Source organism: Crocodylus porosus, unplaced genomic scaffold (genome assembly GCF_001723895.1).
Source record: "Crocodylus porosus isolate Cpor-Errol unplaced genomic scaffold, CroPor_comp1, whole genome shotgun sequence".
In the NCBI taxonomy this organism is placed as follows: domain Eukaryota; kingdom Metazoa; phylum Chordata; order Crocodylia; family Crocodylidae; genus Crocodylus; species Crocodylus porosus.
Genome location: NW_017728943.1, coordinates 21,109,449 through 21,177,484, shown reverse-complemented (window position 1 = coordinate 21,177,484; position 68,036 = coordinate 21,109,449). Strand labels below are relative to the sequence as shown.

At 46.7% G+C, this 68,036-nt stretch overlaps 4 protein-coding genes across 4 annotated transcripts in view; 1 reads left to right on the top strand and 3 right to left on the bottom strand.

The window, feature by feature from the left end:
* The window catches only part of LPCAT3 (lysophosphatidylcholine acyltransferase 3), a 25,151-nt gene extending 21,762 nt beyond the window's left edge, over positions 1–3,389 (bottom strand). The window contains exon 1 of the mRNA XM_019548881.1: positions 3,225–3,389. Within this exon, the coding sequence (XP_019404426.1) occupies positions 3,225–3,333 (109 nt within the window). The 5' untranslated portion in view covers positions 3,334–3,389. The remainder of the gene's footprint in view (positions 1–3,224) is intronic.
* A 21,473-nt stretch (positions 3,390–24,862) lies between these two features.
* C1S (complement C1s) lies at positions 24,863–36,259 on the top strand. Its single transcript, XM_019548880.1, has 12 exons — positions 24,863–25,015; positions 25,513–25,582; positions 26,018–26,222; positions 27,047–27,224; positions 27,502–27,627; positions 30,332–30,531; positions 30,828–30,981; positions 31,297–31,412; positions 31,950–32,028; positions 32,384–32,521; positions 33,235–33,309; positions 34,951–36,259. The coding sequence occupies exons 2-12, from the start codon at positions 25,578–25,580 to the stop codon at positions 35,754–35,756; spliced, it is 2,082 nt and encodes a 693-aa protein (XP_019404425.1). The 5' UTR covers positions 24,863–25,015; positions 25,513–25,577; the 3' UTR covers positions 35,757–36,259.
* Positions 36,260–46,125: 9,866 nt separating this feature from the next.
* On the bottom strand, positions 46,126–55,322 carry C1R (complement C1r). Its single transcript, XM_019548877.1, has 11 exons — positions 54,952–55,322; positions 53,859–54,087; positions 53,454–53,646; positions 53,101–53,244; positions 52,736–52,932; positions 51,351–51,498; positions 51,153–51,274; positions 50,598–50,676; positions 50,034–50,174; positions 47,705–47,779; positions 46,126–47,442 (listed from the first exon to the last, which is right to left on the bottom strand). Coding segments are annotated over exons 1-11 (2,157 nt in total). The 5' UTR covers positions 54,954–55,322; the 3' UTR covers positions 46,126–46,615.
* A 10,035-nt stretch (positions 55,323–65,357) lies between these two features.
* RBP5 (retinol binding protein 5) lies at positions 65,358–68,019 on the bottom strand. The gene is made up of 4 exons (XM_019548879.1): positions 67,822–68,019; positions 67,310–67,488; positions 66,580–66,681; positions 65,358–65,555 (listed from the first exon to the last, which is right to left on the bottom strand). Exons 1-4 carry the CDS (start codon positions 67,892–67,894, stop codon positions 65,502–65,504), a joined length of 408 nt encoding a protein of 135 aa, XP_019404424.1. The 5' UTR covers positions 67,895–68,019; the 3' UTR covers positions 65,358–65,501.
* Positions 68,020–68,036: the final 17 nt, after the last annotated feature.

Sequence of the window (68,036 nt, the reverse complement as noted above, 5' to 3'; positions counted from 1 at the left end):
GATTTCATAGACATTAGGGCTGGAAGGGACCTCGGGAGATCATCGAGTCCAGCCCCCTGCCCAAAGGGCAGGAAGTCAGCTGGGGTCATAGGAGAGGTTGCCTCTCAACCTTTTCTTGCAGAGGCTGAAGAGGTCCAGGTGCCCTTGTCTCTCCTTGTAGGGCTTGGCCTGCAAGCCCTTAACCATATGAGTGGTCCTTCTCTGGACCCTCTCCAGGTTATCCATAACCCTCTTCAAGTGTGGCACCCAAAACTGCATGCATCATTCATTCCACTGAAATCTCTCCAGAGGAGATAACTCAGGCTGGAGGCAGCTGTACAGGGCCTTCTGCAGTCCTGCACCACCTAGAATGGTGGTGGCAGGGAATCTTCTTTTCTCCCAGAGACACAAGGACAGCAGCATGGAGCCCCTATATTAACCCCCAGGTGTTGGCAGGATTTTTTTTTCACCACCTCAGTAGAGAAGCAGTGGGAGCAACAAGTGTAGGAATGCTTTCTAGATGCCAGGGTAAATACCAGCAACAGCATGGATCTGGGGGGAGTGGGGAGTGAGAGGGTATTGCACTCTTTCCCTCCTGTCCCACATGAAGTATCTTTTCCTAAGGATGCACTGGGTCTTGTTATTAACACCATGCTGGGGTGCCAGAGTAGGTCACACACCTCAGAAATAATTTCAAGTTAGCTGCAGTCAGATAGTTTTAAAAATGAAAGCAAAGATTCTGTCAGTAGCCTGTGGTTTGGTCCGGTACCTCCAGAACACAAGGCTTCCTTCACCTGACCCTGCTGTATGCCCTTTGATGTAGGCAGGAGTTCTTGTCAGGAAAGAAGTTGGCTCCTTCAAAGGAGAAGTCCTCTTCCTGAGGTCTGGTCTTCCCCTGACGTTGTGAGATGTACACCACAGGATGTAATAAAAGATCTAGCTGCACTGCATGCTGCTTTTCAGGGACTGCTCATAGCTATCTGCTGTCATTCAGTAAGACAAATTTGACATCTAGCCTGGTATCTTAGGTTAGGAGAGGAAGGAAACCAGTATCTCTTCTATTAACATTTCTTTCCCTGAAACAGCTTTCAATTACCAGATCCTTCATTCACATGTCACACCATCCACTAAATGATCATGAGTGGAACAGCTGACATCATTTACCTTGAATTAACAATTTAGTCATCTTAGTGCAATTGAAAGAGTCATTACCTATCCAAGTCTGCAAACTGTCTAAAACACTAAACGGAGACTAGATCCCCTAAAGGTCTTAGGTATGCAAGTTCAAAACTGCAATTTTGAAAACTGTTTAGCTCTTGCCTAACCCTGGAAGCATCCAAACTCCAAAGTAAAATCTATGATTCTCTATGCCCTTCAACAGAGAATAGGTTTTGTGCCATCTCTAAAGTACAGTTTGGAGCCAGTTGTGTGTAACAGTGTCCTAGGCTGGATCCGGACTGTGAAGCCAGATCCAAGCCAGGGTAGTGGATGCAGCCTGGGGCCCAGCACTAGGGTGGCAGCAGGCCAGTTGGTGGTAGGACAAATGGCTGTTGTGGGCCAGGTGGCTACCTGCCACAAAGGTGGCAACAGGCCAAGGTGGCTGTAAAGCAAGCAGGGATGTGCCAGAACATCCTTCCCTCACCCTCCTGCTGGCAAGGACAAATCTCTACTAGGAACCAGGGACCCCAAATTCTGCAGCAGGCCATCCTTCTTAGCCACACCCCCAACTTACCTAGACCAGTGGGCCAGATAAAGCAGCATTGTGGGCTAGATCCAACCCATGGACTTTTTGATTTCGAAGTTAAACTAATGCAACTTCGTAAAGCCAACTCTAACTGGTGGTAGCAATGGCACCCCTCTATGAATACTCAGGTGGGAGAAAACAGAACAAACACAAAATAGATGGATGTGACTACTGAGAAGTTACAAGTTTACAAAATCAAAGTTCATTTCAGGACACTTACCACAGGTATTCAGAGAGGCAGTTGATGAAGAGGAACTAAGAGGAGTTAAAGTTAATGGACAAAAAATATATTCTTTAGTCCCCTATCACCGCTTCGGCGCCTCAGTCACTGTACAGCTTGTAATATGCTACATTTTGACAGGCATAGAAGTGAATTGCAGAGGTGCACTAGTTAACTAGCTAAGATTAATATCTTAGCTGTGATGCAATTCTGCTGCAGGGCAGAAGCTCACCTGTTAACCAGTCAGTGCTTAGGTTTCCTTCAGCCTACCTTGCAAATACTGTTGTAACAAGTCGTTTTCACACAGCCCTTTTAAGGTAGATGTACCTTGGCAGGGAGATGCACACCTACCCAACTGGCTGTGTGGAGATGCACGATACAGGCTCACAAATATCTGAACTCAGCCTGTCCAGATACATGCGTTCATAGGGAAACAGAAACAACTATGACACAACAGGTTTGCGTGCAACGTCAAGATCTCAAATCTTGCAAAAGACTGGGAACTTCAAAATCCCTCAATGCCCAAAGTAAATGCCCTGAATAAAAGGATCTGTAAGAGCTTGCAATACACAGGGACAAAGCAGAGAGCAGAAGCCAGGAACACTATAGCCCTGCTCAGCCTCATGTCTAGAAACATAGGCACCTAATGCTTCCATTCAAACTAACTTGGCGCAACTCTTCTCTGCCTTTGGGGGAGATGTGCCTGAACTGGGAAAGGAGAAGCTTTCCCAGTTCCCACTGCAGCCATCCATCCTTCTCTCCTCCTCGCTACTGTTGCACACCCCTAACTCATTTCCACAGGGGAGACGGGAGTCTGGGGAGCTATTGGGGAGCTCAGGACACTGGTGGGCCAAAACTAATTAATGGACCAGGCCCAATTTAGCCAGAAGGAGCTGCCTCCTCACTTCCAGCTCCTGGCTACTGCTCTTTTCTGAGCATCTCCCAAGCCCACCGGCTCCCCTAGGGGCCCAGGCCACCAGGGCAGCTAGGCAGGGAGACAGATGCTCCTACCCCCAGTCAGCCCCTGCCGGAAGTGGCTCCCAGCCTTGGTACCTGCTCCTCCCCCCTGCACCCAGGCTTAGGGCACAGCGTGGGCACACGCCCCCGGCCACAGCACCCGCCTGGCCCACCCTGCTGCAGGTGCACACGTGGTCAGCTGCGACCCCGCTGCCTGCCTCGGCCCGAGGGCTCCCCCCGCCACTCCAGCGCCACGTGCGGGCGGGGGTCGAGCCCCCTGCTCCCGCTCTGCCCCCTGACCTCTGCCCCCTGCCTCGCCCTTACCCATCAGGATGGACACGATGAGACGCAGCGCCTGCTCGGAGGAGCCCAGCACCTCTGCCACCGCGGCCAGGCCGAGGCCGAGGCCAAGCCCGGACCCTTTCACCGCCATCTTCTACCCGGGCCGTCCGGGCAGCCGCTGCTCCCCGAACCCGGCAGCGGCGGTGGCAGTGGCAGCGGTAGCCACCGCGGCCCCCGCACGAGGACACGCCCTCCTCGGCAGCCATTGGCTGCGCCGCCCTTCCCCTGCTCCCTCCTCCGCCTTCCATTGGCTCGAATGTGGCAGCCGGGCGGTGCCGAACACTTACTAAGGCAAAGGTTATCCCACATGGGGGGAGGGACGGCTCTCTCTGCCTCGGCCAAGGATTGGACGAGCGGCTTCCGGGATCCGTGCTCTGATTGGGCAGGATGGCGCGGAGGTTTGGGCGAGGGGCGGAGTCCATTCTCTCATTGGTTGCGGCGGGACAGGAGAGAGCCGGGCAGGGGAGGGGGAGCGGCAGGGAGCGAGGTCGGGGTTACTATCGGGCACGAGCGGGGTGATGCCTGCACGAGCCCAACCGCCGTACCTGTAACCTCCGAATGCCGTTGGAGTGGGCGGGGCCGTCTACATGCATATTCATCGTATGCTAATGAGACTGCTCTCGCTCGTGAGCCTTCGGGCGCGTTTTCCTCCTTGATGAGGAAGCCGCGCTGGCCGGGGCGGGCAGAGCCCTGCGGGGCTCCCCCGACGTCTCCTCCTTTGCATATGCAGATCGCCTCTTGAGGCCTCGCCCCTAGACACGTCGGTGTTTTTTTCCGACCCCTGCTACATGTTACATGTAGTGTAAATAAAGCTGGCCCGCGAGCCCGTGCAAAGTAGCTAGCGCCCCATAAAAATGGCTCTCCTGCCACAAAAAGAGTTAACTGGCTAAGAAGTTAGTGCTTGCAAAGGTGTAATGAGTCCCTAGCTGGTTTCTATCCAACTTTAATTTGAAGGGGTAGCAGGTCTGATACATCATCAGCTGTACCAAAGTGGTCTTATGCCCACAGAGTGGGGTCCGTGGCTAATACATGAGGCAAGCAGGGCGTGCAGCTTTCTCATGCATAGCAACCAGACAGCAGATCTGCCTGTTTTAATCTGCCCGTCTCATGCCCAGACTAAAAACCTCTGTGTCCTCACAGACAATTACACAGAAGTCTCCTGTGCCCTTTGGCTATCAGTGCTCTTAGTTTTTGTTGTGCCTCCCCCAGCAGGTTGAAGGGACACGGGGGTTGGTGGGAGAGGATAGATGCAATATCCTTCTCTAAAAACCCTATCAAACTCAGGCAGGGTTCCTCCACATGGAGTTTGTGTCTAGGTCAGTGCGTGCAGCACCGCAGTGAAGATGGATGAGGAGGGAGTGGGGCAGCGACCTTCAAGTTCAAGCTGAGGGGCAGCTCAAGTTAAAAGGACTGTTTCACTTGTAAGGGAAAGCAGACAGGAGCGTTTGTGTGACGGCACATCCGTAGTCCCAGGCCTCCAGACCTGGGACTTCTACATATGATGTTCACCTGAAGACTGGGAGTATCTGAACTCCCAGGCCTATAGGTCTGGGAGGTAAGATCCTGGCCTCTTTGAAGTTGTATGGCCCACAGATATTCACAGATACGAATATTTAATTTGGATATTTGAATTGGACACTGGATATAATATCTATTGATATCAATATCAATATCTATCTGTCTGTCTGTCTATCTATCTATCTATCTATCCAGACCTTTTGGTGAAGATCAAGCATGACAGAGTGCATCCAAACTCCCAGGCCGTGGACTTGCACTGATACCAGCCTGGATAAGGCAAGCATTTGAACTTCCAGCCCTGTGGGGCTGGGACATAGGATGCCAGCCTGGTTGAAGTTCTATGGCCCATAAATACCTGTCATCACAGTTATTGAGCTTTGTTGAGTTGGATTTGGCATTTGCTTAGCTATTTGAAACAAAAAAGAATGTGCAGCAAACAATAAAGAGGCAACAGGAGTAAAGAGAAATAGATGACGTTGCAGGAAGCAGAGATTGAGGGGCCACCCAGCCAGAAACAATAGTGGTAGGTACTAGGGTAGAGTTGTCTGGCTGGCCCCTTTGAAAGTCAATGTGAAACTGTTACAGAAATTGAGTTTTGTGGCCAGCACAATCAATAAGATGGCTTAAGGATGTTGCATGAGCTAGGGCAGGAGTGGCAAAGACAAATTAGTTGGTGAGTCATATTTCCTTCCAGAACCAGGGAATTAACACTACTGCTTACCTCTGTCACTGACTGCCGCTGATTTTCATCCCTAGCAGCGACTGAAAACTACATTTGGTGGCACAAAAAGTGGGGGTGAGAGGGTACCTACCTTCAGTGGGGCTGCCTTAACCCAGTGTGTGCTGGCCACACTGACACAGCAGCTCTGGCAGCCACAGTAAGAAGCCCCATGGCCTGGATGATGTACCTCTGTGGACCAGATCTGACCCAAAAGCTTTATGTTTGATATCCCTGGACCACAGGATGGTGCTTTGGGTGTCAAGGGAGTCAAAGTGGGTGTAGTTACAATAAGTAAAAGAGGAAATGATGGCATCCCAGAAGAGTTTTAGACCAAGCAAATGTGTGTTTTCCCCTTCCTTTTGCACAAGTAGACGTTTTTTAAATCACTCATGACTAGCTGGCTTATACTGGAAGCTCATAAATAGCTTACGCTAAGCATCCTAAGATCCAAATTAGCCAATTTTATTGCCAAGTTGACAGTGTAATTGTACGCACATTCATGCCACCTGCATGTTTAATACATTTTGTGTAGATTTTTCAGGGTTGGTGGTATCCTTAAAAATACCACAACATTTAAAAACACTTGCAGGCAGTTAACCAAATGTAGATTTTGCTCACAAATAAAAAGTATTATAGAAATTGTGCACTTATAGAGAGAGAGATTTCCTCAGTTTTGAATGATGTCCATGTGTGTATGTGTTCTATTACAAAAATGACTGTTATTCTTACTGTAGTCTAATAAAGGCTGCCTTACCTGCATGCACTAAATAGCTTTTTATGGATCTGATTCTGTCATGGTGCCAAGAGATGAGATGTAGAGTCTGCAATTAACTTATCCCAAAGCCTCAGCTCTTTACAAGGGGGGGAAGCAAGTGTTCCTTTGCCCTCAGAAGCATTTTACTATCCAGCTGGCACCTCCACATCAGCCTTTGGCTGCTCTTTGCTAGCCTTGCTAGAGCTCATTCTGCCAGACTTTTTCCTCTGGAATTAGGGCAGCCAGTTCAGAAAGTCCTTGGTATAGTCCCTAGTGTATTGATCCGGATGGTGGACATTACACAAGATTAGTTTTTTCCTGCACAGAAGAGAAGGGCAGGATGCCTGGGGTAGACCAAGCAGATTATTTTATTCCCTTCAGCAAAATGGAATCCAGCCAGAGACCAGTTAAGTTTCATAGTCACAATTCCTTTCTCTGCTTTGCCTGTTGTTCAGGGCAGATTGTAAACTTAGGGTATTCCTTTTCATCTGAATGGCTTGCCTAAAATTTTGCATCTTTCAGGCTGCTAAAATGAGGAAGAGAAATCAAAGATGTTGTCTAGTATTTCTTTGGATGTACATTACAAAAAATGTATGAAGTTGTTTTCTGGAACAGAAATGATCTGGGATAGTATCCATATGCACAGGTTGTATCATGCCAGAGCTTTGGGCAATAATAAAGGGACCCCATCTGGATTGCAAAAACTTAGATCGTTATTAGAAGAGCTGTGTCCTTGATGTTGCTACTTGCAGCCATGAGGTGTAATGTGTGCTCAGAACTACTGCAAAATTCTCCAAGCACTTTGAGCTTCCTGGGTCACCCTCCAAATCATCCCCACTGCAATTTGTGTTCCAACCTGCAGGTTGTTACAAAGGTTAAAGGCTAACATTAGCTGATGGAATCTAGGGTGACCACCTTTTAAAAATGGAAAGGCAGGACACAAGTCCACCTCCCCACTGCCAATGTAGCTGGAAAAGAGCTCAACCAAGACTGTGGGACACAGAGGTGGGGATAGATTTAGGCTGCCCACTGTGGGCTTGGAGCTCCCTGCCCTGCTGCCCTTTCCCCAGGAGCACTGTACGGCCATGGCAAGGTGGCTCCTGCCTGCCCAGCTGCAGGAGGGTGCACAGCGCCACACCACTGCTGCCACTACCACCCCAGCTGATGCTGGGCAGACAAGGGGTGCCTCACCACAGTGCTGCAGCCAGTGCAGGGCTCCTGGGGGCAGCAGCACTGAGCCTCTCCACCCTTCCATGCCATGTCCCACCCACTGGGCCCCGGAGGACCTGGGGGGAGGGCAGGTCACCCTATGAAGTCCACAAAATCACTGCTTCAAACCCTTACCTATAACTACAAGGAACAATATTTGAAATATCCAGAACACCAAATAAGATGCCCTAAGTATGGTGCTATGTGGACCGCCTGATGTTTGTGTCATGCCATTTAACTGAAAAATCTGTTTTAATTAAAAAAAAATTCTAAAGTTTACTAAGTTTTACTAAAAGTTCCAAAACTATAAGGTAAATCAAATGAACCCCACATTTAGAATTATTTAATATATAGTTATTTTAATACCAGTCTTATGATTTTTTGAAATTTAATTTGTAATTCCTTTCAATATTTGGGATTGGTAGTAATGTAAAACTTATTCCAGGATTAGGACCTTTAAGTGAGATTTTGTAACTGTGGCAGGGCACCTTTGGTGGCTGCCACTTTAAGGGCTAGAATAAAAAATACAGCAGCCTGCAAGTGGCTGCACGTCCAATCAGGAGTCACATGACCAGCAGGAAACTGCCTGATTGGAGAGTGGGACCAGCTGCTAGATATAAGAGCAGGCTTGAAGTAGTAGAGCCAGTAGTTTGTTGCAAGGAGCTGGAGGCAGAACATTGCCAGACTAGAGCTGCTGCTCACATAATATGCTATGGGCGTGGTGGAGGTTTATGGTCCTGGGGAATGATGTAAAACTACACTCTGCTAGGGTAGGTTAGTGTGGTGGGGCTGCCTGTGGTGGGGTGATCCCCAGGAAATGCCACACCAGTTGCCTCCCTAGTGAAAGGTGAGTATAGGGTGCCTTATAGTCCCAGCCTCCACAACCTGGTGAGTAACCCCAGAGTAGGGACAGGCATGGGTCCAGGCATTATCAACATGTCTTGGACCTAAGGGGCATAAGGTCCTGAGGCCCTAGTGAGGGGCATAATTATAAGTAGTAGGCTGTACAGAGTAGGGTCCTTATGGTGATCTGAAGGACTGGGCAGAGAGGGCGTAGAGTAGGGTCTGCATAGATTGGCCTAGAGGGCTGTGGGGGACGGGGCACACAGAACAAGGTCCGAGCAGGGCCTGAAGGACTGTGGATAGGCTGCCCCCAATAGTTTGAGTGAGCCCCAGTGAGGGGGTGTGAGTTTTGGCTCCAATGAAAGGGTGTAATGGCCAAGGTAAGTCTACAGACGCCTGAGGCTGAATTTGGGCCACAGGCCAAGTGGTAAGGCTCAGCAAGGGAGCCGGGGGAAGTTAGATGATTTTTGGGTGCCATCTACAAGGCATGGGGTATGGTATAGGGAAGGTTAGAGCCATGTATAATGCCTTAGGCATCAGGGCATAAAATGGGCAGCCTCCTGCATTATTACATCTGTCTTTATACATCAGGTCATGGCTGGAGAGACAGAAGAGACATCCCTGGATGGGTAGGTAGGCCAGCTTTGTGCCCAGCCTCAGGACATGCCCCTGTCACAGGAACATATATATCCTTTTACAACATGGATAAATACCTAGTGGGTGTTTCATGCACAGAGCTTGTATGATAAAAAGGGACTCCATTTGGACTGTATCAACTTGGATCTTGACTTAAGTGTCCTGTATTCACTGCTTCTGCTTGCAGCCATGTTGTTTATCTTATGCCCAGATCTGTTGCACAATTCGCCAAATACATGGAGCTCTCTGGAAGCGTCCTGGTGCCACCCTCCAAATCAGCCCCCTACAACTCTTATTCCAACCTTTAGGGAACCTGTAGGTTGTTACAGTGGGATTTTTCACAACTACCTAGGTTCCTTACTTTCATTATTCTAACCCCAACAGCCCTGTTTTCAGAAGTATTTTGGCATGTAAAGACATAGATAAGTGTCTAGGGGGATTTGCAAATTCCAGTGAAAACAATGGGTGTTTGAGTGGCTTGCTCTAAAAGTCCTGTTAAAATTTGTGACATTAAATCTAATTTCAATTATATAGTTATTTACCTAAATATAGTATTTACCTAAAATATAATATTATGTTTAAACAATTGCATTTTCTTTGGTCAGTTTTTTAAATTTAAATCTCCTTTGCATAATCATCCTAAGTTTTTTATTTTTGTTTTATATTATATAAAGTGAAATAGTCCATGAATAAATAATACTGTACGGTCCGATGGCTGGAAAACTGGCTCCGGGGTTGGACCCAAAGAGTACTAGTTGATGGGAGTGAATCAACATGGTGCAAGGTGACAAGTGGTGTCCCTCAGGGCTCAGTACTCTTCAACATGTCCATTTAATGATCTGGATTTGGGAATCAGATGCAGACGGACAAAGTTTGCAGATGACACTAAACTATGGGGGAAGGTGGTCATGCTAGAAGACAGGCTGGGGATACAGGCCAACCTGGACACACACAGAAGGTGAGAAGACCAAAATCTGATGGCCTTCAGTACAGAGAAGTACAGGGTGCTCTACCTTGGGAGGAAGAATCAGCAGCATACTTATAGGCTCAGCAGTGCTATGCTCACTAGCACCATGACTGAAAGAGACTTGGCGGTCTTGACTGACCACAGGATGAACATGAGCCACCAATGCAATGTAATGGCCAGCAAAGCAAAGCAAACTCTGGCATGTATCCACCAATGCATCTCAAGAAAAACTAGGGGCATCATCCTCTCACTTTACTCAGCCTTAGTGAGGCCACAGCTGGAGTACTGTGGCCAGTTTTGGGCCCTGCACTTCAGGAGGGATGTGGATAAGCTTGAGAGAGTCCAAAGGAAAGCCACCTGTATCATGAACAACTGGTGCCTCTCGAGACTGGGAGGGCACTAGTTGTAGGCAGCTGTGTCAGCGGTGAGTGACAAGTGGGGACCACCCACAGACGCCGGTGGTGGTGTCAGTGTGTGTATGGGGGCCACCAGCCACACTAGCAGCCAATCTCAGTGGGGGCATGTGCTTTCCCTCCGCATACCCTCCCTATGTGTGGCCTGTGACCCATATGTTCAAAGGCCAAGAGGGCAAGGCTTATGAGGAAAGGCTGAGGGACTTGGGACTCTTCAGCCTGGAGAAGAGAAGACTCAGCAGGGACTTGGTGGTAGCCTACAAGTATATAAGGGTTGTGCACCAGGGCCTGGGAGAACAGTTGTTGCCCAGGGTCTGGAACAGACTCATGCCCCCCACTCCCCTGAGTTTTTGTAAGCATTCTGGACTCTGGACTCATTCAAAAGGCGTCTGGATGTCTATCTTGCTGGGATCATCTGACTCCAGCAGACTTCCTGCCTGTGGTAGGGTGGCTGGTCTTGATGATCTTGTGAGGTCTCTTCCAGCCTCTAATGTCTATGAAATCTATTAAATATATACAATATATAGCTTACATACATCAAATCAAATACTTAATTTGTTTTATTTCCTTTTTACATAATTGTTTTAAATTATTCTACAATGTAGCATGCAGCTAATTAATGTTATGCTAATATCTTAATGAAAGTGTTTAAATTTTGTGTATTCACTTTAAATCAAGCTACTTAATTAATTTAATCTTTTTAAGATTAGATGAGATAATTTGCCTAAACAGTAAGTGGTATATGCATTCATGTAAATTAAAATAACTAATATTAATTCTTTACAATTACTGTTCAGCCATTTTGCTTTATCAATACTTCATGTAATAAAAATATACATACACATATATTTAGAGTCTAAATTTTAGACTATTCCTATTTCTTTGTTCAGCATGTAATAGCTGGCAGTTGTTCTATCTTCTGTTATAATGAGATATATGGCCATTTTTTATAACACCCTACTTTTAGTTGCTTATAGCCTTGCCAAACTTCTTTGGTAGAAATTTTCTATGCTTTGTGTTTAATTTTTTTTTCCAACTAAAATGCTTCTGCTGTTTCTGAGGGTAAGGATAGGGAAATTACATTATTTTTCAGCATTTACAAAATTCTGACAACTTCTTTGGCAAGCCCTAGCACTGCCAGGTTTAGGAGAAGGCAAATGAGAATTGGCAGGGGTATGGTCTGTCTTTTGAAGATCTGCGCAACTTTTAACTAAGTCATATAGACATTTGAAAACAGGCAGTTTATGCACGTTAAGTGCAGATGTGTGAGGATTTAGCAACTGAGACCTCTGAAGACTCCATCTTCAAGAAGCATGCTCTAGCTCTTCCCAGGATTCTCTCAGCACAGCATCTTGTGTTGACCAGACTTTGTGCACCATACGCTTCCAGAGTGGGTGTGTCTACATGTGCAATTAATGTGCAGTGAGATTACTGCTCAGTAAAATAAGGCACAGTAAGATGTGGCCAGGAATGTGTCTTTGTGTGCCCTGTTGGGTGCAGATATGTGCCCAACAAGAGCAGCCTGGTCCAGGGCTGCTCCTGCCCTGCTCTGATATCCTGTAGCACCCAGAGGGAGCATCAGGCTTCCCTGAGAGCCAGCATGGGGGCTGGCAGGGGCCATGGGTGGGGGGGGGCAGTCCTGACGTGCACGGAGCTGGGAGAGCTGTGCCAGCTGCAGAGGCAGTTGTCTCCCACCCCTGTGCGCATTGGGACTGGTCCCGATCAATATCTACAATTTACACTACTGTGCATTACATAATGCACCATTTATCTAGTGCCTGTATGTGTTGGTACTAGCCAATGGTGCATAAGACTAATTTAATAGTTGACTCCAAGATGAACATGAGCTGGCAGTTTAATGAAGTCATCAACAAAGCCAGTCGCACCTCATCGTGCATTAGCAGATGCACGACCAACAGATCAAGGGAGGTGATGCTCCCTGTCTATGCGACATTGGTCAGGCTGCAGTTGGAGTACTGTGTCCAGTTCTGGATGCTGCACTTCAAGAGTGATGCAGAGAATCTGGAGAGGGTCCAGAGGAGGGCCACTCATATGATTAGTGACCTCTGTGCAAGACCCTACAAGGGGAGGTTGAGGGGTCTGGATCTCTTCAGCCTTCACAAGAGTCTGAGGACCTTTCAACAGGACCTTGTAGCAGCCTGTAAGCTTATCAAGGGTGGACAACAAAGAGTTGGAGATGCGCTATTTACCAGGGCACCCCTAGGAGTAACCAGGAACAATGGGTGCAAACTAGTGGAGAGTAGATTCAGGTTAGACATTAGGAAGAAAATGTTCACAGTAAGAGTGGCCAGAATCTGGAAAGAGCTGCCAAGAGAGGTGGTACTATCACCTAACTTGGAGGTCTTCAAGAGGAGGCTAGATAGGCACCTGGCTGAGGTTGTCTGATCTCAGTCCTTTTCCTGCCTGACACGATGATCCTTCAGGTCACTTCTGACTCTACAATCTATGAATTTATGAATAATGTGCAGTTAGTGTGGGGTATGCATAGACAGTGACACTTTACTGCACATTAATCTAATATGCAGTAAAGTGTCTCACAAAGAAGTGCCCAGTGTGACCATGCACACGCAGTCTAGTGCTGTTGGGGTTCAGAAAGCATTTACATGTTTATTTATTGTTCCAGCTGCTCCCAGGGCTAGGGTGGGACCATGCACTGGAACTGAGAGCAGTGAACCTGTCTTTTCTGTGTTTTCAGTGATCCTGTCATTGGTAACCAGGTGTTGTAGAGGAGGAAGCTCTTTGGTTCAAATGTGGAGAGCTATAAGAACCAGACAAAGTACAGTGGAAGAGTGGTGGGATTGTAGGCTAGGATAGGGAAGATAGAGGACAGAATATGAAACTGGAGGCAAATGAGGAGGGTGAAGACTGAAATTAAGAACTAGGAGCAGACAGTGGGCCCTGGTGAGTGACTGGGACAGGAAACCACTAAGGCAGAGGGAAAGAGGCTGAGGAAAGGATGTATCTAACAAAAGCAAAGGCAGTGACCACAAACAAATGCATGTGTAAAAGGGGAAGAGACAGATTGGAGAATGGAGGAGGAAACTGGGGTTGGCTGAGCAAGGAGAATGGGAAAGGAAAATAAGGACTGGGATTTTGGATGTGTTAGGATAGGATTTATGTGGCAGGGAGACTGGGAATGGGATTGAAATCTTGGGAGAGAAGACTGAGACTGGAATCTGGAACCAGAACAGGCACAGAAACAGGACTGGAAGAAATTAAGGTTGGAAGAGTTAAGGAAGGAGTCAGGTTTGTGGGGAGTGGGCAGAAGAGTCTGCATCTATGAGCAGACCCCTACCTCATCCTCCAGAGCCAGGAATGGAACCAAGAATCCAGAGTCTAACCATTCCTCTGCTATGAACACACAGCTGTGAAGCCTGCCAGCAAGTGAACCATCCTTCAAAAATGCTGGTCCACGTAATGAATAGCAACCTACTACTGATATCAGTTACCATATTGGTTTGAGTATAAGAGGTCTATGTAGTATGTCTATAGATTTCAACCCTGCTGATGAACCATCTGTATGGGGGGGGAGGGTGTACATATATCCAGGAGAGGATGCCAGTATAAGCCTAGCTCACACTTGAAAATATTTTAATAATTTTATAATTTGTCATAAATAATTATTGTAATAATTGTTACAATAATGCCTGAGGAAACAGGTGTTCAAAGATAGTGACATCAGATCTAAAACTAAGCTCATGGGTTATAATCCCCATCTTACTATATGGAGCTGAGACACTGATACCTCAAGTTGTTGGAGAAATACCAGCAATGCTGCCCGCAGAAGATTCTTCAAATCCAATGGGAAGACAGACCTTCTAACATTAGAGTCCTCTCACAGGTAAAAACCCACAACCATTGAGGCAATGATCATTTGGCATCAACTTTGCTGGGCCAGCCACAACATCTGGATGTCTGACCCCAGACTCCTGAAGCAAGTTTTATTCTCCCAACTCAGTCAAAATATATACTCGAGAGGAGGGCAGTGAAAGTGCTTCAAGGGTGTCCTTAAGGCCAACTTGAAAAAATGTAACATCAATGTCAACTTATGGGAGACTATTACTCAGGACTGCCCCAAATGCAGAAAGAGTTTGGTGCAGCAATCTTAGTTCTTTGAAACCGTATGACAGCAGCAGGAGATGGAAAGTGGGAGCAACAGAAACAGTGTGTCACGGACTGAATCAAGAATTCAGAACCATTCACCCCCCACCCCACGTGTCTGAATTGCAACAGAATTTGCCAATCTCAGATTGGCCTCGTCAGCCATTTTCAAACCCAAGAAGCCATTCATGGAAGACGGTCATCCTCAACTGCGAGGCATTGCCAAAGAATTGTAAATGATTTTTATAATTTAGAACCTCATAGTTTGAAATTGTTAGTGGTTGTGTATTGGATATAGCTTAGCTATGGCAGAGGTGTTACATTTGTGTTACAAATGTAGATACAAAACAGCTTTGTCAGTGAGGATCATAAATAAAGGTGAAAAGAAAGCCATTATGATGGCAAGCAGCATTCCTTGATAGTGAGGAAATTCTCCCTCCCAGAACTGTAACTTTGCTACCTTCAAAATCCACAAGAAAATTGGTTTAGTTCAGTAGCAAAAGTTGCAGTGAAACAAAGATATTTGAATAAAACCAACCAGAGAATGTTTATAGGCATAAGCCATCTCTAAGTATAGGGTATAGATTGGGAGGAAAAATTGAAGAATACTGCAAATTCAAGAAGGCATGCTACCTCTTGAATCTTCCCAGCTGGTATAACTGAGAACCTCTATTATGTTATTGTGAGCAACTAGATAAGATGCTGGAAAAATATGTAGTACTATGCCATTGCGGTATGTAGATCTGTATCTTGCTTCTTTTCTGACCCAGGTGATGATACTTGAGGGAATTATAATTATATCTTAATTGCATGTCTTAAGGGGAATCCTCAAGGGAATTTCGGCTATATCTTAACTGTGCATGCATTACAAAAGAGTTCCTGATCATAGGTGGGCTATAGTTTTGTGTCTCTAAGTGCTGAATTAACTGAGTTTTTGGTAACATTTTGTGTATATGCACATAAGATATAGTATTTAAGTATACAATCACACGCTATTTTTCCTCAGGACCCAGCCTGGCTTAGGGCACAGGACAGGCTGTACTCAATTACTGAGAACGCGCTCAGGGCTTTGTGTTGTATGTAGTTTACTGCACACTAAGCCTCATGTCCTGCACACTATTTCATTCCTGTGTGACTGCAAGGGCTTGTTTGTGGTGATAATTTCATAGACATCAGGGCTGGAAGGGACCTAGTGAGATCCTCGGATCCAGCTCCCTGCCCAAAGGCATTGAAACGCTTCTTGAATGTGTCCAGAATAGGTGCTTGCACCACTTCTGGGGGAGTCTATTCCAGACTCTGGAGACTCAGACGGGGAAAGAAGTTTTTCCTTATGTCCAGTCTAAAACAGTCTTCCAGCTGTTTGTGACCATTTGACCTTGTCTTCCCTTGGGATGCCCTGGTGAACAGGTGTTCTCCCAGATCCTGATGCACATCCCTGGTGTTCTTATAGGCTGCCACCAAGTCCCATCTGAGCCTGTGCTTTTCCAAGCTGAAGAGTCCCATGCTTCTCAGTCTCTCCTCATAGGGCCTGCTCTCTTGACCTCTGATCATGTGTGTGGCTCTCCCCTGGACTCTCTCAATGCTCTCCACATCCTTTCTAAAGTGTGGAGCCCAGAACTGGACACAGTACTCCAGCTGCAGCCTCACCAAAGCCAAGTAAAGTGGGAGAATGCATCTTGAGCAAAACCCAAGATGTCATCGGTAGATGCAAGCCAGGGTTTTGTTTGCTTTGCCAGCTGCAGCATCACACTGCTGGCTCATATTCATCTTGTGGCCAGTTATGATCCCAAGTCCCTTTTGGTCACGGTGTTAGTGAGTGTAGCACTGCCAAGCCTATAGGTATGATGTGGGTTCTTTCTTCCCAGGTGGAGCACCCTACATTTCTCTATGTTGAAAGTCATCAGGTTTAGATCCACCCACTTTGCGAGCCTGTCCAAGTCGGCCTGAATCCCCAGCCTATCCTTTAGTGTGACCACACTTCCCCATAATCTGGTGTCATCTGCAAACTTAGCCAGTCTTCATCTGACACTCAAATCCAGGTCATTTATGAATATGTTAAAGAGTATTGGTCCGACTACTGAACCCTGAGGGATGCCACTGGTCACCGTGCACCATGTTGACTTGGTTCCATCGACTATCACTCTCTGGGTCCGACCACAGAGCCAGTTCCCCAGCCATTGGACCATAAAGTTGTTGAGGCCTCAGTTACCCAATTTTGTTATGGGGACATCATGGGAGACCAAATCAAAGGCTTTTTTGCAATCCAAGCAAATGACATCAGCCACTCCTCTCCTGTCCACGTGACCTGTCACCTGGTCATAGTTGGTCAGGCACGACCTACCTGTAATGAAGCCATGTTGGCTGTCTCTCGGAATGATGTGTTCTATTAGCCTGCTATGGATGGATTCTTTAATAATTTTTTCCGTGATCTTTCCAGGCATTGAGGTCAAACTGATTATCCTGTAGTTCTCCGGATCTTCCTTCCTTCCTTTCTTGAAGATAGGCACCACACTGGCCCTCTTCCACCCTTCAGAAACCTTTCCTGAGTACCATTAGATCTCAAATATCCTTGCTATTGGTTGCACTATGATGTCAGCCAACTCTTTTAGCACTCTTGGGTGCATTTCAGGGCCCGCTAACTTGTGGATGTCCAGCCTCTCCAGGTGTTCCCTCACAAGGTCTTCACCAAATGGAAGTGTGTGGTCACCTGTACTTTCACAATCCCTACAGTGCCTTTGCAAGCAGTGATGAATGTGTTTTCAAAACATACCTGTGAGATAAGTTGGCGTTGTCCCCCCCCTCAGAGACTGGAAAGTGGGGCTCTGCCTCCCTGGTTCCAGAAACCCAGAACCTGATTGCTCAGAGTACTGAGCACTGTGTAAGTATTAATATGTTCAAACTATAGTTCCTACTTCCATTTTTGCAGCTGTGAATGTTCAGTAGTTCTAGAAAAGGAGGAATCCACATTTAATGAAAGTCATTGTGAAATGCAAAGGGAAATCAGAGAAACCACAAAAGGAGTACATATACTAGTAATGGTGACTTCAGTTATGCCTGTATAGGCTGGGTAAAGGCCTTCTCAGTTTGTAATATGAAGAAACTATAAATGAATGCTTTTTAGAATAACTAGAAAAGAAGTGCCTCTTGATTTATTCCTGGTTTAAGTGATCTGGTTTAAGTGATAACTATACTTAGCTGCTCTGGAATAGTGAGCAAAATGTCATCAAATTCTACATCCTTGCAAGAATGAATAAGTAAAAAAACCCCCACCAAAATATTAAACTTTAAAAAAGGAACTACACGAAAATGAGGAAACTGGTTGCAAAGAAGTTAAAAAGCACAGCTAAGAGGATAAAATGCCTGCAAGTGGATTGGAGGCTGTTTATAAAGATACTATGTTAGAGGCTCAGAGTAAATATATATCACCAATCAAAAAGGTACTAAACAGTGCTTTTAAAAGCAGAGTGAAGGGAGCTATTGGAGACAAAAAGACCTCATTCCAAAAGTGGAAGTCATATCAAAATGAGGAAAATAGAAAAGCACACACACTGTGGCAAGTTAAATGTAACATCAAGAAAGGCCAAAAATCAATTTGAAGAGCACCTTGCTGAAGACATAAAAGCTAAAAATAACATATTTTTAGGTGCATCAGAACAAGGAAACCTGCCAGAAACCTGGTCAGGCCACTAGATGAGCAGGGTGTAAAAGATGTACTCAGAGAAGACAAGTCCATAGGAGAGATGCTAAGAGGCAGATCCTGTGTCACTTTACATACCTAAATGGCACATACCTAGCCCTGTAAGTACAGTTCTTACCAGTAGTGTAACCTATGGAAGGTGACCAGTGCAACAGCCCCATGCTTTGCCTTTGGCAGGGGCACGTACAAAAATATTCACTGCTGCAAGTTGGCACTGACTATGTACTGTTGCTGCTCTGCTACATCTCTGGTTTTGGCACTTACTTCCCTCCAGAGAAGCATGCATCTCCTTGCCCTGCACTCCCTCCCACTTGTATTATTCCTTCTGGACCCCTTTATTTCCCTCTCTTGGCTGCCCAGAGGGCCACCAGCTTCAAAGGGAAAGCTAGAGAAGGGGCCTAGAAGTTGGAACTTGTTGCAGGGAAGTAATTGATTCAAACCCCCTGTGGGTGAGGGGAGTCTATAATCTGTATCTCCCACTACTGGGTCATATGCCTTAACTGTTCAGTTAAAAAGTAGAAGGTGGGTGGTTCTTCTCTTATGTCTAACAACTACTTGCCATAGTTTATGTCTGACTAAAATGCTGGGACTTGCTTGGCCATATGTGCATACCTGGCCAAGTTAGGTGCCTGTCTGTAGGGCAACCCAACTGAGCATGCTGAATAAGTACACATGGGCAATACTGAGTCACAAACTGTGAGTAAATACCAAACAACCATTTAGGCAAATAAGCTGAAATAGGATCTGGCTCTAAATGCCCTCACTAAGGAACACTCAAAGGATACTGGGGAGATTACCACACCAGATCTATCTTTTGGGGGGCATAAGTCTAAAGATCTAGCTGAAATTGAAGTGACAATAGATGGGGTTTTACAGTAAATTGATACATTGACCAGTTACAAGTCACCAGGACCAGCTTCCAATTCAGCCAGAGGTTCTGAAGAGACAAATAAGAAACTGCAGAACTGCTATCAATAGGATGTAACATGGCTCAAATCAGTCTCAGTGCCAGGGGACTGAAGAGTTGCTAATGGAAATACTAATCATAAAAAGGGCTCTTGAAGGTGATCCAGGGTATTACCAACAAGTGAGTCCTACTCCTGTTCCTTGCAGATTGGTAGACTGTATAACAAAAATTAGAATTAGTAGTTGCATTGATTCATTTGATATGCAGGGAAAGAGTCAGTATAACTTTTGTAAAGGAAAATCATGTATGACCTATCTGCTGGAGTTCTTTGTGGGTGTCAACAAGCAATATAGCATTGCTGAACTTTCAAAAAGTTTTTCAAAAGGACCCTCAACAAAGTCTCTTAAAGAAATTACAGTGATCTGTGATGGGATCAAAGGTTCCTGCCTTCTGTATAGGAAACAAAGGATAGCTATCAACCCATTACCTGAAATCCACGAGTGTTGGCCAAATTCTGGTGCTGATATCTAGAGCTCTTCGCAGTGAAAGGACAGATCAATTCGTGCCCTGTAAACTAAGATTGCCTAGAACCATGGTGATTAATTATATCATCCCTGTATCTCTATTGAAACCACACACACAAACCTGTTCCCACTCTAATGCTCTTTGACCACCAACGACCATGTAAGGTGAGGAAGAATTTTTGATAATCAGATCCTGGATTCCAAAGCCAGGGAGGCTATGGGCCAGAGCAGGGACTGTAATGTAAACCTTTTGTGAGCCACAACCTAATCCTAGTTTGGTGCAGGCTGGGTGACTTCTGCACCAGGTAAGCAGTGCAGGGCTTTCCCTATGCCTATGTTGAATCAGGCAGCTGGGAGCTGTGCTTGGGTCACCACCTCTTTTCCCAGGCCCACAGGCATCTGGTAGGGAGGCCACGGTGGAGCATGTGTACCCCCTGACAGGGTCGTCCTCTGCCCACAGTGGCAGTTTCTGCAGGTGCTCGCCAGCCCTGTCCCTGCCTCCAATGCTACTGGCAGCTTCTGTGGGTGCTCGCCAGCCCCATCCCCAATGCTGCCTGTGGCTTCTGTGGGTGACCCCCCAGACTCAGGAGGCACCAGTTGCCCACGCCCAGGCCCCTCTCCCCAGCTGCAGCTCAGACACAGTTTCCAGCCTGTGGTAAGCTGCACCAGGACCAGGAATCTGCAAACTATGCCTGTGCTGCCGCTGTTTCTTCTTACTCCCTCTTCCCACTCCCTAGGGCCTGGAAGTTGGAAGTTGCCTGACTCCATTATAGCTTCCCACCAGTGGGATGCTGCACCCACATCACAGCTGGGGTGGTGGAGGAGGGAGGGCAGGGAGAAGCAGCGGCAGTGCGGATACAGTTTGCAGCTGCCAGGCCCTGGTGCAGCCCCTATAGGCTGGAAGCTGTACCTGTGCCAGCTCTGGGGAGCTGGAGCTGTGGGAAATGGCAGCAGCGTAGGTGTAGCTTTCAGCTGCCTAGTAGTCCCAGTGCAGGTGCAGGCAAAGCCCCCCACTACTAACATACTGCCAAACCATCAGATTGGAGCTGGGAGGACGGGGAGAAGCAGCAGTGGCATGAGAGCAGCTGGGAGCTAATCAGCCCTGGAATGGCTCCTCACTTGCATGGGTACAGACGCAGGCAAAACCCTCCAGCTCCATAGGCTGGATCCAGTGGCTCTACAGGCCAGATCTGGGCCATGGGCATAATGTTGCCAACCCCTGACCAAAAAGAATATACTTGGGAACCCAGCAAGAATGTTCATGCTCTGGACCTAGTTAATGAATTCCATCATGCCCATCCTGAGAAATCTGGGCTGAGGGCATCTAGAAGCTGGCTGTGAGTATATGGATACTGTTCAGTTTAAGTCTCTTCCCTCTAGCTTGTCAAGTGACCTCTCCCAGTTGGGTTCCAGGTCTCCCAGCTCTTGCTTGGTCACATGAATGGCTCCAGCTCCTCATTTAAAGGACTAGCCCGGCTGCAGAATTTTGCTGTGCTTCCTGTCTATGACCAGATCCCAGCCTGCTCGTGTCTCCCTGACTTGTCTCCTGCTCCCTGCCCTTATTCTTTGTTCCTTGGCTCCTGATCCTTGACTTTGCCTTGTTTCTGGGTTTCCTGACCTTGGCTTGCCTCTTGGCTTTCTGACTGATTACTAACCTTGATTTGTCTCCTGATTTCCTGTCTCTGGCTTCAGACCTTTGGCTTGACATCTTGACAACATCTTTGTCACCTGACCTTGGCCTTATATCCTGGATTTGCCTCTTGCTATTGCCATAGACTTCACACCTTGGCTTGTGACTTTTACATCTGACTTCTGCTTGACTTCTGCCTACTTGCTAGGGCATTTTCTTCTAGCTGCTAGGCCAAGTCTGATAGGGGATGAATCACTCTACTAATGTCCTGTTTCTTATGCACTTCCTAAAGCACCTGATATTTCCCACTAGTAGAGGCATGATACTGGGCTAGATGGACCTTTGGTTTGATCCAGTAGAGCTGTTCTTAAGATGTGTTCTTATCACTACCTGTAAAAATCATGTGACATCTCACTGCCACAGTTCCTGTCAAGATGAAGGACTGTGGTCTAGTGATCTACAAGAAGGAGGTCTCTGCTGCCATCTATTGATGAATTAGAGATGACAATTGAATGAGTAAAACTCATTTCAGTTTTCAATGTGGGGTAATGGAACATTTTTAATCCTTGTTGTGTGACTAAAGAAGTAACAAATACATATTAGATTTCCCCTGATTGAGGAGTTCCCTGCAGCATAAACCTCAATCAGACACCCTTAGTGGACCTTAGATGGAGTGAGACTGAGAGGATTTTGCTCTGAAGAAGGGGCCAGCACCTTGATAGTGCTCAAGGGTCCTATATGCAGTAAAATCTCTGGAAAGAAATTGCAGAATTGAAGTCCTGGACTTAGCATTTTGGTATGAAGTAATGGGAGCTTTTACTACAAGCTCCTCAGGACAGCAAAAGCTCAATGAACTGCAGTGAGGATCCCTCTTTCTACAGCACCCATACAACTGAAGACAACGGGCTAGGCAGAGATGCCTTAGGATAACCCTGGATCACTGCAGGGATGACAACCTGGCTAGAAGAGGCATAACTGCCAAAAGCACCAGCAGGGTCCCTTCATGGAAGCCAGGCAGCATTTCCATCCTCAGGATCTGAGGGAGTACACCTCAAGTACATCCCTGGGCTCTGGGACTTCTCCAACCATTGAGAAAAAAACATGATTAAGGAGCATCACAGAGGTAAAGGGGAGGGGAAGTGAGGTATCAAGAAGACATTTGTCCATTGGATGGTCATGCTGGCAGAAAGACAAACTAAGGCAGAGGACTACTGTCCAAACTACAGTTGGGGTGGGTGTTTTATTCACTGTTTGTCTGCTTTTGATTAATTGTCGTTGTGTTTTCCCAATTAATGCCTTGTTCTTCGTCTCCAAATACATGTTTTCTTTATTCCCTACACAGACTCAAGTATGTGCAAATTGGACAGTATTGCCTATCATAAGCATGCACAGGTATTTGATTTTTGCACCGTTGTGGCTGGGAGCTGAAGCTGGTTTTCCAAAGGACCTCTGGAACCACCTGGCAGAAGGGTTATAAAAACACAATCCTGATTTATCCTCAGAAAGGATCCTGCACTGAATGAGGCAGGGATCAAACAGAAAAATATTATGTGATTATTTAATTTAAGACTGCAACAGAATGCATGCACATAAGAGGGCAGATTTAGCATTGCATACGCAACCTTAATTCTGCCATTTCTTTGCTTTTGGGTGCTTTTGGTTTTACAACTTTAAAAATGTCCTTGTAACATATTTTTGTGAGTAATTTCAGTCATTTTAAAATGTTACCTTAGTAATTCATCTTATGAAGAATTCATACACTCTAGATCTATGCAAATAAAAATAAGATGCCTATTTGCTTGTTTTTTCGGTGTAAATGTGCACATTAATATTCAGGTAGTATGCATAAATAATCAAATTACACAAATCTAGGCACATAAAAAAACTAGCTACCCTTGTAATCAACTTCAACATTTTTTTTTCTTAATTAGAAGATGGATGATTCCTTATGAGTTATTAATATCATGCAAATGTATACACTAGCTACTGCTAGTAGAGGCAGTTTATATAATGATATAAAATTAGATAATGTATGAACAATATTATGCATAGTTATGTAAATTAGAAGCATTCATTTTATTTCCATTATGGCTATTTTGAAAAAAAAATGTTTGGGGCCTGGAAGCAGGGCTGGTTCAAGGTCCACTGTGTACCTTGGTGCCCCCACCACTTCTAATATAGAGGAAAATAAGCCTAGAATGAACTTTTACATGTACTTATTTGATATTCGAAATGAACACTAAAACGATAACCAAAAAAAATGTATTGATTGTTTCACACTTTCCATTAACCCTAACACAATTATAATAGCCGGCCAGGGCTGTTATTTAGAATGATGTTTCTGTTATTTTGTTCTGCATATAATTTTGGCACCCCCCAAATTTTGGTGCCCTAGGCAACCACCTGGTTTGCTTAATGGTTGGACTGGCCTTGCTTGGAAGGCCTTTGGTCTTAATGTCAACGTTCTCAAGCAGGTACGAAGGGAAGAGGGGGCTACAATTTGTCCTGCACCTCAGGCCACATCTAAGCCCTTAAGTCCTCCAAATCCCATGCAGCACCACCACAAGATGTTCACCCAGGACTTGAGGGAGTGGGAGGTGATTCACTATTGCCTCTTCCTGCCCACTCAGGATTTGTATTGAGGAGCAAAAATTACTGTGTTTGGGTCAGGCTTTGCTAATGTACATTCAGTCCCTTCTACTGTAGATGCAGGGTAATGCTTTTATCCTGCTTTTGTCTACAAGTCAAGCGGGTAAAATCCACCTATGTGTGTTCCCATGCGCAAACACCAGAAAAAGGTGGGTTTTGTGTTGCGCTTTGCTAGTATGTGTCAGCTACGGCCAGTTTAATTTCATTTTCCTAGTCAAGACAAGACCTCAGATGTGCAATATCCCATTTGGAAGGTTAAGTTTGGTAGCTGGAAAGTGTACAACATACTTTCTAACCCAACTCAGGAGCAGGGGGGTGGGTTGACTGAAGGTTCAGGGTTATCTTTTACCTCTTGAACTGTAGGTCAAGTTTGGCTTCCCATCAGGGGTTGAGTATGGGTCAAATCTGGAAATAGCATTTGGAACGTCCCTCTCTCTAGTGGACCAGAGCTAAGACGGCTCTGGGGGAAGTGTGAGAATCAGTTCTCCTTGTTCTTCTTGTAAGAACGTCTTTTGGAAACCGATGTGTGGGCTTTCACCACAGATTGAAACTCTACAAGTGTTTACCTCACAACCACTCCCCAGCAGAACAACTGCCACTAGCATGCCTTTTATTGCAGCCTCAACCAGAGAGGCCCAGTGGTAAGAAAGACACAGAAACCGAACTCCCCTTTTCTCCCGTAAGGGTTTTCAAAGGGTAGGATGAGGCACGACAGCTGCCAGCAGCATGCTTGTGGTGGCTGTTCTGCTGCTGCCTAGCTTGCCCACCTTCCTAGCTTCCTCCAGGAATTGCAAAGAGATTAAAGATAAACTCCCACCAGCTGGAATTTCCCTTGCTTTTGCTTTTCCCAAAAGTCATCTGACTTCCCCGAAAGAGCTGTTTAGGTTAATCCAACCCAGATCTTCATGCTGTAGCCCCACAGGCTCAGCCAAAGGGATTGTGCAACCAGCCCTGGAAATTCCAGTCTTTGCGCAAGCCTGGTAAACAAAACGCCTGGGCTGAGGAGAGGCTGCAAAGCTGTATCCCCTCAGCAGGGGGTGCTCCCACATTGCCAGTAAAGGGGTGCATCCTTCTCTCTCATGCCCAAAGATTGGGGCTGGGATGTGGTTTGGAGGCTGTGAATAGACAGAAAGAAGAGAGGAGGGACAGGGAGAGAGAGGAGAGAAAGAGACGGAGAGAGAAGGTAAAACCTCCACGTAAATGTTAGAAATGAGCCTGGCAGATGTTCCCAAACACTTTTGTTTGGCTTGCCTGGATCAGGAGGGGCCAGTCACTGCATTACTGGGAGACGCAGTAGCAGGTGCTGTGACTAACTACAGCATGTAAGGGGGGCTTTACTGGGAAAGGTGTGTTGGGGGTGGGATTGAGTCAGCTGGGAACAATTTGTCTTTGAGTCACTGCTGATTGTAATGTTACAACAGTGCTTGGAGATGCTGTGCTCCTGGGGTGCATTTCAGTGACTCAGTAGGGGAACGGACACCCCTTTCTCTGTCTGTAGTGAACCTCATGCCTCCCCAAGGCTGCTGGCACAGGAGGTGTTGCTGTCTATATGGGTTGTGAAGTTTGCTCCCTACGCAACTCCTTTGGCATGTTCCTTGTGCTTTGGGGCCATAACTGTCCTGCCCACCGACTGCACAAACACACCGCAAACACTAATCAGTGCTGTTGTTTTTGTCCTAGTCCCATAGCTCCAAAGTTCAGACTCCGAGGATTTTTGGGACGAAAACAGGACAGAACTTTTGCAGATGTGGTGAGTGACAGAAAATACAAGGGGCTTTTGTTCATAAGTTAATTTTATGAATCATGATTCTTTCCTCAACTCTTGTACCAATCCTGTTATCTGTACCTGCTGCACTTGCAGCCCCCAGGAAATGAGAAGTAAGCTGGGGGGGGGGGAGGGGATGTAGGTCGCCTGGAAGGACAACCCGGGTCCAGCATCTGCTGCACTCTGAGTTCCCAGAAGATGGGTGGCTGAAGCCGGGAACAAAGTCAGTGCCATACCCCTGCTGTAGAGGGCTATAAGAGGGAGCCATTTGCACACATCGCAACAGCAAGTTTTACTGCTACAACAAAACCCAAGAAGATATTCTTGAGAGCCACCATCTGACACCTTTTCTATTAACTACTTGCATATATACACACACAGAGAACTTGTGTTGCATCACCTTCCATTGCCTTCTCCCAGGTGCCTCATCCTCTGCTTCTTCCTGGTTGGAGATGATGCAGCTCCCATGTATGGTGAGATCTTATCCCCCAACTATCCTCAGTTATATCCCAATGATGCACATGAGTCCTGGAATGTCACAGTTCCCTTAGGATATGGCATCCGTCTCTACTTTACCCACCTGGACATTGAACCATCTCAGGACTGCGAGTATGACTTTGTGAAGGTATAGTACCACATCCACCCACCTGTCAAGGTGCAGTACACACACCTGCCTCCAAATCAGAGATTCAGGGCATCTGGGCAGGCCTGAGGAGGAGCAGCAGCAGAGCTGGTGTCCATCTCCCAGGGCTATAATAGCAGAAGGGCCCTATGGAGAAAGACAGAGGGTCATTGTATAGCTGTGTATGGTAGTCTAGAACTGAAGCAGACAATGGCAGGTCCCTCCTGGTCCAATAATTGATAAAGCACAAATGTTTCAGTGCATCTACAGCAGACATGGGCAAATTGGCTTGGCTTTGCCTGGCATCCATACTATCATTGTCATAAACTAATATAGTTTCAATGCCATCTGGTTATCTGTTCCCATTACAGGTTTGAAGCAGGGCTGTAAGCGCCATTTCCCAGATACTTCAGTTGTTGAGTCTAAGCTGTCTGCTGAGTCCTCTCTGCCCCACTGTGTTCCTTCCAGCCAAGGTCCCTCCCTCATTCTTTCCTGTCACATATGCCCTCCCAGCCACCAGTAATAACCTTCTATCCTAGTCCCATTGTAAGCCAGTGAGCCATGGGCGAAGGGGGGCTATTTGAGCCAGGGACGACATTGTTTTCCTATCTATGCTGGCACCCAAATCATTAAGCCACAAATGACTCCATCACAGTTAAATCCTCCACAGCTACAGGTGATATGCACTTAGTTTAACTGATAACTAATAGTGACTAAGAAGCTTGGTGCAGACAGAGGTGTGCTGAAGTTGGACCAGTGAGACCAAGCAGTGGTAATCATACACATTTCTTTAGTGAATCAAGACTTCCATGTCTGTCCTCCTGCAGATTCTGTCTGGTTACCAAGTTGAGGGCATTCTCTGTGGGCGAAAGACAAGTCGTGTCCCTGGTTCCCCAATCCTGGAGGAATTCTATGTCCCTTACAACTCTCTGACTGTGACCTTCCAATCAGACTTTTCCAATGAACAACGTTTCACTGGTTTTGCTGCCTACTATGTTGCAGTGGGTAAGTCTGGGACTGCCTCCTAGTCTGTAGAGGGGCCTGTAAATATGAGACTCAACCCATTTTCCTGGGGCTGGCAGAAAGGAGGGATGGCTGGCAACAATGGCTTCTTCAGAGCAGTGCCTTATAAGTGTTCAGCTGCGGCAGAATGGGGCCATGCAGCACTCTGTGTTGATGCTCAGCCTCTCCTCTTATCAGTGACTGTTTAGAACACTTTATCACCTCCTTCCCAAGCTCCTTCTAGACTTGGCTCATTCTTGTCTCACTTCAATCCCTGCAGATGTGAATGAATGCACAGATTTTGTGGAAGAGGCCTGTAGCCACTACTGCAATAACTACATTGGTGGTTACTTCTGCTCCTGCCCTCCAGAGTACTTCCTGCAAGATGACAAGAAAACTTGTTCAGGTAAGAGCTCCACATGTGCTGTCCCCAACAGCAGGAGGCAGTATATGTTCCATTTACATGGGACTCAGGGAGATTGTTAAGGAAATCTGCAAGGGATGGTAAGTCAGAAAGAGCTGCAGTTAACAGAGGGGGAGGAAAATGAAACAATGGGATATAACAAGGAATAATAAATTGATTCATCATCTGGGAAACTAATGTATCTGGGGAATGGGAGCACATGGACATAGACTGGAAGGGATGCCCTGGGTCATTGAGTCCAACTCCCTCTTGTTCAAGCAACCATGTCATATAATCCTTTTCATAACATTATCAAGCTCCTTCTTAAAAGCAGTTGGTTTTGTTGCTCCTACAACTTCTACTGGGAGGCTGTTCGGCAATCTCAGTGCTCTGATACTTTGCAGCCTCTTTTAATATCCAGCCTATACTTTGTTCATGGCCCTCTGTTTTTGTGCCAGCATTGTCCTTTATCTTAAATAGCTGTTCCATCCCTGAGATTTACCATTTGCTATACTTATATAGGAGTAGTCATGTCCCACCTTAGCCTGTTTCACAATGGCTAAACAAGCCAACCTCTTCTAGTCATTTCTTATAAGATAGACTCTCCATATGCCTGATCATCTCAATAGCCCTTGTCCATACTTGTTCCAGCTTGGATTCCTCTCAAAAATGGTAATCAGAACTGTAGACAGTACTTCAGATAAAGTCTCATGATTTCCTGAACAATGATATCTCTACTAGAAATAACTTGACTGACATGCCCTGTCATGGCCACATCACATAGTCCTTCTAAGATCAACTAATAGACCCAAGTCTTTTTACTTCTCTGTTCTTTCCCAGTGATAAACTTCCAATTTATGGGATAAAGTCTTAATCCCTAAGTGTATGACCTCGCACTTTGTACTCCTGGATTTATTTCCATTTCTATTAATCCAGTCCTCAATGCCTTCCAGTTCTTTCATTTTGATATCTTGATTCCTTTCGACAATGGTAAAGCCTCCCAGTTTATGTTGTCAGGAATCTCATTATCATGATCCCCTTGTTATACCAAGGTAATTAATAAGAGCATTGAATAAGATCAGCCCCAGACTTACCCTTGAAGAACTCCATTCAGAACTTCCTTCCAGCCCAGTCGTTCAACGTAATCTGTTGTGTTCTTCCCATTCAGCACTTCCTTGCAGATCCCTTAGAAATACCTATCTTCTCCATCCCAACCAACAATTTTGCATGAGGTTCTGTAGGAAAGGCCTTACTGAAATCTAGAAAAGTTAGATATATATTAAGGTTAAATTAACAGAGTCTGCATTTGGTAAACCCAAGCTAGAGTTTTTGTCATTTTTCCATTTACTTTCACATCTTTCTTAACTATTGTTCTTTGAAGGAAAGAATTATTCCTTCTCTCAAAATTCATTCTAAAGCTTTGCATAGCATAAGATCAGGCTAACTGACTTGTAGTTTCTCAAATAATTCTAAGTAATGGAACGCAGGAAGTGGGAAGCAGTAAAGGCCTAAAGAGACCAGGAACTGAAAATATAGGACTTTGCAAAGTGCTTGGGTTTTCCATGAAACCACTGTAGTTTTGGGGGACTGCAAATGTTGAGATATTGTGGAACAGTGAAGTATCTCTATGGTATTCCAGAGAAGAAAATACTATGTGCAGTCAGCTGTGGATTCTCAGAGGCCTCTCATCCCAGAACAGAGAGGAACAGTCCCTGCAGACACCTGACATACAGATAACATGCTCATTTGTGGGCCTCTCAGTTTCTGTAGGAGAGTGACAAACTGGGGGAAACCACAGAGGAGCCCAAAATGCTTTTGGGACCAGAAGAGTTGCAGTAGGGTAATTGAGGAGGGAGGGAAGGCAGGGACCAGGGCAGCAACCTTAGGCACCACCATTGGTGGTGGCCAGTGGGGATCGCTGACCTCCCGCAGATGCTGCCAGTGGTGTCAGCCGTAGGGAGGCGAGCGGCAAGCAGTGACTGCCCACAGATGTCACTGACACTGTATTTTTGTAGAGCATGCACTACCACACTCAGGGGGTGCACGTGCCCCCGCATGCACCCCCTACATGTCACCCCTGGCACCACCTTTGTGGGTGGAAAAGAGGGCTGTAAAAGCAGCTGCTGTAACAGAGGTAGCTGATTGTACCACTGTAATTGGCACATCAGAAGCTGGCTCTACTCCAAGTGTTAGTGGCAGTCCTGGGCATACACCCACCCTGCTATGCTCCTGAGGAGTTGTTTCAGAGAGCTAAATTCAGCTGGGCAGGCAAAGCTGTAGCTATGCTGAGAGGGGCTGTAACTATGAGAACTGTCTGTATGAGCATGAGGGTAACAAATCACAGAAGGAGGGAATTGCTTCTGAAGGGGAAGCAGTAAGAGGAATGGGGTAAGACTGAGGCAAAGGAAGGACACCGAAGCCATTTCCAAGTGCTGAGGGGTCTGTAGTGTTGTTCCAAGTGTTGAAGGCTCTGTAGTGTTGTTCCCATCTGGAGAACAGAGCACTTGGAACTAGGTGTCCTCAGGAAGTGCAATCAGTCATCACTGCAAGAGCCAAGTTATAGTTTATCTCAGTGATGCAGTGTTCTGACATGATAATGCAGGTGAGAGGAGAAAATGGAGATAGACTGGAAGATGGGGTCTTGTCCCCTAAGATCCAGACCACTTTTCTCTTGAGCCCCCTGCTCATGTTTCCCTCTCAACCCTAGTGAACTGCAGTGGAAATGTGTTCACCGAGCTGTCTGGGGAAATCACCAGCCCCAACTACCCCAACATGTACCCAGAGAATTCACGCTGTCAGTACCGCGTGGCCCTGGAGCCAGGCTACCGTGTGGTGTTGAACGTCCGGAATGGGGACTTTGATGTGGAACCGGCTGACTCAGAAGGGAATTGCCATGACAGCTTAAAAGTAGGTGGTGGGATAGATGTAGGAGGCCTTTATAATTGTGGTCTGTGCATTCCTGACCCTACCCTGTTCTCCTAGAGATTTCCCCTCCTCTCATGCTCACTGTTCCTTGCTCCCCACTAGACCCAGTCACGATTCCCCAGGAAATTCATAGCTACCTCCACCACCCCCTTACCATAAAGCCCAACTATATTGTCATAAAAAGAAGTGTCTTCTCAGAGTCCTGTTCTTTTTCTTTCTGTCTCCTCCTTCCTCCTTCTTTGGTATTGGCCATTTCCTCTTGTTTTCTTTTTTCCTAGTTCATTGCTGGAAAACAGCATTATGGTCCCTATTGTGGTACCAGATTCCCAGGGCCTTCAGAAATTAAAACCAGGAGCAACATTCTGGACGTCATCTTCCGAACAGACAGAACAGGGCAAAGCAAAGGCTGGAAAATACGTTACTATGGAGACCGTGAGTAAACACCCACTCTGCTGTTTTGGGAGGAAGGTTCCTACCAGGTGGTGAGGTGCATGGCAGGGGCAGCATGCTTACATGTTATTGGCTTCACAGCTGTTGACTGGCCAGCTGGATGCTTGCTTAGCTGGATGGTTATTGATTAACCAAATGGCTGGCTGTTGGCTACATGGATGGATGGGTGTGTGAATGGATGAATGCCTGTTGTTTTGGCCGAGGTGTTCCTACCTCAGTGTTGGGCACAGAAGGATGGGATTTGGAATAAGAGTAAGTGTCAGAACAATCGGTCACTTATCTCTTTATTCCCCAAAGCCATACCCTGTGTCCAGAGTGTCACCCCCAACTCCATTCTTGACCCCAGGAAGGACAACTATATCTTCAAGGACTACGTGACGGTGACCTGTGTAGAAGGCTATGAGGTTGTAATGGTAAGCTGCACCAAAAATGTATGTTCATCCAGCTCCACAGTACAGTTCTACTTCCCCTTCCCATTACACAGCCTGAGGATGCTGTTAACTTCAAAATGCCTCTCCCATACACCTTACAGTGTCTTCCACTTACTTCCTATCTGGGAAGCTGAAGGTCAATGCCCAGAAACCTAGCAGGGAGAGAATATGTTGTATGTAAATTTGAGCACAGGTCTGTTGGTACAAATGGGGTCTCCTCCAACAGCTCAGAAGTGACTGGATGCTCTCAGTGGCTTTGAAATAGAATATTCTTTTTGTAGAATAAGGCCAGTGGTTCTCCATGATCCAGTCTGTCTCTTACCCCACACAAGCTTAGATCGGTGGACTTGTCTAGGTTGGTGCTCTGCCTCCCTCTGTACCTGATGCCTCTGCAGAGAGCCCCTTTCCTCCCCAGCAGTACTTTGAAGATCCCTTAGTGAGGTGCCACTGCTGAAAAGCTTAATTTGGTTACATTGCCCTCCCAGTAGCTGACATGGGATGTATTCTTCTTTTGCACAGCCACGCGGAAGCCTAAGAACCTTTCACTCTATGTGTCAGCATAATGGAGAATGGAGCAACTCTAACCTCAAATGTGTCCGTAAGTGACCTATTTCTCTATGGTAGAGCTGATTGGGAGAGAGGCTTTGGACCTTTGACCAATCTGGCCCCAGCTAAGAGGAATGGGAGACTTATGGGGATTCTGTATCTGTGCAGCTCACTCTACTGCTTAGTAGGCTATATTTGCTCTGGGAATGCGGATGTCAGTCCATACCTTTATATAGTAATACTGTAGGGTTTGAGGAATGGGGCATGAGGCTGCTGAATGGATTGAGGGTGAAATGATGACTAATGGAGGATATGGGAAGTTGCAACTGCTCCTACTTGTACAAAGTGAATGGACTGTGGGATGTGGAAGCCCCTATGATTAGCACCTGTTTGGTTCTTCTCTGCAGCTGTGGACTGTGGTATTCCTGACCCTATTAACAATGGCAGAGTCATCTACTCATCGGGATCTGAGGAGACTCACTACAAAGCTGTTATTCACTATGTCTGTGAAAAGCCTTATTATTCCCTGAAAACCAGAGGCGATGGTAGGTATTTCACTAGCCACAGTAGTCATTGAATAAAGGCCCCAAAAGAGCATTGTTTCAAGAGCTGTATTCTGACTGCTTGGAATAAGGTTCCCTCATGGGACTGGGTAGAGAGTTTCCACTATAGCTAGTGGAGACTGTACTGTTTGCTATGTCACAGCCTTGTCTTGAGTATAACACTTCAGGACCTGCAGTAGAGCCATTAGGGAGGCTATAGTATAGCCTATATCAGAATAAGGCTGGTGAAAGCCCCCCACATTGGACTAAGGTTGCATTCAATGGTGCTATGAAATAACTGTATGCATATACATTTCCAGGTGTCTGATTGTAGGGGTCTGTATGCAGTGCATTAGTAATGAGGTTTGTTTTTAAGTGTCTAAACTACAGCAACCACCACTACTACTGGCACTAATCATTTCCTTTGCTAAGCAATGTCAGTGGTCAGGTAATGGTCTTAATGAGCCACAAACACCATTCTCTCTGCTGGAGTGGTCACTCCAACGCAGTGACTGAGGCATATTGGCAGGAGGTTGCATGTGTCAGGACTGCTCACTCTCTGCTTACAGAGCTGTGTTTAGTCTGGAAATGCATAGGTTGGTCACATTTAAACAGTAATGTCACTTGGCCCCACAGAACCAACTTCCCAGATACCCTGGTCACATCCACATGATGCTTTGAATTGAAATCCTTTCTATACTTCTGTGCTTTCCTAGGAGCTTATCAGTGTTCAGCCAGTGGAAGATGGGTCAGCAAAGACATGGGAACAGAGCTGCCAACTTGTGTCCCAGGTATCACCAAGGACTCTGTGTGTGTGTGTGTGTGTGTGTGTATGGATATATAGGTGTGCTTTTGCAGGCCTAGGCATCATCTATGCTCAAGTTTCCTCTCTATCACCTACTGGGTTTCTCAACTGGAATTTAATAAAAAGCCTAAAGTGGAAAGCCACAGACGTTATGATGATACTGAGAAGAACCTTAACTTTCCCCTTCTCACTCTGAGCAAACAAAATGTTTATACCTTTTTATATAAAAAAGACTCACCATCTGTCTACAGAAGTGACCATGCTAAAGATAGGACTTTACATTATAGAGCATATACACTAAGAATGTAAAAGGGTACAGAGGTAAATAAAATATCAGAGACACATAGTTTCAACTGGTTTATACATATCTGGCATTCACATATAAAGTCTCAAAAAGGCTGGGGTTTGTTGATCTAATTCTTTGTAAGGCTTTTAGCAAACCTTAAAAAAAGAAATCCTTCCTCTTAAATGAATGTTGGGTACAGCAGGTAATGAGTATGAGCTGGAAGGTGCTGAAAGAACACATCTTATCCCAGGGGTGGGCAATTATTTTGGCTGGAGAACTGCTTAATGAGTTTTGGTGAGCTGCAAGAGCCCTGCTCCTTGACAGGTGCCCTACCCTGGTTGCCATCTTGAGACCAAAAGCCTCTCCCCTAACTCCTGACATTTACCACTGGAAGTCCCTCCCTTTGGCCCCCAAAAGTACTCCTTTGGGAGTAGGGGGTTGCCATTGTGAAACCAGAAAAAAACAAAGTCATACTAAAAGTTGAACGCCCACTAGAACATATTTTAATTTTATTACAAAAAATGTTTTTGTCATGATTCATGTTTGCATAGTGTACATAGAGGTGATTGCATAATAAGTCAAAAATGAAGTCTTACTCCTATATGTTGTGTGCGGGGGCTGTGGAGTGTGGTTGGGGTGTGTATATGGTAGGGTGTGGGAGGCATATGAGGGGGTGTGAGTGGGTGTGTGGCAGGGTGTAGGGTATGTTGCAGGGGTTGTGGGGCAGGGTGTGGGCATGTGGCATTTGTGGGGTGTGAGGGTGCCCCAACGCACTGCTCCTCCATGGTGTACAGCCCTGCTGCTGGCAACAGCAACAGCAGCAGGTGATGGGTGCTTGGGGTGTTTATGGCCCACACAGGTATTGTCTCCTGGCAGTGCGCAGCTCCAGAAAGTGCCGCACATGGTGGCAAAGAGTGTAGCCAGGCCGGCCTGCCTCTACTGTTCAGGGCTTCCCGCGGTGCATGTGCAGCACCCTGGCACTCGAGTGCCACCACCACTGAGAGAAGCCCCACATGATGGAGCCAGCTGCCTTCCCCGCCCCATGCCATGCAGGTCCCAGGCCTCTGCTGGAAAGCAGGGGGCAGAGTCCTGGGGCACCTGTAAAGGGGTGGGGCTAATCTTGCAGCCCTCGACAGCTCACCAAAACTCATGAAGTGGCCCTCCAGCCAGAATAATTGCCTGCTCCTGTTCTATATTATAAAATAACCATAGAAAGAGGTTACTTAGAACCAGAGATGATGTCAAGAACACAGGAAAGAGGGCCTATGGGGTTTTTAGTAGTGTACTACATGCAACCATTATTTTCCAAACCTGGTCTTTCCCTTTCCCTTTTTTTTCTAGTTTGTGGTATTCCTAGTGTCCGGATCCAAGATACAGGGAGGATTTTTGGGGGCACCCGGGCTGAAGAAGGCAACTTCCCCTGGCAAGTCTTTTTTCGAGACCCACGAGCAGGTGGGGTACTTATTTCTGACCGCTGGGTGCTGACTGCAGCGCACGTGGTGGATGACAAGGAAAAGCCTGACATGTATGCTGGGGTGATTAATATCGGCCAACAGTTCCTGAATCAGGGCACCCATCTGGAGGTAGAGGATTCATTTATTCACCCTCTCTGGATGAAGAAAGAAGACTTACGGGGTAGAATAAGAACAGACTTTAATAATGATATTGCCTTGCTGAGGCTGAAGGAGCCTGTGAAGATGAGTCCTAAGATCTCCCCTATCTGTTTGCCTGAACAATCCCCTGAGTATGAGCCACAAATTGGGGTTCTGGGCTACATAGCTGGTTGGGGGAGGACAGAGAATCGGGTAAGAGTCCAGCGTCTCTTCAAGGCACGGATTCCTGTGGTAGCCATGGAAAAGTGCCGTTCTGTGAAGACAGATATAGACACAGTTGATTCCAGCAGTTTCCAATACACAGACAACATGATCTGTGCTGGGACTGGCCAGAAAGACAGTTGTGAAGGGGACAGTGGTGGGGCTTATGCTATGGAAGATCCCCATAATGACGAAAAATACTATGTATCTGGCCTGGTTTCCTGGGGACCAAAGTGTGGTACCTATGGTCTTTATACCAAGGTGGTACGTTATGTAGACTGGATCACAGAGACCATAAGCCAGTATGAAAAGACTGTAGCTTCACAGACATAGAGCCTTTCCACCCCCTGGTGCTGCCAGTCTTACTGTGTGCTGAGGGTCAGCTGCCAAAGCAGATTGCCTGACCATGATCCTATTCACTTTTTGCATAAAATAAGCCACCTGACTAATTGTGCCAGAGTGGAGTCAGGAACAAATGGACTTTTACATTGTAACTTCATCAGGGAAGGGTCTTTGTCTTTCAAGTCCCCACTTGAAGTAGCAGAGCAGGAGCAGACAGCATTCTGGGTAGGGCCCCCTTTTCATCCTTTCCCATAAAGTTCTCTGTTCCTTGGTATTCAGAGAGGGGCTATCTGTGCCTCATCATCTGCATGTTAGCTCTGCAGCATCAATGGGAACAAGACAGGGTCATTGCTAACCCTCAAGTTTGGCCAATCATCAGAAAAAGAGGCACTGCACCTTTTTGTCACTGGAACCATAGAGGTTCAGAGGTTTCAGCTTTTTATATTTCCTGCATCACACATTATCTAATGGCATTAAAGGATCACTAAATCACCTCCCTGCCTATGTCGTCTCATTTCTTCTTCTGTTTTTCAGGCTAGACCTAGGCTTCCCTGCAGCTCCCAGATGAAATGACTCTTCACATTGCCCATCCCTATCCTTCCAACCTTTTGTAATGATGTGATTCATGATACCTCACTGCTGCACTAGTGGTCTTTCACGGACTGGCTGGATCCCCAGCAACAGTTGCTCTGAGGGAAAAGGAGTTATTTCACAGATCCAAGCCTCTAAATTAAACTGAGAGAAGAGGAAGTCACTGTGGTGCTTCTTGCATTCCCCAGACCTCAAAGCCTGGTCATCATCAGACTTCCGCAGCACACACAAAAGACTGGGTGGCAATAGGGTCAATGACCTACTGGAAATGTGTTTGTCTTAGGTTACTCATGGGGCCTTTCCTCTCCAAAGTACTACTCCAAGTCCTGAATTCCCCATATGTGTCCTGGAACAGTGGGGGAACATCCCTCTCTGTGTGACTCTAAAGAGATATTACCAGGATTACTGCAGTCAGTTCAGGGACCCTCTGAACTCAGTTCAATTCAATTCAATTCAATTCAATTACTGCAGTCAGTTCAGGGACCTCTCTGGGTGTGTCTACAGCAAAATGGAAGTGTGATGTCAGGAACACAGGAAGAGGACTCTGAAAACCATTGAATCCAGTCTCCGGTATTCATAGGCAACTATGAATGGTGCCTGTAGACATGCTAGAAGGCTGCTGCAATGCGCTGTATTATTTGTTTAAATGAGTCTGCTTGAGTGTGCTACTTAGCAAGCCTCCAGTAGCTTCTGTGTCTGTGCCTCAGCACTTCAAAATGACAGCTGGGGCACTTCAACTAAAGCTTGTCAAATATGCATTAAAGTGCCCCTGCCGCCATTTTGAAGCATGGGGATGCTGATATGTGAGATACTGTGGGCACTTTAATTACAGCAGCTGTGGGAGCTGCACTAATGAAAGCGCCGCCCTTCAGAGCACATGGAAAAGCACATGTCCAAAGGGTCCACAAGAACATCCACTCTGACCCCTCTCACATGCCATAGCCTCAAAGCATCCTATAAAAACCTCTATACCATTTCAGAAAGCAGGGAGAAAAAGGGTACCACCAATGCCTTGCCACCACCATGGCATTACATTAAATTAAAATAGGCTTACATGATCCTGGGAGTCCCAGGCAACAGAGGAAGGCAAAAAAGCCCAACAATGTTTGCTAATCTGACATGAGAGAAAAATCCTTCCTGATCCCAGATTTGATGTCTGTTAACTCTGAGTATTTTATCTAGACTCACCAGTTAGGTATCTGAGAGGCTGCCAGCAGGAGCACCAGGGGATCCCAACCAGACACCTGGCTGTAGTCATGGCCAATGTTCAGTGTGGAGGAAGTTGAAAAGAGATCCCTAAACCCAAAATACATGCATGGGGCCAAAATAAATACATAAATTCTGGTCCCTACAGACAACCAGCAGAAGCCCCAAAGCATGGGATTTCTCTGGACCTCTCCCACAGAGATCAAGCTTCCTTTCATCCACTTTGTGGTAATGGAAAATATTTGAATCCACATAAGAGGAAGAAACCTTTTTTGTGTTGACATAGAAGTCAGGATTTGGACCAATGGCTTGAAGTTGCAGCATGGTACATTTAGACTGGATATGAGGAAACACTCATTGTTAGAAAAGTGACAGTGGAACAGACTGCCTAGGGAAGTTATGGACTCTCCAGCACTGGGGGTTTCCAATAAGTCTTGGCAAAGGATGATCTAGCAGTAGCCATGCCTGGAGTTCTCTGTAGAGAGGGACCATTGGAAACCCAAGATCTTCCCTCCCCCTATATTTCTGAGACATAATGAAAGGAGTTCTGTAGTCTAGAGCAGGTGGATATTGGAAAAGACTATGTCCATCAGCAGGAGTATGAAGCAGAGCTCCACAACCAGCTTAGTTATGAAAGAAGATTGAAGGAGCTGGGGTTAGTTTATGATGGAGATACAGAAAGGGGAGTTCTGATTCTCCAGCAGGAGGGTGTGATACTTAGAGTTATGCTTTCTGTCCCCATGTTACAAACCAAAATGAGGACTGTATGGTTTTTCCCAGGCTTCTGAGCTTTGCTGGTTGCCACTTGGGGTCAGGAAGGAATTTTTCCCCATCCTGTTGCTACAGGTGCCAGAGTTGGGTTTTTTTTGTTTGTTTGTTTGAGTGGTGGAGGGGAGGGTGTCTTCTTCAGAAGCACTGGGTGGTGGCTGCAGCCAAGGCTGGGGTTTTTGACAGGGTTGTGTCAATGCTCCTGCTGGGAATAAAATCCAGAAGTTTCTGCCTAGTGTCTTTTCTCTCCCTCCATGTCAGATGAATTACCACATTTGGGATCCAGGAATTTTACCCCATGGTCAGATTAGTACAAACTGTGGGGGGGTTTTGCCTTCCTCTGTAGCAGGAAGCATGGCCCTTTTCCTTGGATCTTTCCTTGCAGCAGTGCCCTCCATAAATGCATGAAGGTCCGTCTGGAAGCAATTTTGGTTCCTTGCACAGGTTAGGAAACCAGCCTGCTGCATATGGCTAGGATGGTGATGGAGCTTGGAGTGACTAACAGTGTTAAATAGCTACTGAGGGGTCAAAGATGGGCATGGTGCCCCAGCCCTGAGATTAGTCCCAGAAAAGGTCTTAAGAGACTTGTGATATTAATTTAAATAGAGTGTAGGATACAGAATTTCATGGGAGACAGTCATAAATGGGTGTGAAGGGAAGGAAATCCAGACAGCTAATGATTTTGGAGATGAAGAGAAGACTGGGAGCGTCTACTTGAGATGCTACTGTGCAGTAACACTGGGGGGCACTAACCATGACGGCGATGGTACTGCACAGTAGTAATGAGCTACTGCGCAGCTTGTTGCTATTGCGCAGTATCGTAAAAAAAACCCAACCCAGAACGTGTGAGAATGGTACTGTGTAGTAACACCATTTACTGCGCAGTCATTTAGTACTTGGTTACGCAAGTACTAAACGACTGCACAGTACCAACTGCACAGTCTGCCACTCGTGTAGTTACTGTGCAATTATCTGAGTGGTTGACAGCTTCATTAGTATGTGTGATGGATTTGGGGCTGCCTGTATTTACCTATGAAAGCTATAAGCTTTATATGTTTATCTGAGACTATGTCTACCAATTGCATTATTAGGTACAAGCTGTGGCTCATGTTCACACCCATACCAACCAACCATCCACCATTATCCTTGTGTCCTAAGGCAAGTCTTGTCCTCCCAAGCCCACAAAGTGTGTTCAGCTTCTGGCTATGTACCTATTTCATCTGCCGCCCACATATGTATATGCCTAATGTACTATGTGGGTACATTGTAGTCATGAGCTTTGGGGATTGAACACTAGCTGTCCTTCAGCAGCAATCCCACAATTCCCTGTTCCTGTGTCTTCCAGCCCTTCTGTACCCCTCTCCACCCTCTACTGCCCAGCAACTTGCTGATGCTATTTAATTCCCCTCTTCAGTGTTTAACTCCTTATGGTGTACTTACCCAGAATGATTAGCTCAGTCCAGAATAACTGCTCCATGGCTACTATCAGCATGACCTCCTGATGTACCGCTAGCTAACTGGGGAAGTGACAGAAGCCTGAACACAGCAAGGACCAGGACTTCAGACACAATGTGGGGAACATCTACAGCAGCAAGGTAATTTGCTAGCAACTTGCTCTGCTGGGTGTTCACTGGGGCAGAATTCCCTGCTGTGAGTGCTCAAAGCACAACAGGGAGAAGTGTGCAAGCCAAAAGTCTGGTCATGCCCCCTGCTACATGGAGCTAGGCAAGGTGCTGGCGAATGTGTCACACACCAAACTTGTTACTATCATTTTCCTAATGACATTAAAGAAAGTTTTGGTGCCAAGGGAGAGGGATTTGGTGCTTGGCCAATAAGGGCCAAGTGACAGTCTCACAGTATGACCTGAGCTTCTCTACTTGTCACTACAGGGCAGTATGACTTCAGGGCTGAGACAGAAAATTAAAACAAGAGGCTTTTTCTATTACATTTTTATAAGCAGTATAAATATAAAGTTTATTGATTGAAATCTAGTAAAGTTTCACAAAAATTAGGTTATTAATGAGCCTATGAATTACATGGCCCCTTTTGTTGAAAATGTGCTAATGAGGAAGCCACTTGACTATCTAGAGGTTATCTGTCTGTGCTAGTCTGTTCGCTCTGAAGCTATCCTGGAGAGACTGGGGGCAGGCAATGTGCTTTGGCAAAGCTCCCCTCAACTGGTGCTAAACCAGTGAAGCCCTCAAAGAAAGAGTCCAAACGGTGCTTCTTCCCCTCCTCTGTGCTGGTTGTAGGGGGAGGGACAAGGAGTCAAGTTTGAAGGCACTGTTCAAGGGGCAGGAACTTACACAGCTTATCAACAACCTTCTTCAACATGCCTCGTTCTTGGCAGGTAATGTTTGCAGGTTTTTCAGGTAGCACCAATTCTAGCCGGTTGGTTGGGCTACTTGGGAAAATAAACCTAGAGCAGTATGTGTCACAGGGTACCTCCACATTTTTTTGGAGATACCCTGCTTTAGGGGCAGTTTGCCCAGCACTTGCTCACCACACCTTGATGTTTGTTGTTATACAGAGTGCGGGAGGCTAGCCTGGTCTTATTATAATGAGCACCTTGATTGTGGCCCTGGCCTAATGGGCCAGTTGCATGGCTCTGTACCTCCCTTACACCATGCCCCATGCCTCACAGATAGCATCCTTACGGACGTTCTACCAATTGCCCCTCCCTGGGCCTTCCAACCCCTCAGCCTCCCTCAGCTCCACTCTGGGCCCTCAGACCTCTTGGCCTCTCCACACAGCCCCTTCCTGGGCTGCCAGACCCCTCAGTTTCCCTCTCAGCCCCCCACAGGTTGCCAGACTCTAGTTTCTCCTCCAGCCCCTCTCTGGGCCCTCAGACCTCTTGGTCTTGCACAACCACTCCCATGGCTACCAGGCTTCTCAGTCACCCTCCCAATCCCTCTCCAGGCTGCCAGCTCCTTTTATTCTCTCTTCCTGGACCCTTTTAGTCCTCCATTTTCCCAGCCGTTCTCCAGGCTCTCAGACCTGTCCAGTTCTGCACTCTATTCCCTGCCCTTTGCTGGGCCACTGGACCCCTCTGGTCCCACTATGCTTCGCGGGCTGCACTCTATTCCCCAGCCCCTTCACTGGGCCGCTAGACCCATGTGGTCCTGGGTCTTTCCTGGCCCCTTTCTGGGCCTCTGGACCCACATGGTCCCAGTCTTCCCTGACCAACTACTTTTCTGTCTGGGTGTGCCCCCCTAGCTTTGCCCCATCCACAGGGTAACCCACAGGCAGTAGGAGCTGAGGCTTTCCAGCGCCCTATCCTTGCCTTTCCCTGGAGTGGCCCATGTGTGGCATTTCATGGAGGCTGCCCCACCACAGGCAGCCCCACCATATTAACCAGCTCCAGTAGGGTGCACTTTCAGTTCTTACCCAGGACCAGTCTTCAGGCCTTCCTGATCCTACTCATCCCTCTGAGCTCCCCCTAGATGTCCTACACCCCTCCTGGGCTGCTAACAGCCAGGCCTCCTGGCCCTGGCTCCATCTCCCATCTGAGTCCTCCATCTCTGGCCCCCAGCTCACTCCCAGACTCCTTTCCTTGACCCCTCTTCTTCAGATGGTCTAGCACCAGCCATTGTCATCCCAGGCTTCACGCCCTTTCACCCCTTCCTCTTGGCTGTGGCCACCCAAGGACCTTTGGGCTCTCCTAGGCTCTGGCCCTGACTTGGGCCAGTTGAGACTCCAGGCTCTCCCGGCTCTGGCAATCTCTGCCGTGGTCTGTTTCACCCTTCAGTCCCTCCTGGGCCCTGGCCCTGCCCAAGCCAGTTGAGATTCCCAGGGTCAGTTCTCTGGCTGTCAGTCCTTGTCTCTGTGGGTCCACCCTCTCAGGCCCCTCCATAGATCACTCCCTTTCTCTGGGCTCAGAGCCCTCTGTAGGTCTTCCCCAATGCAGTCCCTTCCTTTTCTGCACTTGTGCGGACCCCTCAATAGGCCCTTGTACTCTGCCCCACTAACTGGGTTCATCCAGACCCTCCACGAGGCCTCCCAAACACTCAGCCCCAATCTCAGGGCTCACCTGGCCCCTCAGTAGGTGCACAGACTATCAGCTCCTCTCCCAGAGTTCACCTGACCTTTCACCAGGCCCCTGTGCACTCAGCCCCTCTCTTTCCAGGCTCATCCAGCCTCTCAACAGGCCCCAGGCACTCAGCCCCCTTCTCAGGACTCTGGACCCCATACTGGGACCCCCAGGAACCTCCTCCACCTTTAGATCCTACCCACACCTCCAGATATTATTCTTCTTGCTGGCATTCAAGAGTGGCAGCCTTCCTGCTGGGTGCCAGCTCCCAAGATGTTAGTGCCAGCCCAGCTCTTAGGGTCCGAGCTTCTATCCTGTCTAAATCCAGCCCTTCTCCAATCAGGTGACTTCCTTTATCAGCCTAGCTTCACCTATCAGCCCCCTGGGTCACCTGACTCTGTAATTAGCCCTGACCCTCACCTGCTGGTGGCTCCGCAGGTTGCCTGACTTCTTCAAGGGGCAGGCACGCCAAGTACCCTCCCACAGCAAGGTACTTGACAAGACCCTTCCAGTAATGTAACTAGCAGTGGATGAGTGGGGCACCAGCCTGGGGTGCCAATTTAGAAGAGGTGCAAAAATAGTAGCCACTGCTCTGGCCACTACCACCTTCTCCACCCTAGTTACACCTCTGGACCCTTCCATGCTGTGTGGTCACGAGGCTTCTAGAAAGCCCCCCAGCATACTCTGCAGACCTGGACTGACACTTTTCTTTTCCATTCAGGCTCTTTAAAACAGGTCCATAGACACACCATTCTACTGACAGGTAAATTGCTGCCCACTGGAAACGAAAAATTCTTTAGGAATATCCATAATAAGAAGCACAGAAATAGGTTGCCATGATGTGATCTGCTGTTGCCTTGTTGAATAACCCCCTATTACCTGTGGGCCAATGTTCTTGAAAATGAATGGGGATGACACAGCAAAAATGATGAACGCTACATGCTGGGGCCTGGTAATATAGAAGTCATGTGGAGGGAGTCCATTCCTAATATCCTGTGGGGAAAAGGAATGAATGGAGTGTCTCAACACCCAACTGTACATACTGCCAGGACCTCCACCAGCCTCAGCAAGCAAATGTCACCACAGAGGGCCCAAAGGAAGCAAATCAAGGATGACATTGTGTCTGTAATACAGAAGAGAGTCACATACTTCCAGGAGCTGCTGCAAGGAAAGCAGGGGCTGGAATGGGTTCAAGACAGATTCTAGCACAGGAAGAATGGGAGAAAGAGATCAAGGAGAGGGAGCAGGGCAAGAACCTCTGGCAGCGCATGTTCACAATAGTGGAGAAGAGATGCAAGTACCCACAGATCCAAGTCCTAGAAAACTTGGTGTTGACACTGGCCAAGAACTAGGATGAATCACTGCACCAGCTAGGGTATGAGTCAGCTTCTGGCAGTCCATCACTGGCTGCTGCATTGACAGGAAGCTGACCCCACCACACCAAACAAACTTAAAAGCTGTAGGGCTTTGAAGTGAGGCCTATATGTGGGGAGCCCTGTGGCTGTCTGTAGCAACCTGAACCCAGCACCATGCTCTAACTCTGGTCCTTCCTCCTGCTTCCTGTTCCTGCTCTCCTACTATTCATGCCTGGCTTCTGACCCTGGGTACCTCCTGACAAGGATTTGTCCTGACTTCTGGCTCTGGAGTCAGGTTCCTGACCCCAAGGCTAACCATGAGGTATGACTACCCACATCATAGTCATGACTAGAACAGGGCCAGACCCTGCATTATCCAAGGTACAGGAACAACACAGGAAGATGTATATGCCCTTCTCTTCTCTGGTGTTACTCCCAGTTTTCAATAAGATACTGGAAGATGTTCAAGTCCCCATTTCTCCAGCCTGTCCTGTATGATGCAAGTAGATCGCAGATGGTGCAGGATGTGGAAATGGCAGTCAACCCCTGGGACTTGAACAGCTTGGGTAATGGCAGAGGCCAAACAATGTAAGTCTGTATTGTGCTGTATCATGCATGCAAGAAGAGGCAGGCAGGGAAAGGAGAACAAGGCGAGGACAGGAGGGGAAGTACATTCTTCTCATGCACTTCAGCTGCCTCAGAAACAGCATGTTGGTTTCAGTTCAGTTTGCATCTGGTTTTGTTTAAACATGACTTTTAAAAAAAAAGTCCATTTACTGGTTGCTATTAAGGTTTCACGGCTCATGTTTGTAAGTTTATTGAAGTTTTTTGTGGAACCACTTATCACTGCCCACCCACCGGTAATGTAAGGGAAACTGGACATACAAAACAATTGTACTGAAATATAAAATAAAAGCAGGCAATCTACAAGAGCCACTGAAACAGTATGCCATGACCACAAATTAGCTAGTACAGAAAACTGCATTTAAAAACATCCATTTGTTGCCAAAAAAATAAATCAATGCTTTACCCACCAGAATCCATAAAATGCATCAGGGTAGGCATATCTTGTGCACATCAGCAGACCCTTCACTTCTAGAGGTTAAAAAAATTTATTACAAATAACTACAGTGGGCAATTATGAACCTTGTCATAAATTGGGACATGTTATAAGGTATCTCTCATCCTGCACATAACACATGACTTGGACCAATACTGCCTATAAAGGCGGTGTGATTCAGCTACAGAGTCCATCAGTGTTCAGCTTCAGCTCCATGTAGTACCATTCACCTCTAGCATCAGTGACACCACACAGAGTGCTTCAGGCTACAACAATATGGCCAGAATTTAGAATAGTGACATCATGTGATTTTGAAGGAAGTGCCACCTTACCTTCAATCTTTCAAATGCCTATTTTATTACCATTCTGCAGCTGCTGGTAAAGTGACTGAATGTTTTATGCAACCCCATGTTGTCTGGGAGCTTAACAAGCAAATACAGGACAGGTGGGGTCCCCCACAGTAAGGTGGGCACCAGAGTCCCATGGATGACTACTGTTACTGGGAAAAATCAGGTCCCAGCTTGGAAAAACACAAGCAGAAGACCTGATCTCTTCAGAGCTCTGGTGTTGTGCACTTTGCCGGAGCCATACACATTTGTCTACACAAACCTGCCCTCTGGTCTGCAAAACCCTGCAGAACAAAGCAGTATCCCTTGTGGTTAACATTTTCATTGGCTCCTTCAGGAAGGCAAATGATTGGTATGTGTATGCATCAGTGATGCCGAGGCCATTTGGAGACTACTTTCCCTGATAGTCAGCTTTTACTTCAGGCACATCCCTGATGCTGATGGCCATAGTATAACACTTCCACTGCCCACAGTCTGACTGTTGATTTGCCACCCCCGAACTGTTTAGCCAGACAGAAGTGACAACCTGTTTCTGCCCTGCACAAGTTACCTGAGTTATGTGCTGTGGTGCTAGAGTAATGGGTCAAGTTCCACACATAGGTCTATGAAGGTCTGAAGGTATTCTCAGTCAACCCAGTTTTTCAAGGTGATGTGATCCCACCATCTGGCACTCATGATGACAGAGTGCTTGTGAAGAACAGTGAAAGATGTGAAAGGAAATGAAAAGGGGTCACCTGTGCAGAAAGAGGAGTTGGAAGAAGAAAGTCTTTGGATGTTGCAAAGGAGAAAGAAAAAAGTGTATGTGGAGATGGGTAGATGCATGTATGGGAGCTCATCCTGGATCTGGCTGTTTTTTTGTGGGGGGAATCTTGTATGGTCTGGAAGGAGGGAACAGGTTGGCAGAGGGTCACCCTGGAGCTCATGGCTGAGCCTATAAGCTCCTTTGAGAACCTTCTTGGAAAAGGGTACTAGTTACTAAATACAGAGAATGGAGAAAAGCCAGTTAAATAAAAACTTCTTGTTCTGGTAGCAGTGATTTTAATGTTGATAGAACCTTATTGGTGCCTGGGGATGAATACAAACTGCACTCAACAGCAAGTGCAGCATCATCCAGAACAGGGTGCCACATTGCAAGCATCTTAAACAACAGTGTAACAGATTGCAGAAGTCTTATGACATTATCAGAATTTCAGGCGATTGAATGTTGGATTACCCAAGGCTTCCTGATGTTATCAAGGCTTATATTTGGAAGCTTTAGAATATCAGCAAGGCTTTAGTCAATAGCAGAGCACAATTATGAACCTTTGATAATGTCACCAAAATTCAGGCAATGATGTGGTGGCCTCAGAAATTTTTGTGGTGTCTTCAAGGCTTCAGCCAATGGGACAGCAGTGTTGAGAAGATTTAATGGCATCATCAAAGTTTCAACAAAGAATGTGCTGGTGTTAGGAAGCCTACATGATATTGCTAAGCCTTCAGACAATTGCTGGCATTCAGAGCGTCTTCTCTCCTGTTATTTTTTTGATCCAGTCTAGGTAGTTGAGGATCTTGGTGTAGAAGCCATAGCCTTTAGCACAGTCAATACCCCAAGAGACAATACCAGTAGCAATCCAGCGCTCACTTTCTGGATCCAGCACAGTGAAGACACTCCCACTGTCTCCCTGGCAGGTGTCTTTATTTGCAAAGAGTGAGCCAGCACAGAACATATTTTCAGAGAACACCATGGTCTTATCCATGGTCTTTCGGTTATTATCCTGCAACCATTGTTGACATTTTGTCCGGCTAGCCACTGGTAGTGCCACATATTTCAGATGGTCTGGAAGAATATTCTTTTCCACTCCAAAGCCACTCACATACCCCATGTACCCCGTGTTGTAGAAGGTGTTGTTTTTAACATCTGGGAGGCAAATGGGCAACAGATGGGGCCCCAGCTTCACTGGCTCCTTCAGTTCAAGCAGTGCAATGTCCCCATCAAAATTGTGGGTGTCGCCAGGTTTGTAGCCTGGGTGCACAAATATTCTGCTGACAGGTCGGTTACCCAGCTTATGGATCTCAGTCACATTTGTGTGTCCAAGGAACACCTCCTCATCCCCAGTCAGTACAGCCTCGCCCTCTCTCCCAATTGCTTCCATTCCACGTTCTCTGTTCTTGGGGTAGATGGTATGGGCAGCTGTCAGGATCCAGCGGTCACCCAGCAAAGCCCCACCCCCGAGCCCATGGATGCGTGTTTTTGCCTGCCATGGGAAGTTTCCTGGGTTTGCCCTGCTGCCACCAACGATCCGCTGGATTGAAGTGACAGGATTGTCTGGTTTCCCACACACTGTGAAATGGAAGAGAGAGGAACCAAAATGACTGTAAGTTTCTGTTCCTTAATCTGTCTTTCTCTTTGTACCATCACATTCCCTGCTTCTGCTTTCTCTCATTCTCAGTCTGTCTCTTTCCCATTCTCCATCACTATCTAGTGCCCACATTATTATCTCTTCTACTTGTTCATCCCTTTCTCTGTCTGATATCTTGACTGTGCAGGGACCCTAAAGGCATATAGCTGAGTGCTAGATAAAGAGAGTGGTTTCCCAACTGACCTGGTAAACATGCTGGAATGTCCACATGGCCATCTTCGTTCTTCCAGGAACCCTGGGCAGAGCAGGTATAGGTATCTGTGAGAAGAGGCAAGAAAATAATGAGGCCAGGGCTACAGGGAGAGGTCATCCACAGTCAGGGCAGGCATCCCACTGGCATGCTGTGCTCAGCTCTGAGTCCATCAATCCAAGAAACAGAACAGCATAGGCAGGGAGGGATGGTTCCTCTCTGTACTCTCTGGGAAGTCTCCACCTGAGTTACTTTGCTCAAATCTGAATTTCTTAGTTCAAGAAAGACAGCAACTTTTGCTTCAAATAGAGAAAAACATGTGCTGATGAGGACAGGGGGGCAGTGTATATGTGCTGTTTATGACAGCTTTTGACTTTGGCTCCAAGAAAGGGAAGGAGGTAGTGGGTTGGAGGCATGGCTTTTCACCTTGTGTCTGCACTTGTGCAGGGGGCAGGACAGGGTAAGCTAGTGCAACAGGCCCAGAAACAGCCATAAATGGGGTGTGGCAGTTCGCCTCATATAACTGCTTCTGCAACTGTAGAGGCAGGTTACCTTGCGGCAAGCTAGCTTGACATTTAATACCTAGTAACGCCTTTTATAGATGTCTTCATCAGGTGCTGAGGAGACCAGAAACTATTATCCCATGGCCTGGAATGCTACTAGCTGTGGAGTACCACAGACTGTTTGCTGATAGGGCTCTAAAGTGTCTTGAAAGGATTGGGATGCTGCCACCATTCTGCTTAAGCTCTAATGAATCCAGATGACATGCACTGCAATAGTACAATCATACTCTGAAGACTGACATGCCAACTCTGGAGGAAAACTTGAGGGGTATGTGTTTATAGGTCCGTGCTGAAGTAAAACAGCATAATGTTTACATCAAAACTTTATATATTGATATGGGCAACAGCAATAAATTAGGGAAGCCTCCATAAGGAGCAGCAGTGGCTTTCATTTAACAAGTTTCTCATGAATATTTGGAATATCCATAATATTCTAAATGCTCGTTGCTATGCTGTGTACTGTTTATCAAGTTTTGTGCCCACTACATGTTTCATAAAGAAACTGCATGGTATTCTATCTTTGAAAACTGACTGGGGGTCATTAACACTCACTTATTAGGGCTTTAAGGACAATACCTAATACATAATAGTTCCTCAGCATTCATCTTCCCCATTACGTAGCACATGCTTACTTTTATATCATTCAGTCACTAGATGTATCTAGTGCGGAACCGAGTTCCAAACTCAGGGTGTACCTTGGGAAATGGCCATGCACAGATCCAGGATTTCAGTGACAAGGGTGTGACCACCTCCCTTCAGGGGTAAGGCACATGCACAGTGAAAGGAGCTCATCTGAAGCAGGTATGGCCACAGCCCCTCACTGTAATCTTGGATGCCAGGGAGCTTCTCATGTGCCATGAGCTCTGAGCAGTCCAGAGCAGGCTCTGTCCAGAACATCTGCTTTAAAGCAGTCCAGAGACTTCTGTTCTTCATTTTTCCCCTCTCTCCTCACCTTCCCCACTGCTGAAGTAGTGGGGAAAGGAGAAGATGGAAAGAGCTGTGGCAGGGCCAAGCCTTCAGAGCTTAATGAAAACAGGGGCTGCACATCAACCTCTCCCCTTCTTTCCCCTACTGCTGAATTCAGGGGTGGCAGGGGGAGGAGAGGGGAGGAGGTGGAAAGAACGGAGGGGAAGAGTGATGAACAGCAGGCCCTGGAGCTACTTAAAAGCAGGGACTCTGCACAGAGCTCACACTGACCAATAGTGAGCTCCCAGAGCTCCCAGCAGGAGCTGTGCTGAAGTGCCTATGAGCTGTGAGAGTTCACTGTGCATGCATGGCATAACCAAAGGGTACTGCTGCACAACCCCTGGATCCACCCCTGGAAGCAGCCAATTTAAAATGGTACTTTGGGATCCAGGTCTATAATGTTAGTTTATATGATGAAATTCTCTTGTTCAAGAACCATGATCCCTTGATTCCATATGGATGGCGGGAAGAGGTTCAAACAACTAGGCTCACCTGGCATGAAGGAATCACATGGAAATGAAATATGTGAAACCTCAAAGTGCCTGAGAGGAGAGAAGTTGCTTGGGGAGTGAGAATGGGCTTGGAGAAAGCCACAAAAGAAGAACCCAGGAAACATTCTTCAGTATTGAGAGTCTGGGGACTTGTTTCATCAGAGGAACAGCTCAGAACATCATCAGTTAGAATATAGTGCTACGACTTGGAGCCCCAGTAAATGGATAGGAGTTGATGCTGACCTGGATCTGAGAAATTAAGGTAATATGGGATCTGATGGGATTTTCCAGTCAGAACTCACCACTTCTGCCTTTGGTGACCAGCTGGTAATAAGGCTTGTTGCAGTGGTATGTGATTGCTGATTGGTATTCGTTGTTCCCAGGTTTGCTGACATAATTGAAATACCCATTGTTTAGAAGTTTGGGGTCACCACAGTTCACAACTACAAAACAGAACCAGAAAAGGAGTCAGATGTAGCCACTTTGTTCATCACCAGAATGATATTGAGCCCCCCACGGGGGACTCACAGAGTCCAAGGTGCAAGGGAGGGAAGGGGAATGCTTCATTTAGAAACAGTTTATTTTTTGGCCCAAAATTTCTCTTGTTAGGGGAAAAGACTATTTTTTACTAAATAAATTTTAGTAAGAAGCATGTTGGCTGCATTATACCCTGATATCCATCACTTACAGAGGTCTTACAGTGTGAGGGGGAACAGACATTTTCATGGTACTTATGATACTGTCAGACTAATGAGAATGAGCTTCCATCTATGAAGCTCAGCAGAAAGGACAAGGACTAAATTAGACCAAGTGGATGAACCCTCAACTTGCCCTTCTGGAGAAGATAATTCAGGTTGTTGACTTACTTTTACACTGTGGCATGGGTCGATGCCATGTCCCATCATCCTGGCAGACAGCAGTGAAGGATGCCAGCTTCTGGCCACCCTGCATGAAAAATAAAGTAGAACTAAGGGCCCCATATAATCTTGTATCTCTATTCCCAACTCCAAATCAAAGGGGAGATGCTTCTTGTTCATTACAGTTCAACTTTCCTTCTGATTTCCTCCAAAACCATGAACTGGATTCTCCTCACAGGTCTGCCATAGATACACCCAATCCCAGGAATGGTACAGGAGAGGAGTAAGTAACTCCTTCTACCTTTAGGCAGATTCCTGAGCTCAGAGCTGAGGCTTTTCATAGCCTTCCAGAAGGAAATCACTGCTTCCCAATTTTTCTTCAGACCTGTGTTGTCCAATCTCCTGACAAGGCCTGGTTTTACGGGAAAGGATGGGAGTGACAGGCGTGGAGGGGGACGAGTTAAGAGAACAGAAATACCTGGAAGTGTGGTGAGGTCAACAGAAAAAAGAGAGACAGGAGAAGAGTGGAGAACAGATCAGGAGGAGTGGAGAAAAGGGTCTTACCTCCATAAGTCTGTAGCCTGTCTGGCAGCTAACAACGAAATAATCGCGAAATTGGTAGACGGGCTGCAGATTTTTGATGACTGTGAAGTTATCCTGTGGTACAGGCTGGGGGCACCGGATTCCTGTGGAGAAATGGGGTGGATGTTAGCAAAAAGCCTGCAGAGGCCTGAAGCAAGCTCAGGGCAAGGCACACCTTACTTTCTGAGCTATAGTGGATCTTCCAGCCACGACTGAACCCCGACTCATCCGTGAAGAATAAAATGTCCACTTCATTGCTGTTCGTGTCAATGATGCCAGGTGACACCTTGCCACAGAACTCATTAAGCACTCTCCCTCCTGCTTGGACCTGAGAAAGAACAGATGATTTACAGGGGCCAGAATCAGACCAACATACTCCTCCACCACAGTGTTTCCACTTCCTTCCCTGAGTCAGGCCAGACCAATGATCTGTTTGCTCCATCCCTTGATCTTATAGGGCCTCTGTACACACCACAAATTGGCCTTTAAAGTGGCTTAAATGCAATTTTGCATTGCTTTAATGGTGTTGCTGTTTACATTGTTGGCAGCGTATTACTCGTTAAATGATGTTGGGACATAGCAAAATAAAACACCTCTGAGGTGTTTTAGTTTGCTACCTAACAAAGTGCAACAGCCGCGGAGGGAAGCACTGAGCCCTGTGCAGCTCAGAGGTTATGCAGGCAGCCTGTACAGGCAGTCCGGTAGCAGACCATGCAAGCAGGCTCCACTGAAGAAGAAAAAAAAAGCCTGATCTTTTTTTTCTTTTCTCCCTGGAGTCTGCCTGCCTGCCTGAGCTGTGCAGGGGCCCGGTACTTTCCTCCGCAGCTGCAGGGTTGGGGAGGGGAGAAGGAGTGAATAAAGAATTGGCTTTCTGACCCACCCAGCCTTATGTCCACTATCAGATCAGACCAGTTGGCTTGTCCAACCAGGTTTACCTGCTTCTCCCATCTTGGGTTCAGACCTACAATCCCATCTAATTATGAATCTAGGGAAGAGGCAAGAACACTGGCAGGTAAGAGGAGGTGAAAAGTTGGTGTGAACTGTGGGGGGTTTTGCCTTCCTCCGTAGTGGGGGATGTGGCCCTCTACCTAGGATCTCTTGAGCATGTATTAACAATCTTTTACAAAAGCAGGATATTGGTGCCCTTGTCTCCTTGCAGGTTAGTGTGTTAAGTCTTGTGTTGTCTCAGGGTTGAAGGTAGTTTTATTAAGAGTTAGATTATAGATATATATAGGATGGCATGGATATGATCCTGCCTCAGGCAGGGAATTAGACTAGATGACCTGAACAGGTCTCTTCCAGCCCTGCTTCTCTATGTTTTCTATGATTTCTGTGAAAAAAAGCAAAGGAGACCAGCACTGGTCCAGGAAGGCCCTGAATCCCCAGTGTTCAGGGTAGTGGAAATGAGAGGTCCTAGCAAATGGACTGAGGGAAACAGTTCTGCCCCAGAGCCTGGGTCATTCCTCCTTTGCTAATCTTTAAATCTTCCTCCCAGTGGTCCTGGCCACATGGCTGCTCCAGTGTGCCAGCAGAGCTGGAAAGATACATTTGCCAATTTCTAGTACCTTGAGCTGGTCGTAGGGACAATGGACCTTCTGGTGTTCATCAATATCAAAGGGCTCCAAGAACTTGAGGGTGATGCTCAGACCTTTGTCCAGGCGGATGCTGTATTTGCACTGCAGCTCTGTGGGATATGGCTCAGGGTACTCAGGGCTTGATAGGTATCCTGATGCCTCTGTGAACAGCTCATTGCTGCAGTCCACTGGGGAAAGGGGAAAAGAGCCAGGGCTTCAGTGTGCACCCATGGAGACAATATGTGTCCTCTTCCCTTGTTGCCTCTTAAGTCACTCCTCCCTCTCTCATCCTCACCAGCAGGCTCCTGCTCTCAGCCCTTTCTCTCTCTGCATTGATCTCCCCCTTTTTCATTCACCTTTGCAGGAGTGCTGATCATTCTGGAGCTTGTAACCAGGACGGCAGGAGCAGAAGTAGCCACCAATGTAGTTGTGGCAGGTGTGCTGGCACTGAGGACCCTCTTCTTCCTCAAGGGCATTACCATGGGTGCATTCATCCAGATCTAAGGAGAGAGCAGGTGCAGGCATAAAAGCAAAACAGCTCTGTATAAACACCAAAGGCTCTAGATTCACAGGACTCTGAGTCTGGATCCTGTCCAGTACCTCAAACTGTTGTAGACTGGGACTAGGCCCCTCTTTATTCTTCCATCAGGGGACAGATGGTACCAGCCCTATGTGCTCCCTTTTTATTGTGTGGCTATCTCCTACTCACCTACTGCTTGGTAATAGGCCAAGAATCCTTTGTAAGGGATGAGGGTGCCATTCTCTTCATTGGAAAAGTCAGACTGGAACTTCAGCCTCATCTGGTTTCCCTTGGACACAAATTCCCTGGTTCCTGGGTGGTTGCCCTTGGCTGAGCCTGGCTGGCCACAGTACCGGCCCAAATCCTTCTTGTCTGCAGTGATCTACCCAGAGGAATGATGGGAAAGGGAAATCATTAGAATTTGTGAGGTTCAATCCACTCTGTGTGCTGCCACTATGTGGTTAGTCTCTGCTCCTTGTATCACCATCCTTTTAACTCCCTCTGTTTCCTCTGTTAGACAGGCAAAGGGGCATCTCATTGCACCTGGAGGTCGCTAGTTTCTTCTCCCCACTCACACCACACCCCAGGTCTTACCTTGACGTAGTCATAGAAGCAGGACTCAGATGGCTCCAGGTCAAACTGCCAGAAGGTCAGCTTCACCACAAAGCCCTTTGGTACTACGATGTCCCAGCTGCTGCTGTTGTTGTTGGGGTATGGCTTGGGATAACTGGGAGATGTGATCTCCCCATACAGCTTTTTGGGGGTTTGACTGGAACTGATCACTCCAAAGAGGAGGGACTCCCACAGTAGAAATGGGAAAAACCTGTAAACACAGCATACATGGGAAGGCAAGTTGTGGACTAGCCATGCAGCTGGGTTATTCACAACTGGAGTTGACTTCACAGGAGGCTGAGGAGCCCCCTAATGGCCCCATGGCTGAGCTGGCTCTAGGCACAAGACACCAGATGCTGGTCCCTGATCACTAAGAACCAAGGAGACCTATGAAACATCAGAGATACAGGCGGGTGAATCAGGAAACAGCTGGGTGATATCCACCAAGCCAAGAAAATGGATCAGGCCAGGAACCAATTTCTAGGGAGACGACTTGGAACCGGGTCTCTTGGAACTGAGGGTGGGGTGAGGGAGGGTGCAAGAATTTTGGCCATAATGGCTTGCATGGTTGCTCCTCCTCTTGACTCTAGGCCAACAGGTTGTTTTTGTATGTTGTCACTCTAAGAGCTCACCCAGCACAGCTCTCCAGGGTCCAAAGGTTGTGACCTCAGTTTAGCCGTAGGAGAGCAATTCCACAGAGCCCCCAGTTTAGCTCCGCTTATTCTATCACATCTAGGTCTCTCAGCTACAAACGAAGGAGACTTGCAACACCCCCGCATGAGCTCCAGACAGCACCCTCTCCTCCCTACTGGACCCTCAGCTGGGTCCAAGAACTTGGGCAGATTCTTTGTTGCCTCCAACCCTCTTAGCACTCTGAGTTACTATGGGAGTGGGGGCCCCAGCACTCCTCTGACAGCCTCACTGCTCTACACTGTAGGGCCATTCCTAACATGAGCATTCAGAACAGTAATGGGATGATGTGCATTTATCTCCTTCCTTCCCCAGAAATCTAACCCTTTAGACCTCTTCCTCACCAAGATGCCAGCCCAGCCCTTCCTAAATTGCCAGCACTCACATTGTCTGATGTGTGTGTCTCTCCCGCTCTCTCCCTCCAAATGTTCTAGCCAGACCTTGAGAGCTGTAACCAAATCGAAACTCTTAACTCAGATAGCAAGGTGGGGGGAGACCCAGAGGAGAGGGAGGGAAGAGACAGTTAAAATAAAAAGAGACTGGCAGGGCCAATTGGTTTTGTTAACACAGGTTCTGCTGCCCTCTGCTGTTCCTTTGCTAGAACTGTGGTACTGACTGTCAGATCAAAAACTAAGAGTTTTTGGTAGGGGTTGTGCAGTGTCTACATCTGAACAGAACAACTGTGGTAACAGAACCCTCTTTGCAGCAAATGAGTAACATCATTAGCTGTTAAAGAGATGCTTAACTGTGAATTTTCCTACATCCAAACACAATTGGGGGTTGCTTTTAAGAACTCCTACAAGGGTAATAGATATAGGATCATTGCTTCCCTTCTTGCTTCTTTTTTTGGCATTTTTTCTAGGTATGGGAAAAAGGCCAGAAATTGTAGTCTTAAAAACTGTCTCTTCTTTTACTTTAAAAATATCAAACTATTAAAAATTTCAGGTTTTCTCCTCTGTGTTTTGCTGAAGGACTCATCAGAAACCTCTGAGTTGTGAATCAGCAGGTTCTTCAATGAAGAGGTAGGATTTGAAAACTTTAAAAAAGTGGGGGGGGGGGTTTACCATTGTATTTGAGTTAAATAGATTTTAACAAAGCCAAAGAAAAATGTTTAAAACCTGCAAATACCCTGTTTCCCTTCCTTAGTTGATTAGGCCTTGCTCTTTGTTCATAGCATCTTCCTTGAGAAACAGGATAGACAAGGCCGAAGTTATGAATGTGAAAAGAAACTGGGAACAGAAAACATTTAAAATGCAAATCTTTTCAGGACTTACAGGTAAAAAAGGACAAAGTCCCATGTCCAATATTCTTGTACTTTTGGACATGAGCTTTATGCTTAGAATTTCCTGATTTTCAAATAACTCTAAAATGACTACATTGTCTCAGTAAGTTTTCTTTAAAGTTACTTTATCAAACCACAAAGGAAAAGTTCACGCAGATCTAGAGTATGCTAGGCAGGGAGCCTGAAGCCATGGGAAAATTGTGGCAACAGGCCATCATTTGGAAGGAGGTGATCACCCACCCACCAGTGAGGAACAATGCAAGGCACAGGACACCATTTTCAGAGGTGCTTGCAGAGACAGGGTCCTTTTTACAGGGAAGTTTGCAATCAGAAGTCATTTCTGGTGAGGAACTTTACACCTAAAGAACACTGCTGGGAGAGAAACTGGTAATTACATACGGGACTGGCACCCAGAGGCCACCATACAAAACAAGCTCACAGCAACAGGACGTTCTAACAAAGCACCTCACCCTGTGAAATCCATCTAACTCTGTGGGAAACTGTTGCCAATTGTGAGTATGGTTAAGACTGGAATAACAGAGGGCAGGGAAGGCAGGAGCTGCAAGTCAAAGTTAGTTTTTACAAAGGTATTTCAGTGCCAGGCTGAACAGCTCTGTTTTGTGATCTCAACTTACCATGGGTGAATAAGAACGGAATCACAGCTGGCTGTCATGTATTTTTTGTGTCCGTGGGAGCAGCTGTCTTCACATGCAGAGTTACAGCTCTACTCCACTCTATTCTTAAGTGCCTGGAAATCTCCTTGTAGGCTGGCAGATTCCCTGCAAAGTGTCTCAGTGGGAATAAAATGCATTTTACCAACTTAAAAAGTCATTTTGGTCCAAATCTTCAGGTGCTTCATGGCCTGTGATTCGTATGGGAGTTAGACACTTTGGTTGCCTATACACCTGCACGTTCACTTTCTAATTAGAACATGTTGTAACAGACTTGATTAAATGAGTCTGCTCTGCATTCTAATTCGAATATCTCCAGCATTGCCTCCCCGTTATGTGTATTAAATTCCCGCAAGTTTTAAACTGGCTAAATCTTGTTGAATGAGGTTATCATCTCTGCCGTCTGCTAGGAGAAGCTGTGAGCAGGGAGTAATGAGACAGCCAAGCTGAGACAGTAGTAGAACACAGCCCAATCCAGGGGGCAAAGGAAGTAGTTCCACTTTCCCCCTTCAGTGAGAGGGCTGAAGCTACTGACTTTTCCCAGAGCTCCTAACTCTTAGGATTTTATCATGATTCCCATGCATTTCCCGTTTATGTGTAACCCTTCTGCCAGGCATTTGATGGCAGTAACAAGGGCCAGGTTCAATTTCAGGCCAGAAACCTGAGAAAATAAACATTAACTGTGTGTTCTAATGTGCAAACATCCCCACTCACAAGCAAAAGTTAAACTAAAACATAGTTTATTACAAGGGGAAAGAGGAGCAAGCGCATGCCTTAAGAAAAACTTAACGATTAACCCTTAACTATATCTTAAACAGATCACACTCACTGTTAGCTCAAAGCAGATCACAATCACTGGCAAACCAAGCCAGAGAGCTACCCCCTAGCCTAGTCAACTGGTAAGGAGGTCTCACCCAGGGTTACCATCCGGAGATTCTACCACCTTTGCAAACCCCAGAGGTCCTGTTGTTCCCTGCTATCAGAAGTTGCTGCTCTGCTCCAGGGACTCTATGACCTACATCAACCAAAGTAACAAGTGCTGGGTAGGGAGGCCCACGCAGTTACTACTACTCTGAGACTAGGGAGCAGTGCCAGGGTGGGAAGCTATGGAGTGTTGTTCTGGCTGCCACCTTCAGGGGTCTCCTCTGCCATTCCTCTGGTGGGGTCTCTACCTCTGCTGCTCTTGTTCAGGCTGCAATACAACCCCAGCTCCTTTAGACCCTGACATATGTCAGCAGTAGGTTCAGGGATCTTTTTCATCATTTTTAGTAATAATAAGTATCAGATTTGTTCCTGAACCCACTATCGGAACATGTACTTTCCTTCAAAGAACTGATGACCCACAAGGCTATCCACAGAGTAATCCCTATCTGGAACCTTCACACCCTTCACACTCTTCACACCCTTCATACTCTTCACACCCAACCACAATCAGTGAAAACAGGCAAATACTTGAAGGGCTGCCATAAAGAAGAGGGAAAGCATATTTTCTCTCTTGCTGCAAAGATCAGGTTGTAGACCAATGGCTTGAAGTTGAAGCAAAGTACATTTAGATTGGATATCCAGAAATACTTCTTCACTGTGAGACTAGGGAGGCAGTAGAATAGATGCCTAGGGAAGTTGTGGACTCCATCACTGGAGGTGTTCAAGAAGAAGTTGGACAGCCATTGGTCAGGGATGATCTAGGCGTAGCTATGCCTATTTTCTACCATGGATATTTCCTATGCTTTTGGGCTTTGCTGGTTGCTCCTGCCCATCTCCACTTTTTCTGCTATACATGTCAGAGGGTTTTTAAGCCTCCCTAGAGGCCTTGGACGTTGGCTAAAGTGAGGGCTGGGGACTTCAATTGGGGTGTGCCAATTCTCCAACTAGGAGCAAAGGTGGACGTTCCTGACTCAAAGGTCCTTCCCCTCCACTCAGGGTCAGATCAATCATCATATTTGGGATCAGGAAGGAATTGTACCCTATGGTCAGATTGGTATGTTTGTGGAGAAATTTAAGAGTGTAATATATATGTACCTTTGCCTCAGAGCAGTAGAAAGAAACTGCATGGAACAGCAGAGAAGCAGGCTAAGAGGGCTGTCTGAATAAACAAACTTTATTGTTCTATACGTTTAACTCCTTGGTCTTTTGAGAACAATACTGGTACCAAGAGTAGAATATAAGCAATAAAAATGGAGCCTCTCAGAATTCCAGAGGAGTTAAAGCTGTCCAGCAGTGCAGCAGAGAACTGGAAGAATTTAAGCAGAGCTCCATATACGATGGCCAATGGAGCTACAGAGAAGGAAGATCCATTCAAGGTAGCTATTTTTTAAATATAGCAGGCCTAGAAGCTCTCTGTCTCTTTGTAATAGCCTACAACTGTCAGAAGCAGAACAGAAAAGCTGTGACACAGTAATAAAAAGTTTGAGGAATATTGTATATCTAAACAAATGAAACCTATGAATGGTACAATTTCCACATGAAACAGTAGAAAGAATGTGAGATGATAGAGGAGTTTGTCAAAGATCTCAGACTTCTGAGACAGACATGCAACTTTGGAGGTCTAAAACAGTCCATGATCAGAAATCAAATAGTATTAGGTATAAGGGATAGGTCAGGAAAAGATTGCTAGAGGATCCTGAGCTTAATTTGGAAAAGGTAGTTAGAATGTGCCAAGCAACTGAAATAACAAATCCCAGGCTGCAGAAGCTGGAAGAAAAAACAGAACAAGCTGAACCTAGACACACTGGAGGATTGAGACAAAGGAATCTTATGAGGTTCAACAATGACAAGTGCCAAGTTCTGTACTTAGGATGGAAAAATCCCATGCACCAGTACAGGGTGGGGGCTGACTGGCTGGGCAGCAACTTTGCAAAACAGGACCTGGGGGTTACAGTGGACAATCAGATGAATATGAGCCAGCAATGTGCTCTTGTTGCTAAGAAGGCTAATGGCATACTGGGCTGCATTGGTAGGTATGTTGCCAGTACGTCAAGGGAAGTAATTATTCCCCTCTATTCAGCACTGGTGAGGCCACATCTGGAGTACTGTGTTCAGTTTTGTCCCCCCTCCCACATTCCCTCCCCCCCCCCATATAAAAAGGATGTGGACAAATTGGAGAAAGTCCAAGAGAGGGCAACAAAAATGGCAAGGAGGCTGGGAGACATGAGTCATGAGGAAAGACTGCGTGAACACAGCTCATTTAGTTTAGAGAAGAAGAGATTGAGAAGACTTAATAGCAGTCTTCAACTACTTGAAGGTGGGTTTGAAAGAGGATGGAGTAAGGTATTCTCAGTGGTGGCAGTTGAAAGAACAAGGAGCAGCAAGCGAAGTTTAGGTTAGATATTAGGAAGAATTTTTTCACTAGGAGAGTAGTAAAACAATGAAACAGGTTACCCGAAGAGGTGGTGGAAGCTCCATCTTTGGGAGTTTTCAAAACCCAGCCAGATAAAGCTTTGGCTGGGATGATCTAGTTGGGGCTGGTCCTGATTTGAGCAGGGAGTTGGAATAGATGATCTCCTGAGGTCCAGCCCTCACTTTCTAGGATCCTATGTTCATGAGATTCACTGAAGGAAACAGAGATAGCAATAAAGCAACAAGAAATGACAGAGAAGATTAAAAATGACACACAAATACAGGCAACTGAACAAGGAAACCAAACAACAACTGAACCAACACAGATTGAGAATGCAGAGAATCTGAGAAGACCACTTACAGCTATAAAGCCAACACAAAGACTAATAGAGACCTGCTAAAATGTGCTTTAACTATGGGTTGAACTAAACTGCCAAAGTTAGTACTGGAGGAAGACATGAAGATACCTTTAAAAGTATAAGTTAGTACATTTGCAGGAACCAAAGGGAACAGCAGAGATGCAGGCTAAGATGGTTCTCTAAATAAACAAACGTTACTGTTCTATAAGTTTAACTCCTTGGTCTTTTGAGAACAACATGCGAATACTCTGCTCTGGTCCAGTCCTGCAGGGAGCAAATCAGGAAAGCCAAGGCTGCGATGGAACTCCAGTTAGCTACAAATATCAAGGAAAATAAAAAGTCCTTTTTTAGATATGTGGGGAGCCGGAGGAAAAGCAAGGGCAACATTGGACTCCTGCTAAACCAGATGGGGCAACTGATGCCCAGGAAAAAGTGAACTTGCTAAATGGGTTCTTTGCATCAGTTTTTCACCAGTCCCATGGGACAGCCCTACCCACTATGGGTCAGGGAGGCCCAGGTGAGGGAGAATTCCTTGCCCTCTATCGAAGCTGACCTTGTGAAGGAACACCTTGACAGGCTGGATACCTTCAAGTCAGCCGGCCCTGATGGGTTAAACCCAAGGGTACTCAGGAAGCTGGCGAGCATCATAGCTCAGCCCCTGGCACAGATCTTCAAGAGGTCTTGGCGCTCTGGTGAAGTACCCGAAGATTGGAAGTGGGCCAATGTTGTGCCTATCTTCAAGAAAAGGAGGAAAGTAGATCTGGCTAACTACAGGGCATCAGCCTGACCTCTATCCTGGGAGGATCCTGGAAAAGACTATCAAAGGGCAATATCCTGAGGGATACCTAGCATGGGTTTGTTGCGGGTAGGTCTTGCCTGACCAATCTCATTTCCTTTTATGACCAGGTTACTTATACAACATTGATCTCTTCCCACTTGTCCAGGTGATAGCTTGACTTCAAAAAAACCTTCTATCTGGTATCCCACGATCACCTCTTGGCTAAACTGGCTAACTGCAGCCTTGACCTCACCACAATCTGCTGGCTGGGGAATTGGCTTCGCGGTAGGACCCAGAGGGCAGTGACTGACGGGAGCCAATCGTCTTGACATGCTGTGATCAGTGAGGTCCCTCAAGGCTCTGTCCTAGGGCCTATTTAACATTTTCATCAATGATGTGGACTTTGGTGTCAGAAGTGGACTGGCCAAGTTTGCTGATGATACCAAACTCTGGGGTAAAGCATTCACACCTGAGGGCAGGAGAGTGATCCAGGCAGATCTTGACAGGCTCAGGAAATGGGCGGATGGGAACCTGATGGTGTTCAACACTGAAAAATGCAAGGTTCTCCACCTTGGGAAGAAAAACCTGCAGCATCCTTATAGGCTTGGCAGTGCTACGCTGGTTAGCACTATGGATGAAAGGGACTTGGGGATCATGATTGACCACAAGATGAACATGAGCCTCCAATGCGATGCTGCGGCTAGTAAAGCGACCAAAATGCTGGCTTGCATCCATAGATGCTTCTCGAGTAAATCCCGGGATGTCATTCTCCCCTTGTACTCGGCCTTGGTGAGGCCACAGCTGGAGTACTGCATCCAGTTTTGGGCTCCACAATTCAAAAAGGATGTGGAGAAGCTTGCGAGTATGCAGAGGAGAGCCACGCGCGTGATCAGAGGTCAGGAAAACAGATCTTACGATGACAGGCAGAGAACCATGGGGCTCTTCAGCCTGGAAAAGGGCAGGCTCAGGGGTGATCTGGTGGCCACCTATAAATGTATCGGGGTACTCATCAGGATCTGGGGGAACGTCTGTTCACCAGAGTGCCCCAAAGGATGACAAGATCCAACAGTCACAAACTCCGCCGCAACCGATTCAGGCTGGAGATAAAAAAGAACTTCTTCACTGTCCGAGACCCCAAGTTTTGGAATCGACTGCCACCAGAAGTGGTTCAAGCACCCACTTTGAACGCCTTCAAGACACATTTGGATGCTTATCTTGCTGGGATCCTATGATCCCTGCTGACTTCCTGTCCCTGGGGCAGGGGGCTGGACTCGGTGATCCTCCAGGGTCCCATTCCAGCCCAAATGTCTATGAAATCTATGAAACACAGTATAGACTGTGGGACGGGACATTTTGCCTTCCTCTGTAGCAGGGGGTGTGGCCCTCTATCCAGGACCTCTTGAGCATATATTGACATTTTATAGAAGCATGACATTGGCTGCTGTGGTTTCTCTGCTTTACCCATGGCAGGTGAGGGTGCTAGGTCTGTGTTGTGTCAGGGTTGAGGGTAGTCTTATGTAGGGTTCAGATTATGGTTGTATATATGGGATGGTTTGGATGGGGATGATCCTGCCTTGGGCAGGGGGTTAGACTAGATGGCCTTTGGAAGTCCCTTCCAGCCCGACTTCTCTATGACTCTATGATTTGTAGTCCCCCCAAACCTGCATACTAATGAGGGTATGTGGATGAAAAACACACAAGCTACCATTATAGAACAGAGCCAGTCACATGGGCAGAACATAAGCAGGATTACATATGTTTAAGCTCCAGCTTGGGGGAGTCAGATGATTACTTGACATGCTCAGCTTTCATGTTAAATCATGGGTGTCAAACATACAGTCTGCAGGCTGGATCTGGCCCATGAAACCATACAGTTTGGCTATGGATCACTGGCCCAAGGCGCTCCATGTGACACCCTAGATTTACCCCCTGTGCTGCCTGTAGCAGTAGGGAGACAGTGGACCATGGAGCAGCCTTGGTTTTACAGGGTCCTGAATGAGTTCTGGAGTGAGTATCAGTTACAGAAGGAAAGCCTGGTGACTATGTCCAACCACAAAAAGATACAGAGGGCAGTCAGAGACAGAGACAGGTTATCAACCATGGAGTTGCTCCCCGATGAGGACTGCTAAGCCATCTGGAGCCAGGACTGCCAATCCACAAGGACCTCTGCAAGGACCACAGGGACTTGAGTTCATTGATAGCACACTAAGTACTCCCAGTGAGGGTGTGGAGGTACAGGGAGGGACAAGGGATTCGACCCAATTGCCCCAGGGAAACTTGCTAAGAAGAAGCAGAAACCATTGACCACATCCTAGGGCACTGCCCATATGCCAAAAGTGTGTGGGAAAAGGTAAGCCAGCTCCTTGAAAGAGTGACAGGAGTCAGGCTGATGACAAGGGAGGTGGTGATGTATGGACACCTCACTGAGCAGAAGGGGTCCCAGACAACGCGTTTTGACCAATTTGTGTCCTGTGTCAGGAGCGCCCTGTGGCAATGCAGGAACCTCCTGGTATACAGGCACGCTGAACTCAAAGAAACAGACTGTGTTAAAATGTTTCTGAGCAAACTTCAGTCCTACCACTGGAAATCGGTGGGTGAGGCTGGAGAAGACGTAGCCAACTCTATCTGGAAAAGCAATACCTGGCACAGGTTGTTCAAAGACCCCCCAGGAGAGGAAGTGGATAAAGAGAATGAAGAGGACAGAGATGCAATTGGACCTGAAGACAGCGAGAAGGACTACAACAGGATCAGCAGCAGAAGTGACAGTGACATCAACAGTGACAGCGACAAGGACAGTGAATGAACTGAGAATGTAAACCCCAAATAGGGGTTTGGACTAAAGGACTGTTATTTGGGTAGGTGAGGGTAGAGGGAGGGTGCACAGGGGACTTGGTGTGTTTATTGAAACAGGAAGTGTGGGCTTCTTAATGTGGATTTAAGATGTGTGATGGAAAGCTTATGATAGGGAATGTACATATATAACTCTCTATCTATAGAAATATATTTTAATAAAAAAAAGGTGCAGTTTGTGCACTGAGGGCAGCATGTGTCCTGTGCCAGCCCTGTATGCAGCATGCACAGCACACCCTGAGGCTGGTGGGTGGGTCCCAGTGCTGTTGGTGCTGCATGCCCAGGGGTTAGGGGATTGGTTCCAGACTGGCCCAGTAACCCTCATTTGGCCCTTCAGGCCAGATGAAGTTGACACCCTTGCTTTAAATAAACAGATTTCTAGTTTTTAGCTCTTGAGACAGCAGCAGAAAGCCACCCCCAAAAGCACCAAATCCCCAAAAGAATCAAATAAAAACAATCCACAGTTTACTATTTCCTAAAATCAAATGATTTGGGGATTTCCTGGCTCCTGATTTTTGACTCACCTGGTTGGCAAAACTGTTTTTAGACAAAGTTTGATTCAAGTCTGTATTTTAAACCCAGGGGGACTTGTGGGGTGTGAGTGGGAGCAAGTAGAGTGGCAGAATGTGCTGTAGGCCAGGAGGATATCAGCAATGCCCAGGAGGACTCGGCATGAGCTCTAAAAACATCAGGGGCTTGTTTTATGGGTCAGGGCAGCATTATTCCTGTGGACTGCACTGGGATGGGCTGATGACAATGCCATCTTCCCTCTGAAGGTGACTGGAGGGGTTTGACCCTTTCCCTCTTTTCTCCAACTCCACACTGAACAGAGTTCAGAGGGGTCTCAGAGAGGAAAGGTAGCAGAGGAACAAATAAGATTAGACAAGAACCTTAGGCAGTCCCATCTGTGTATCAGCCACTGCACAGCTCTGCCCCAAGGAGCAAGGTGGGGATTCACTTCTGACCTTCACTCTGTGTGTTCTCCTCTTCTCTGGATTCTTACATCTGGAGTCAGCCAAACAGTGACTCTTCCTTTTCACCCTCCCTTCCCTCTATCTCAGACATGAGAGCTCTTATTCTGAAAGGATCTCAGTGAAACTTGAAGCCCCATTTCCCTCCCACCCCACAGCCTGACTTCCATCTCACTCCTCTAACCTTGCATGACTTCTTTTTTTTCCCCTCCCCACCCCATCAGCAGATTTCCCCAGAGGCTGGAAATTCCTTCTCTTGTAATCTTTCTTTTCCTGGGGGCAACCCAGAAGGGGAGCCAGTATCTACTCATTGCATGCTTCCTGCCTTCCAGCGCCTGAGTACTGAGGAAGAACACAAAGAAATCTGTGCTTCTCACAGGTAGCACAGTGAACTCACTTAAGGAGATACGGTGCTCAGCAAGGCTCCTTGCCCCTATGGAGTGGGAAAATGGGCCAGGAAACCTAACCCAAGTATTACTTAGGGTGTGGTCCTTAGTGAGATGCAAGGCAAACATTGGCGGCAATGAAGACAATTACTACAAAAGAGGTTTTGGCCATTTGTATCTCTTTAATCCAAAGGCAGTTTGAAGTGTGACATGGGGGGCAGATTTGTTAGCTTTGATTTTGGCTCTGCAGCAAAGCTGGTCCTGCTCAAATGGATCAATTCTTGATACCTTATGTGCTGTGGTTACTTCACTTTTTGAAAAATCTGAACACAAACCTCATCTTCTGCTGTCATGCGCTGGGAAGGAGAATAAGATACAAGAGGAGACTTAGGACAGATCTGAAAGAGACTCTCAACCCTAACCTACAGCTCCCACACTTTCCAGTTCTGCCCCCATCTCCACACAGCTTTGCCAATGCCCCTCAGTCTTGAACCACAGACCTCTTCCAGGACTGCATTTCCCACACATCCCTGCCAAAGCTCCCTAATTCTAACCCACAGCCCCACAGTCATTCTAGTTTTGGGGTCCCCATGCAGCTCTGCCCTGCAAGAGATGCTCCTGCTATTCCTGCCTGCAGCTCCCCAGGCAGTTCAGACTGAGCCTCCCACTCCTGCCCACGACCAGTCCCTCCCTGCCGTTTCCATCTCTCTCTCTCTCTCTCTCTCTTTGTTTCTGAAGATTTATTGAGATTTCAGTGTTAGACACAGGAAACCTTGTGTTCTTCTTTTTCCTCTCCCTCTCAGAATCTCTGGAGCCATAGTCAGATTTCACAGCAGGAAAGGGACATTGGCTGGATCCCAGTGAGCTCCGCCAACTCAACTTTTGAACCCTATAGGAGGATGTTTTTGTGAAGCAGCTGTTGCCCCAGAGAAACTCTGGACACTGAGACTGGGATCCACAGGAGGAGGCATGATCATGCCAGGCAGAGCCTTCGGCATCTTATTGCATCTCTTAGGGCATTTGTAGAGATGCTCTGGGAGTGGGTGCTTTAATCAGAGCGGCTCTGAGAGCTGCTTTACTAAAACTGCCTGGAGTGTCATGTGTGTCAGTGTCCCCATGCTGAAAAATGGTGGCAAGGGTGCTTTAACTACTTGGAGTGTCCCCACCACCATTTTTCAGTGTGGGGATGCTGATAAACAAGATGCTGGAGACTGCTGGAGTGTGCTTATTACCATGGCCCAGCAGACTCAATTAACTAAGTCTGCTCTGATATGCTATAATTAAAGTGTGTCAGAGCAGCCTTCCTGCACATGTATAGGCACCCCTGGATTTCTCTATAATGGGTGTTAACATGACATCCTGCTCTGAGCTCCACCTCACCAGGTGTAACAGGTCCCCTTCTAACCAGTGTCTCCAGCCCCGGTTTCTCTTCTCTCCTCGCTGCTCACACACAAGCTGATCCTCCTCCCAGGAGACGGTGGTCTGAAAAGAATGGGTGAAGAGACAGGAGACACCATCAGTCGTGGGAAAAGAAGACAGAGTCCCTGCCCATGTCTATTTCTGTGTATGGTGTTTACCATTACCTTTCCACTAACCCACTCCCCTCATACTTGAGCTCTCTCTCTCTGGGACATATTTTGAAATGTAGTCACTGATTTTGAGAGCCTTTTTTACATTTTATTTTGCGTTGCTCTGACTTTCATGAATACAGAGTGACTCCAGCATCTTAGAGGGTCCAGCCTTTCATGTGACAGGACAAATCTGTTTGTTCCAGCAAGCCATCTGATTTTTGGATTTTTCAGGGTACTGCTAACAGAGGACAGAGTTGAGGGTATCTGGGTTCTGAAACTCCAGATATCTCAGCTCTATTTTACATTTAATTTTAACTTAAATTTCCTGTTTATCATAGGTAGCAAGAGAAAGCCCTGCTTTTTTCACCCTGCTTAGGTCTGCAGAGACAAGGTTACCCTACCCCTGAGCTGGATTCTCTTTTGATTCACCCATTAGGAACAGGCTTGCCTACTAAATTCCAGTGATTAGTCAAACTGCTTGACAGTGCCTGTAGCTGAGTTGACCTCCAGAAGTTGATCTGTTCCCACAAACCTCTCACCTGGCACTTGCGTCCATCCACTGGCCCTAGATCCTCTTCAAACTCAATTCCCAGGTCAAAGTCCATAACATAGTTCCTCAGTGAGGTGATTGTGCGGATGGTCATATGATCTCCTGTGTGGATTATCTCCTTATCAGGCTTCAGGAGGCAAACCAGTTTGCGCAGGGCCACATTAATATCTGGGGACATGAGATGGGACAAGGAATAGGATGCTGGCAGCAGTGAGCTTCCTCACAGCAGTGCCCTTCCTTGCTCCTCCGTGGTTTCCTCCCTGCAGTCCCTTCCATAACTTCTACCTCCCTGCAACAAGACTATTCCTCAGATTCCAGGTGCCCTTATCACAATCCCTCTGCTCATACTGGTGGGATTACAGGATCAGAATAAAAATGAATGGACAGAAAGGGGAACAAAAATCCTATCCCTGCCTGTGGGGGGCTCATCATTTTGCAGAGTGGGGAGGGGAGGGTGGGATATAGAAGGGAGAAGCAATAAGAGGAGAAGAGTGGAGTTACCTAAAGCTCGAAGGTAATTATCCATGTTGTCCTGGGAGACAAAGCGGTAGTAGCCGGTCAGGTTGGGAGGCATCACAGAGCAAAACTGAAAGAGGAAAGAGGACCTGGATACAATACTGCACAGAGTGAGAGAGGAATAGCAGGAAGAGTGAGACAGTGACAAAGGTGGAGACTCTGGACTCTTTCCTCGGGTTGGTCCTTCTCTAGCTTACCGC

What these genes read in the sequence shown, in the direction of transcription:
- C1S (XM_019548880.1), top strand. An exon ending in GCGAGTATGACTTTGTGAAG is followed by an intron (nt 26,223 to 27,046) that starts GTATAGTACCAC and finishes GTCCTCCTGCAG; the next exon opens with ATTCTGTCTGGTTACCAAGT. An exon ending in TGACAAGAAAACTTGTTCAG is followed by an intron (nt 27,628 to 30,331) that starts GTAAGAGCTCCA and finishes TCTCAACCCTAG; the next exon opens with TGAACTGCAGTGGAAATGTG.
- C1R (XM_019548877.1), bottom strand. An exon ending in TGATCAGCACTCCTGCAAAG is followed by an intron (nt 52,933 to 53,100) that starts GTGAATGAAAAA and finishes CCCTTTCCCCAG; the next exon opens with TGGACTGCAGCAATGAGCTG. An exon ending in GGTCACCAAAGGCAGAAGTG is followed by an intron (nt 47,780 to 50,033) that starts GTGAGTTCTGAC and finishes CTCTTCTCACAG; the next exon opens with ATACCTATACCTGCTCTGCC.
- RBP5 (XM_019548879.1), bottom strand. Translation starts at nt 67,894, where the DNA reads ATGCCTCCCAACCTGACCGGCTACTACCGCTTTGTCTCCCAGGACAAC. An exon ending in TGGATGGACGCAAGTGCCAG is followed by an intron (nt 66,682 to 67,309) that starts GTGAGAGGTTTG and finishes CATTCTTTTCAG; the next exon opens with ACCACCGTCTCCTGGGAGGA. An exon ending in AAGGGGACCTGTTACACCTG is followed by an intron (nt 65,556 to 66,579) that starts GTGAGGTGGAGC and finishes TCTCCTTCCCAG; the next exon opens with CGCATGACAGCAGAAGATGA.